The sequence below is a fragment of the Phalacrocorax aristotelis genome, chromosome 2 (assembly GCF_949628215.1).
Source record: "Phalacrocorax aristotelis chromosome 2, bGulAri2.1, whole genome shotgun sequence".
In the NCBI taxonomy this organism is placed as follows: Eukaryota; Metazoa; Chordata; class Aves; order Suliformes; family Phalacrocoracidae; genus Phalacrocorax; species Phalacrocorax aristotelis.
In genome coordinates, this window is record NC_134277.1 from 136,737,946 (window position 1) to 136,797,548 (window position 59,603).

At 41.5% G+C, this 59,603-nt stretch overlaps 3 protein-coding genes and 1 long non-coding RNA gene across 4 annotated transcripts; 2 read left to right on the forward strand and 2 right to left on the reverse strand.

Annotated features, from left to right (window-relative positions):
* Positions 1-7,406: 7,406 nt before the first annotated feature.
* Positions 7,407-25,401, reverse strand: IMPA1 (inositol monophosphatase 1). Its single transcript, XM_075085311.1, has 9 exons — positions 18,973-25,401; positions 17,221-17,302; positions 15,910-16,043; positions 13,841-13,945; positions 12,462-12,507; positions 12,212-12,320; positions 11,364-11,472; positions 9,751-9,902; positions 7,407-9,324 (listed from the first exon to the last, which is right to left on the reverse strand). The coding sequence occupies exons 2-9, from the start codon at positions 17,281-17,283 to the stop codon at positions 9,206-9,208; spliced, it is 837 nt and encodes a 278-aa protein (XP_074941412.1). The 5' UTR covers positions 17,284-17,302; positions 18,973-25,401; the 3' UTR covers positions 7,407-9,205.
* Positions 25,402-26,315: 914 nt separating this feature from the next.
* On the reverse strand, positions 26,316-41,759 carry ZFAND1 (zinc finger AN1-type containing 1). Its single transcript, XM_075085312.1, has 8 exons — positions 41,455-41,759; positions 40,260-40,302; positions 38,298-38,337; positions 37,802-37,929; positions 37,625-37,716; positions 36,678-36,802; positions 26,674-26,829; positions 26,316-26,528 (listed from the first exon to the last, which is right to left on the reverse strand). The coding sequence occupies exons 1-8, from the start codon at positions 41,507-41,509 to the stop codon at positions 26,358-26,360; spliced, it is 810 nt and encodes a 269-aa protein (XP_074941413.1). The 5' UTR covers positions 41,510-41,759; the 3' UTR covers positions 26,316-26,357.
* On the forward strand, positions 29,634-36,336 carry LOC142053529 (uncharacterized). Its single transcript, XR_012659249.1, has 3 exons — positions 29,634-30,045; positions 32,878-32,999; positions 33,862-36,336. It is a non-coding gene; the product is annotated as an uncharacterized LOC142053529 (long non-coding RNA).
* Positions 41,760-42,076: 317 nt separating the features above from the next.
* Positions 42,077-59,112, forward strand: CHMP4C (charged multivesicular body protein 4C). Its single transcript, XM_075085313.1, has 5 exons — positions 42,077-42,725; positions 48,968-49,145; positions 50,094-50,208; positions 53,547-53,655; positions 55,904-59,112. The coding sequence occupies exons 1-5, from the start codon at positions 42,530-42,532 to the stop codon at positions 55,966-55,968; spliced, it is 663 nt and encodes a 220-aa protein (XP_074941414.1). The 5' UTR covers positions 42,077-42,529; the 3' UTR covers positions 55,969-59,112.
* Positions 59,113-59,603: the final 491 nt, after the last annotated feature.

A 59,603-nucleotide genomic window follows, 5' to 3' on the forward strand; every position in this document is an offset into this window, starting at 1 on the left:
AAATATATGCTAACAGGAGGAAAACTGCCAGCAAGACCTCAAGTCTGGATATGAAGAGAACAGATTTTGGGTTGCTCAGGGAACTACTTACTAAGGTTCCCTGGGGAAAAGTTTTTGAAGGTGCTGGGGTCCATCAGTGCTGGTCACTTTTTAAGTACCACCTCCTAGAGCACAGGAGCAGGCAATGCCAAAACGTAGGAAGTCAAGCAGGCAAGGCAGAAGGCCAGCTTGGCTGAGCGGGGATCTTCTAGAAAAAAAGGAAAAAAAATAAAGTATATGGCCAGTGGAAGCAAGGCCAGGTGACATGGGAGGACTATAAGGATGCTGTTTGCCACTGCAGGGAGGAAATTTGTGAGCCAAAGCTCAACTGGAGTTGAAGCTGACCAGTACTGTGAGGGCCAATAAAAGGGCTTTTCAAAAAGGCAGACCAGAAATAACATTGGCCCATTACTTGATGAGCATGGTCACCTCACAAACAGGGACAGAGACAAAGCAGAGATGTTCAGTGCTTTCTTCTCCTCAGTCTTCAACACCACATCTATGATCACTGTGATCACGGGACAGTGGGTCCCAGAGCTCTGGGCTAGATAACCATGACTGTGGAAATTATAAACTCCTAAACAAAGCCAAACTTGTGCGGGACTTGCTTCTCCAGCTGGATTGCTATAAGTCGATGGGGCCCTATGAGATTCATCCTAAGGTACTCAAAGACCTGGCTGATGTCATAGCAAGACCTCTCTCACTCAATGATTTTTCAATGCTCTACGGAACCTGGAGAGGTCCCAGTTGACGGGAAGCTGACAAACATTGTCCCAATCTTCAGGAAGTGCAACAGGAAAGGATGACCCTGGTGGCCCATCGGTCTTACTTCTGTGCCTGGTGAATTATGGTGAAGATTATTCTGGGGGTTATTGGAAAACACCTGAAAGACAACACAGTCATTGGTCCCAGACAGCACTGGTTCACAAGGGGAAAGTCCTGCTTAATAAACTTAATTTCCTTCTATAACAAAGTTACCCATCCAGTTGATCAAGGGAAGACCATTGATGTGATCTTTTTGGAATTCAGTAAAGCGTTCCATGCTGTCTCTCAGAGTATCCACCTGGAAAAAACTGTCCAGCATACAGCTGGATAAACACGCAACACAGTGGCTCAGCAACTGGCTGATGGGTCGGGCTCAGATGGTTAAAGTAAATGGAGTTATGTTGGGCTGGAGGCCACCAGTCTCTAACAGGGTTCCGCAGGGATCCATCTTAGGGCCAGTACTCTTTAATGTCTTCATAAATGACTTGGATGCAGGACTGAAAGGAACACTAATTAAGTTTGCTGATGACACAAAACTGGGAGGAGCTGTTGACACTTTCGAGGGCAGAGAGGCCCTGCAGAGAGATCTAGAAAAATTGGAGACCTGGGCAATCACCAACCATATGAAGTTTAACAAGGGCAAGTGACAGATTTTACACCTGGGGCATGGCAACACTGGATGTACATACAGGCTGGGGAACGAGAGGCTGGAGAGCAGCTCTGCAGGGAGGGACCTGGGGGTTCTGGTTGATGAGAAGCTGAACATGAGCCAACAGTGTGCCCTGGCATCCAAGAGGCCAACCGTGCCCTGGGGTGCATCAAGCCCTGCATTGCAGCTGGTTGAGGGAGGGGATTGTCCTGCTCTGCTCTGCGTTGGTGCCGCCTCACCTCAAGCGCTGTGTGCAGTTTTGGGTGCCACAGTACATTAAGGATATAAAGCTACTAAAGAGTGTCCAGAGGAGGGCCATGAAGTTGGTGAAGGATTTAGAGGGGAAACCATACAAGAAGCGGCTAACATCACTTGGGTTGTTCAGCCCAGAGAAGAGGAGACTGAGGACAGACCTCATCGTGGTCTACAGCTTCCTCACAAAGGGAGGAGGAGGGGCAGGTACTAATCTCTTCTCTCTGGTGACCGATGACAGGACCTGAGGGAATGGCAGGAAGATGTGCCAGGGGAGGTTCAGGTTGGATATTAGGAAAAGGTTCTTCACCCCGAGGGTGGTGGAGCGCTGGAACAGGCTCTCCAGGGAGGTAGTCAGAGTGCCAAGCCTGACAACATTCAAGAAGCCTTTGGACAAAGCCCTTGGACACGTGGTGTGGTTTTGGGGTTGTCCTATGCAGGGACAGGAGTTGGACTCGATGATCCTTGTGGGTCCCTTCCAACCCAGGACATCTATGATTCTATGGTTCTGTGACAAAGTACCTGCTGTATGTCTTCAGGCCCACCTATGTACCTGCTGTAAATGTGTCTGCCTTAAGAAGCCAGTGAACTAAGAGCTGAAATGAAATCAACCCAAGTATACTGTTGCATGAAGCTTCAGTTTACCCAAACATCTTCCCTTTAGCGGAAAGCTATTGCAAAATGCCCTCTCTACCATTAGCTTGCAAGGTCTCTGCCACTGTAAGACTGCCCTCCCTTATATGCTCTTTTCAAGAATAAATGCATCCTGTCTTTAATGGTATTTCTGTCTGAGTTCATTAAGTTCATGTTGTCTCTGAAGTTGTTGACAGAAGACATTACAAAGGCAGGGTGGGAGGGTATTAACAGCTATTGTACTGTGTTTGGAAATGCTAGGGACAAATTTTCATGGACTGTAATGGGAGAGGCACACATCTGAGACACCGCCTCCATGTGTCGTCTTGCAGGTCTTGGAAGATATTAAGCAAGTGGGGGGAAAAAGCCTTCAAATTGAGCAAATCTTTAATGAGTATGCTCAGGTAAAGATGAATACAGCAGAAATTTTGATTTGTGATTGATACAGTAAAATTTCCTCTCCAAGACAACTTAAGCTGCAAGAAGGACTATTATTAATCAGCTCACAGTATTATCTAGCCTTTGAGTCTTGCCTCCATAATCCAAATAATATTACTAATATATTTGCAAGTCTCTTTTATTTTATTTGGTGCTGATATTATCTCAAAAGTTGTAAATTGATTTGGGAGCTTTTTGTTGTAACCGATGCCACCTTTAGAGAAATATTAGTCTCTTTATAGATTAAAACTATAACTGAGTCTTTCCTGCTTTATCTTCTGTTCCATCTTCTATGCAGATGGTGCCTTTTCTTGTGAAGATTAAGCCATATAATAAGTTTTAAATATTTGTGGAAAAACTGACCGATGACTTTATTCCTAGCTGTTCTGCTGAAATAAAGTTATTATTTTAATAGATGCAAATGTCTCTTTTCCAGAGAGCACTCTCTAAAAGCTTAATTCTGGATTACATCAGAAATACAATCAGACATCTGCGTGGGTACAGACCCTTCTGGAGCAGAGCTCTGTGTGTGGAGTTGGAGGTAACTGGTTTCAGCGTTCATTTCATCTTCCAGGTATTCACTCAGACTTGACACCACAGAATACGAGCTAAATAAGAAATATCTGAGAGATTTCATACAGATTGTCTGTTAAATACACATGCACATGCTCAAGCTGTTGAACCATCTCACTGTAATCAGGGAGTAAATTCTTCGGTTAAATATGTACAAATGCCTTTGCCGAATCAGACTGTGGGTCTGATCCTGTGCTGCTGAAGTGAATGCCAAATCTCCCATTAAGTCAGGATCATTCCAGAAATGGTTTCATTCTAATTCTCAGTGAACAGGTAACCACAGGTGAATGGAGAAATAGGAGAAATAACCCTCAAACATCTCCACACAACTGCCAAGGATATACTGAACCTTCTATAACAAGTCTGTATCTTGCATTACTTGCATGCCAGTGACTGGGAGAAGTCAGCTTTTGTTCTGTATGTTGTATTTTCTTTTCCCTGTAAGTGGAAGAAAAGAATGTTGTGACTTCCCAGTTTTCAGGGACAATATAATTACTGAAGCTACTGGGCTTGTGTTCTCTGGAAAAATAAAACAGTTGCACCTCTAAGAACATAAAGAGCTGTTCATTTGTGTCTGGGTTTGTGGTCCAAGGGCTGTTGTATTTGCATACAGATTGATGCATGCTTGCCCAGGAGATTATCTGGTAGGTTTAAAAAAAAATGCTTTTAAAAGCCATGTCCTAATTTATGACAGCTAAAATCTAGGGCAAATGACTACAGCCTTAAATGTGGTATAATCTGATAATTTGTATGGCTTTTATCTTATTTTAGAGTTCAGATTCACATTCTTGTCATAGATACCAGAATCTTCAATACAGTTCCATTGAAAAGGAGGAAATATTAATGCCACTGACACAAGTCCCGTTTCAAATTTCTTGTCAAGTCACAAAACACAGAGCCCATGTCCTCAAAAATTTGTGGTATAAGTATTTTGAGTAATTCTCGGGTATGCTCTTCAGTGTATCCAACAATAACTACAGACAGCAGAAGGAGAGTGGGAGGGAGGAGTGGAAAGGGGAATCTTATCTATAAAAAAAGGAACCCTGGGCCTTCTGGTGTTTTCCTGGCTCTGGCTGCCATCTAGTGTTTTGTCAGGCACGAGGAGGTACACGGCTTATTTTGAGTCCATTTTCTTCTCTGAAACTGAACTCTGCCTGTACACACAGGCAGGATAAACCACCTCTCCAAGGGACAAACGAAGATTTAACACAGCAAGTTGATGAAGAGTTCCTATGAAATTAGTTCTCAAATATTTGAGGTAGCATCACTTCTGTCAAAGTAACTGCTTTACATGGTTGTAAGTGTGGTCTCTACTGAGTTAAGGACAGACACATCAAAACATAACCTTTGATCTTCCACTGCATGAAAAGGAGGCAGGCTTCTGTTCTGCCCTGCTGCTGTGATACAGTAGTTGCTATTGTATTTTGGGCTCCTTTTCCTTTCACTTAAATGGGTGTACAGAAGGCCTGATTCCTAACTAAAGCAACACTGGTGTAGGGAGAATCATCTGAGTGTAAAATTCATCACTGCAACTGTGCAAACCAATGACACACAATGTATAAACTCAAGCTGCTGTAGCAGTCATCAGCACAGGCAATAAGCTTCAGGAATAGGATGCAGGTACACCATTATTTTTAGCATCTTACTAGCTTGAATTGTGCTGGGAAATTATTTCTGCTCTACTATGGGAGACCTAATCCATCCTCCTCAAACTGGCAGGAGGTTGTAGCTTTTTATGCCACTTTATTAATGTGCTCTTAGCTAAGCGCACTCCTCCAGTGTGTTTGTTCTGGATGTTGCACACGGCTTTGAAATGTGGCGGATTTTGTTTGCCCCATTGTTAGGGTGGGCAGACAGCAGATAGTGAGCAGAGAGGACGTTGCAGAAGCTCCTGATCTTTGGGAAGCCATGGATCTTTGTGTGAAGATTGTACAAACTGAAGAGTGATGTGGCAGACACCATCACTTTTGGTGCTGGACAAGCAGTAACCCAGAGATTGGATGGATCATGTTGTCTGGGAGATCTGGCTGACTCTGGCTCTGGCAGAGACTCTTGAGGTGTCACATCACTGACAGCATCCTTCTGTTTGTGCAAACAAAGGAAGCCATGCCAACAGCTGTAGATCCAAAAACAACGTGCTGTTGGAAAGTTGCCTGTCAGCACTTTAGCAGCAGCATCAGACTTGTGAAGCAATTACTTCACCCACAGGTAACAAATAGAGCTGCATGAGAAGCTGGCTTTGAGAGGATGGGAAGCAGCTCAGGAAAAGAAAGAGATCTTCCTTATTTAAATTGCTTCATACTGAGGTAACAGGTTGATGTTTTACATCTACTCAGAATGTCTAGTTCACACCTAGGCATTAGACTATGCAGAATTAAAACCGTGGCTTTGGGTCACAGATATTACAAGGAATAGTCCATATTTCATTCCAGGAGCAGGGGAGGGATTTCCTGCAGGGCTGCTTTGCAGGGCTGGACGAGAGCCCAGAGTCTTTTATGACTTTGGCAATATTTCATACTGGGAAAAGCTCTGAAGGATTGAATCTACTGGAACACCCTGCTTTGAAGATGGAGCAAAACTTTGCAGGTCGTCATAGAAAACAATCACAAACCATCTGCAAATCACTAACTGAAGAGGGCTAGGGGAACAGGGATACTAGCCAGGATTGTAGACTAAGGCTACCTCCCCTTTTTCATACACATCAGTGCTAAAAAAATCAGTATTACCTGTTTTGTAGTACTGATTGTTTTAGTCTCAGGCTAAAAATCAGTACCACTGCTCTGAAGACCTTTGTTAAGGACAGCAGTAGGCTCTGTAGCAACTATAGCAATTATGTTGACCTTTTGGTCAAATCCACAAAGTAAAGGTGAAGGGTCTGATTAAAGTTGCCCATATGGCCCTTTGATTTCCAGTAGTATTCCCTGGAATTTTTCACTTGCTCCAATTGTTGAATCTGTCCGCTTGATCCCTCCTTCACTCAGAGTTGAGATGCAAGCCATAGCAGAATTCGCCAGCTGAAGGCATGAGTTGTTCACTGAAAAGCTATGTCAGAAAGTTTCCTGTATGCTGGACTGCTGATGTCTTCATGAGGAACATGCATGATCTTAATTTGTCTGTTCAATCTGTGCTAACTAGTTTTCCTTTCTGATTGCCTCATTGCCCAGCACAAGCTATCTTGAAATATGTTACTTTTTCTTAAATTATAAAAAAAATCAGATTATCTCTGTCACTTTGTTTTTCAAAGCAACAAAATAGGTATTTTATTGTTTTGAACATTCAGGGACTACCTCTTGTATATCAGGTCTCAAAACCATTTTTATTACCCAGCAGTCATGACCTCTGTTTTACTATCAAAAATAAAAAGCCAAAAAAACCCTACAAAAATTCACCAAAAACTCACCAAAAATTGCAGGCTAGCATAGAAGCAAAATGAAAATGCCATTAGACTTAATAACAACATTTCAATGTCCTTTCACACGACAAAAGAACTGGCCACGTATTAGATGAAGAGTTATCTGAGAAGATAATGCTTATCAAAGTAGCAAACAACAGGGATTTCTGATTCCCTTGAAGGGGAGACTGAAATTAAAAAGAAAGCAGACAATTTATAAAAGCTGCCATTTATAGAGAAAAAAAAATTAGGCTGGTCTCCAACGCAAATAGATTGAGAGGGCCAAGATGGGAAACTCAAATTTTTCCTCGAAAAGCATTATTAGGAAAGCTAGCAGTGAGAAACCTACACGCTTCACCCAGCTGACAGGCCTCCAAAACAAATCACAGGCAAGATAATCTGTAAAGCTTGAACTCTGGGGCTGGAGATGATTAATGCACCATGACCTCACGAGAAGGTGTTGGAATGTTCACTCTAAAAGCCTACTGCAGGTGTATGCATAATCCCACCCATCTGGAGGCACAACAGTTCACAATCTATCTGCATCAGAGGGCAAGAAGAGAAAGTGTTCAACTCAGAGAAAGTTTGAAGCCCACAGATCCAGCCTGCTGGGACCCAGCAATGTGCTCTGATGAGTGCTAAGAAAGGAAGCACATTTGAAGCCGCTGCTGCTAAAGCATATTTATTTCGAATGTGTTTTCCCATCTCAAGTCTTTTTTAGACATGTCTCCATTTCACAAATAAATCAGTTTTAAAAAGTTATGCAGAATTTGTAATACAAAAGCCACAGAAATGGTACAGTAGACATACTTACCAAGAAATAATGATGAACCCACATCATTTACAGCAATAAAGTTACAGTGAAATCCTCAAAAAGTTTCTATCCTTGTCAATGGGAATTTAAAAAGTAAAATTAATATAAGTCTGGCTTTTTGACAAGGCCTTTAAATAGCAGGTTGATCTCCTTAATGCTAATCATCTGGCATTAGATACAACTTCAAGTTAAATATTTCTGCAAAATCTGCAAAAATCAACTGATATAAAAGATTGAAATTTATGAGAGATCTGTTGAAACTTCAAGACAGAGAACACTGTTTTCCAAAATAAAAATAGTGGGACAGCAGTATAAAAGGTCAGGTTTTCCAAAACATTGCTGTGTCCTGACTGGACCACCAATGAGACACCTTTCTTTAGGAAACTTCAGACACCAAAAAAATCAGTCTAAAAATTCATCTAAGTTAAATTTTTTTTAAAGTGCATTAATTATGTGAACAATACACTGATACTTTCAACAATCTTAAATACAAACATTCAAAGAACCACGATAGTTTTCAAAGTTCAGTGCAACTGACACCAAGAATTAAATTACTAATATTTCTTAGATTTATAAACCCTTTAGAGGTTTAGACATGGATCTTGCTTTGTGCCTGTACTGCACACCAACACAATAGAAACCTGATTCTGGTTGGTCACTGCTTTCATAACTTAAAAAATGATGTAAAAAATCAGGACTATGGGCTTATTTTTTTCTCAGCTGAGTTACTGAAAATTCTCTCGGATTTTAATGATTTCTTAGACTTTGAAACACACTCATCCACGGAGAAACTCAAGAAAAATTAACAGGAATTATAACTGCCAAGAATAAGATAGAGGACCTAGTATCAGCTGATTCCAACGGCCAAATGCAAATCATACTTCATCTTAATTTAGAGTAAGTCCATTTGGTGATAGAAGGTGTGCTCAGAACTTATTTCTGGGAGATGCACATATTTTCTGGCATAATAACTGTTATTTTTGCAACTATAATGAATTTGCAAGAGTACTGGCCACATAAGAGGCTAAAGAAGAGACTGTGTTTATCTACTATAAGAAAGGTAGAATGATGACTACAAAAAACCAGCTAAGTAGTAAAGGCTTTAAATTAGAGCCAAAACTACAAGCAACTAAAGACTGTTCGGAAACGTGTGAACTACTTGTACAAAAATTGTAACAAGGTAAGGAAATAGATACACTGATGACACTGAACAAAACAACAGACAAGACAGAGAAAGACTGGATAAACAGTAATGCCCTCATCTTTTTGGCTTCAGGATCAGATGCGATGATGTGGTGTTAAGACAGTGAATTTTGTTTTGTCATTTACAGAAGTAGAGTTTTTTATTTATCTATACCTCAAAGAGCCTCTTGCTGTGCCTTCCAGTGTAGTACAAAATGTGAAAATATTAGGTATATGCATTTGCTTCTTTTTATAGATCTCTATGTAATGGTGATGATAAATAAAATGCTTAACGGTAAAAGCTTACTTAGAACACTGGTCCAATCTCAAAACACTACTTAGCAGTCACACCAGTACTGAAAGACTACCATCTATATTTATCTTTTATCAGGTTCAAGGTGTAGAACAACCACCACATGGAAGTATGAGATAACATTACATAATTACATTTAAGGTGTAGTTTTGGTATTCAGTTAGTTGCATCATCCCTTTTCAGAGGAATTATTTGAAGTGCTTTGGCTATTCTCTCTCCTATTGCTCGACTACTTGCTGCGATTATTCTTCGAGACATCAAGTCAAATGGTCCACCTAGAAATCAAAGCAAGCAAAGTAACTAGCTTATATCTGGAGAAAATTAAAAGTTGGTAAGAAAATGAGCATTGGAAATAAATCAAGTGTAAATGATACATTAATATTTAGGGATGAGTTTTGCCACTGGATAAAAATGCACGTAACACAACAGGTATCTCACATGAGCTACATTTAAATTCTACTCAGCGTATGTTTACTGTCCTTTTTCACTATTCCAGGTGCTCAGTCAAAGGAGTAAAGGATGTCTTATAGCTTAAGAGCATGCAATTGACTCTGTCTATTAACTGGATGGGAACTCTGTTCAGTAGTGGTAACTTGGAAAGAGGATTGAAAAACCTCTTTGCCTTCTCATTTCAGCTGTGTTTTGCTCCCAATTAACTATTTAAAATGACAAAAGAATATCATGCATGCCTGCATATTTACCTGACACATCTAGCAGTACTCCCCCAGCTTCAGTAATAATGATTCCAGCTCCTGCCATATCCCAGCAGTGAATCCCCATTTCATAATAGGCATCAGCTCCACCCGTTGCCACAAGGCACATGTTCACAGCTGCTGTACCAACGGCTCTAATCCTAAAGGAGACATAGTTGTTTTTTTGAGAACAGTTTGTAAGGAAGTCATAATGCCCGTGTACACTGTGCAGAGAACACAGAAGCATCATACGCAAAGTGAACTGAGCCAGAGAAAATGTGATGGAATGCTGCAGTGAAACAACTAAAAAATTGGGAATGAAGTTTTGCTTAAGTAGCTTGAAGAGCTCTCCAAATACAGCAACTATCCAGAAATTACATGTATAAATTCTGCTATACAATTTTGGTTTAGAGTGAAAACACATCTTAACTTCTTAACCTAAAACATATTATGGAAGATATCTACCCATGAAACAATAACAGATATTCTACTTTGCTTTTTGAATACAAGAATTCAAGCAGAGTGTACACTGTTCTCAGCATTGAAAAAACAGTTACTTCAGTTTCTCTGGCAATGCTCAGTAAGCATCTCTGACTTGCAAAAATCCCTAACAGCAGTCATTACAAAAAATAAATTACACAGCATAAATTTGGCCTGGATAAGTTCATCAAAACCCATGTGTTACAAATTCCAGTTTCTTTTGGAAATGTTGATGCTTAGTAAGTGTGACTTGTACAAATAACTGCAGTTGTTTCAATTATCAGTAAAATGCACATCAAATTGTACCTGATAGCAGCTAAGTTACTGCAAGAAGCAACTTGAATTAACTCTAATCTCAATTTATTGCTTACAAATAAAATACAAGAGTTGAACTGACACATACCTAAAATGTATTCCCTACTTACAATTCAGCATACATTCTTTAATGACATGAGAAGACTTTTTGAAAGTGGAAAAAATCTACGTGTTAAGTGTCAAAACAAGAATGCTGAGAATCCAGAAACGTGATCAGAAACATGAGTAGGGTTGAGTAACAAAAAACTGCCTACTGAAACCACATTTAGATGTAAAACAGTTTGTGGAAGTGTAGGCTTTGGCGTATCTGGAGGACAGGAAGCAGGAAATGTAGCCAAAATAAGAACAGTTTATGGAGAGCTTCAACTACTTGGACAAATTCAAGAAGTGTACAGTGTTGAAAGAGGAAAGGTAGATCTACTTTTGTCTTCTGATACATATAAAAAAAAGCAACAACTATTTTCATTGCTATAGGGAAAGGAAACTAAGAAATGTAATATAGCTTCTGTTTACCCAGTTTTACTCCGGGGGGGGGGGGGGGGGGGGGGGGGGGCGGGGAAGGCAAAACACTGTATTTCATTTTTTTTACCTAGTACATTCAACACTTTTTAGTCCTACAAAACCAAACATGCTTCTCATATCAATACTGATTGTTAGGGCCCTCTAACATATCTCCCAGTTGAAAAAGTTAAATAAACTTAGTTTCCCTGAAGAAATCATATTTCACATTTAAGGTGTCACATGTAATGCAATTAATCCTTCCTAAAAATGATCATATTTACAATATTAACTCTATCAGTAAATATAAAAAATAGCAAGTATCTTACCCATGAATAGGGATACTGAGAAGTCTTTCCATGTTAGAAAGAATTATTTTTATAGTCTCTGGATCACGATTTGATCCCAATTCTGTTACTAAAAGGGATTTTGTAATGTCTGGAAAAGAAACAAAACCTCATTTTTCCAACAGGACAACTTATATAATAACAATAATTAGCAGAGGTTCCTTCATTGCTTTCTTACAAGACTGAATAAAAGTAAGGTACTTTAATATAAATATTACATATAATGATTGTATAAAAATGTGATCCTACATGGAAAAATGGCAGGAAAAAATAAAACACAGCGAACAAAGCATGATCTGGCTCAATTGTGCATATACATTAAGCAATGTCATTAGTAAATAAAATTCTATTGCGATAAAGATTAGAACAGTCCTCAGATATTTAAAGGTCCCACTTTAAGTGTGGATTTTACTTTACATACAGTAGCAAGTGTACAAGTGCGATGCTGACTTAAACCACTAGTTCACACCTGGAGGAAGTTGAATTGTTTGGTAAATTCGCTACAGACTCTAAAGAACAATTACAGAGGGATTACAGACATACAGGGAATTAAAACCAACGAAGCAACAAACCACAACACAGACACACAGGGAATAAAATCTTCAATTGCCAAGTCCTGATCCTGCAAAGATGACAAGCACGTTATATGCATCAAAGAGAACATGAAAGCTGTTTCTCAGAACGGAACCACCCATGGCCAAAAAAAAGCCTGTCTTTCCAAAACAAAACTATGAGCTAAGAAACAGGAATATATCCAGGTCTAAAACTGTTGATGCCTCATTTGCAAAATAAATTTAATTACTAGAAATAAGCTACCCAGTTCAGCTTACCTTCTTGGCCTGATACTTGAAGTTTTTGGCCATTGCAAAATGCACCTTTTCCTTTTCTGGCAGTGTACATCTTGTCTTCTATACAACTATACACAATCCCAAACTCGATCTGCAAGAAAAAGTAAAGATACCTTGAGGGTTTTTTCCCCTTTCTTCCTATTTATTGTGAAAACACAGATCTTAGTTATAACTAGCAGCAAGGAATTAATTTGGTTTTGATTCATTAGATATTAAGTAATAAAAAGTATACCTTTTTGTTTACAACAAAGCCAATTGAAACTGCCACAAATGGAAACCTACAAAACAAAACATTTCACTAATTTGTAGTGAGATACTATGCTTCTTTCATTACCATGCTTACTCTTAATAAAAACAATGTTCAGTTAAATGTAATGTGTATTTCAAAAGGAAACTTGGACTATATAGGAAATGTTAGTTTTTCGGAACTTGCACAATTTACTATGCTTAACAACAACATCAATTACCATTTAAAATACGAACTTTTCCACCCACTGAAACTAAGCCTGTTACAGGCTGGGGACTGTCACCCCTGCTACAGCTGTTACTACCTCAGGAACTATAATTTTATAGAAAAAGAATACAAGCAAGCCTCTATGCTACTAACCTTTCTCAGAAGGAACAAGCTGGCTAAAATGGTCTCATCAAAAGAAGCAAGTCACCTCTCCCCCCACCTCCACTTTCTCCACCAAAGCAACAAGAAAGACAGATATTGAAGTGAGAAGGAAGAATGAGGGGGAAGACTGAAAGCAGTGGGAGTACACAGAACATGGTGGGCTGCATCTCAGTCTAAGTTTTTAACAACGAACCAATTAATTTTTTATTATTTTTCTTTACTCTTCAAAATTTGTAGTTCCAAAACATTTGCTTTAATTACTATCTGCAAAAAATACAGACTCTTTAGTGTGTAAGTCCAGCCAAATGGGTTCTTTTCTTACAGCTTTTTGAACACATTATTTAGCAGAATTCGGCAGCTGTTTAAACCTGTGGCACACATAGCGGTAGCCATTTCAAAATCGCAATCAAATACGCTCAGAAAAGCTCATCAGGGCCAAACCCTCTCATGTTTCAAAGACAGAAGGAATAGGCAGTCAGCATTACACTGGAAGTCCCCCCCTCACCCTGGTGCAAAATACCACCAGACAATTACTGGTGATATTCTGCTTTCTTTCAAGGTAGCAGCTCCTAGATCTCAGTGAATCTGAAATTCCTTAGAAATCAGCACTTGGAGCTGTTATTGTTTCTCACCACAGCCTGTCTGAAGATGCTGCAACTCCTAATTCTGTGTTCTGTTTTACTGTTCAAATCTGCCCACCTATCTTGGGTACCCATGCCAAAGGCTGCTGACTCCTGCTATACAGTACGGGCCTCTCATGGAACAACTGCTGTGGTTACAGAGTGAGACTATTAGAATACAGAAATACTATAATGATTACAAAACTGCTCAATGACTCTCAGTAAATGCAAATATAAATTTGTAACTATTAAGAAGTTCATAGCATCTCTTTTAAAGCAATTTAAAAGTGAAAAAACCCCTTACTTTCATGGATCTGGAAAAAGAAAAAAGGTAATCAGTTGAAGTTGCTAACATAAAAAAAATGAAAGGTGAACCTGTGTACAAAGTTGGTCGTTCCGTCAATTGGGTCTATAATCCATGTGGGGTTATCTGTCAAAATGCTGCCCTCTCCAGCTGCAACAGATTCTTCTCCAATGAAGCTAGAGTAGCAAACATATTTAAAAGATCTGAATTACAACACTGTCCTTGAAATTAAAATTCTTAAAGTGAGATGTAGGATTACATACCATCAGTGATCACACATACAGAAAGGTTCAGAAATATACAATTTATCTGGAAAGCACCAACCACATCTGACCGAGCTTGCATCGATATTTATGATGCCAGAGATAAGCACAAGATGTGGGAAAAATAACTTTATGTAATTAACTTTACGTTTTAATGTGGAAGTTTTCATCATTTTTTCCAGTAACAGCATCATCAAATATTAGTCAGAATACTTGTAGCTATTTACACCTTTCAGTTTATTTACACCATTTACACACATTTACACATACTTAGAGTATTTGCACATACTTTTCAGCTTGTGCTTTAACTGAAGAAAGCCTTTGTGGTCATAGGCATCTGGATACACCACTGCAGTAACTGTTAAATTTGTAGTCTGATTTCAACCCCATTATGACAGAAAGTTGTTAGTCTCAAACTGTTTAGTTTTACAAAAATGGTAACATGATAAAGAGATTAAATCCAAACCAGAGCTCCTCCTGAAGAAGTCGGCAGCATGCGTGCTCAACCATAATACTAAACCCAAAGAATACACAAGGCACAGCATCACAGAAATCTGAATTTCACAATTTTTGCTGCTCATGAAAGTATTTGTTTTGAATTGTAAAATTATTGCTGTGAGTGTACGTGGGTGGAATTCTCTTCTATGCCTTTTGCACATTGTTAAATTTATCAGCTATTATTCAACCTATAAAAAGTATGCATCGAACACGTGCTTTCCTCACAAACATGTAAAATCAGGAGAACTGCTGAGAGTAAACAAATAAGGTCCCTTTAATATTGATCAGGAGTTTTATGATTAACTATGTAAGTGAAGACAATTGCCGAGAAAGGAACAGCATGTTTCCAAAAAGCAGCGGATCTTCACAAAGAGAAGAGAGACTGAATAGTTATTTAGGTGGATGAGTAATTCAACAGCAGTATGTCTACTGTGGTATGAATTCTCTAACACAAAAAGTAGCTAAAATATTCTAAAATGTTTATCAATGTCACAGACACTTATTTCAAGGTCATTCCACAAGTCTGTATGCTCATACTAACTTGGTTGGGTTACTGACATTTTGTATCACCTCAGTTGTTTCAATTTTCTGCATATTTATTACGTTTCATATATACAGCTGCAATAATACAATCTTCAAGAAAATGCAAGAAAAAAATGGCAAATTCACTTTAAGGAAACCATATTAAACTTGAGCCATTATGTCAAAATGGGAAACAATTCACCCTTCAGGAATAAACTTCTTTTGGTGGGGAGGAGTGGTGGGGGAGAAAAAAAGAAACAAAAACAAACCAGAAAAGCAATAAAGAAATCAGTATTTTGTATGACTAATGTTCAGTTATGCAGAATCAGAAGATCCTATCTTCTTTTAAGGATGTTTGATGTTCTTAAACTGTATGAGATTTGCCAAAGGCTCACTCAGTACCATGGGACCCATCCAGGGTAAGCAGTGAAGACATGCTAGTTTCAACAGCAGACGAGAAGCTTGGGTTCCAGGTATCTTGAAGCCACTTTTGGTTCTCCAATATAAATAACTAAGACGTTACTTACTGCTGGCTCAACTTGAACTGAGTTTCAGCATGACTCTTGATCAAGGCTAAACTCATGTCAGTAGACACTGAGGACACCTTGTTTTGTTACTAGAGCTCTCTAACCTAATGACAAAATTTGGTAGCAATTAATTTAGAAGCATCTGGGCAAAACTTCAACCCACTACTACTCTAAAATACTTAATACACTGAGGGTAAGGGAGGCTTCTGTAATTTTCCAGCATGTCAATTGTAATGAAATTTTACCAAGCAAAATCATAGACTTCCCAGTTTCTTCTTCCAGTTAATTCTCCCCTTCTTCTATCAAAAGTATATTGATAATAAGCCGTACCTGTGAGAAGGATATCTTTCTTTTATGGAAGAAATAATGAAGTTTTCTACTTTTTGATCAGTTTCTGTCACTAGATCTACTGGTGAACTTTTAGTCATAACAGATATTTCTTCTTTGAGTGCTCCACGGATTATCTGTTAACAAAAGAAATAAAAAAAAGAAAAAAGCTTTCTCCATTAACAGTATGGAAAATACTAGTTTTCTAAAAATTTGAGCATCATTTTTATTGTAATTTCTATACTGCACATACAAAACACAAACACAAGCACTGACAAAACCTGGGTTTAACTGCAGGAGGTGGGGCTTATCCTTGCATCTACCTCCAATCCCTACTCACCACAAACTTATACATGACCTTAAACCTAAGTACTACAAGAAGATCCACTGGTACATGAAACTGAGCTCTATTTTCTTAGGACAAGACTTATAAATTTAAATACCAGAGTGGAATGAAACACTTAAGACTGAGCTTAAGTCAGCTATTTTTAACCAGACCTTGCATTTATGATCCTAAAACTATCAGAATCAGCTTAAGCAATAATCCATGCCTCACAGCCCAGAAAATCATTTTACTGTAACTCAGAAAGATTTTCTGAGGTAAGACTTTAATGAGGTCGTTGCAGGGACAATGTTCTGCAGACCCTGGAGCTCCAGGGGACAGAATTAGTACATGTACCATCTTGTCTGGCTGCAATAACGTTCACATGTACCAAGCAGAGCTACCAAGAACTGAATGTTTGGTAACCACTCTCATGCTGAGGCTCTGCCAAGATCTGCAAACTCTTTCTTGTTCTAAGACATCTTAGATCACAAATGGGCGAAGTGCCACCATGGCAAGGGATGCTTCTCATTTACAGAAGTAACGCAGTCTTCATAAAGAGAATATGATGTGGTATCTTTTGCCAACAAGCCACTACATAAAGTTGGCTGAGGTGTTTAAAAGGAAGACTGCCAACAGCGTTCAGGTGGCAAAATAACCACGTAGACAGGTGCAGTTTAAGGGAAAAAAGAAAAATGCTCTTTGTTTACCACAATTCAGATTTTTTTTTAAATCAAATTTAAGGAACAAAAGATACTCCTTAGTCTCTAAACTCGGGTCCAAAGAAAAGTGCAAAGTTGTTTTCTTAAAATAAGAAAGCCTTAAAACATGAAAGATGCTCCAATCTTGAACTTGAACATCACTGAACAATTCTGCTAATTTATGTTTTTGACAAAATACTGCTCAGATAAATATCCAACATCAAACTCCTTCACAAGCTATATACATTCTAGACTCAATAAATACTGTTATGATATATAGTTTATACCTACCTCCCCAGCTTTCCTTGCTAAAGCAACAGCATAATCCATACATTCTTGCCAAGGATCTGCCATCTTTTCTTAGATACACAGCCTGCCAAAAGGATAGATTAACACAAACATTATTATGGCAATTTTTTAACAAATTCTAATTTTCTACTTCCCCTGCTCCAGAATGCACTGTTTACTTGCTAGAATGTGGAAGTTTTTCCTATCCTTAACTCTGAAAAAAACAAGAATATTAGAAGCTTAGTCTAAATTACCAGATTTTTTCCCCACATTTTGTGATTGTCAAAAAGGTGTAACATAAAAACATCAACATGAACAGAGCCTCAGTCTTGAAAGATGCATGCATATACAAGATTCTACATTTAGACGCTGATCTCAATGTACATAAGGGCTCTGAAAAGCAACAGTGTGGTTACACACAAGCACATTCTTGAATACAGCGTACAGCTCAGGGCCTTTTTGCTTAAAAATACTAGAATCTTCACTGTAATTTATTGCAGAAGACTGCTGACATACAGCTCAGTCTATTTTAAAGTATGGTTTAAATGAGTATCTTCAATTAGACAACTGGAATCTTAAACCCAAAATCTATCCTTTCTGTATTTTAGTCCTCCATGCTTTGTTCTAGGGGTTTATTCCAAACACAAATATGAAATGGTTTTGATTCTACGTGAGAAAGTTACAAGATTCAACAGTAATTTAAGTGTCTTCTATATTAAGTATTATGAAGCAATATAAGCTACCTTATCTTCTATGCATCTCTACTTTCATGAGCAACATGAAATACAAATTAGCAAATCATACATTATTTCTGATAATCCCCCAACAGACCACAGATTCATTCAATGATGCAATGGTATTTTGAATTATGGAAGTCTGTTTCATTTTTGAGCCCTAGCCCTTTCAGAATCCTTCTGGGCATGCCCTACTTAAGTGACTCAATCTTTAAGCGACGACCTGGGTAACAGTTTTGTAACACTTGCAGACTCACAAAGATTAGATAAATGATCATAAAAACCCCCAGCACTTAAACAGTACAAAAAAAAAAAAACACCCTGTGCAATTAACATGATCCATGAGTACCCACTCCGATCACCCTGACCTAGTGGTCCTTGCCTCTTTCAGCCTTGGTCCTAGACAGGTAGAGATGGCTAGAAAAGCTAGGTAAAATACTTTAGTTATGTCGGTGATGTTCTTTACTGATCACAGCCTTTAGGTTGTTATAAAAACACAGAAATAATTTGTCAGGACACAGAAATGGGTACTATAGCACTAGTTAAAGCTACTCCGTTATTCATAAAAAACTGGAGGTACTAGTGGAGCCTTAAGACATCCAGTACGGCACAGCCTCGCGCAGCAGACGAAAAAAAAAAAATTTACATTTCAAACCTCACTAGAACAGTAACTCCAGAACACACATTCTAGTTAAAATCCAGCACCTACAATGCACAGAAGAAGTGTATTTTTGTCCCCAGCTTAGTTTTGTCCCCTCTGGACGCCCCGTGAGGAGTTTGTCCCACAAACTCAAGGCGCGCATTGAGACTAGAGGTTTGGATCCCAAAATAGAGGTTTGGATCCCGGGCTGGAAGGGCTGCCCACGTTGCCCGGCCAGGGTGAGAGAACCTCCGCCCAGCGCCAGTGTGCCCCTGCCGGGCTGTGGCCGAGAGACAGCAAGGCCACACAGCCCCTAGGGGAGCCGCGCATCCCCCTCACGACATCCCGAAATGGCGGCTGAGTAAGGAAGAAGAAGCTCACCGCTGCCACCCTCGCCGCTCCCACCTCCTCCGCCGCCAGCTCCGCTCTCCCTGAGGGGTGCAGCCGCACGAATGCGCAGGCGCCAGGGGCGAAGCCATTAGCTCCGCCCCCTCCTGCCGCTGTGCCGTGGCTGCAGTTGCGCCTGCGCGGGGTGGGTCAGTGGGTTGGTGTGGGGGAAGGGGCGGGCGCCTTAGCGGGAGTCACACGTGTCTGCTTCTGCGCCTGCGTCGGCAAAATTACAGTTGAAGTGTTGAAATTAGACTTTAATGTCGACTCTTTGAAAAACACCTGTAAGACAACACAGTCATTGGTCCCAGACAGCACCGGTTCACGAGGAGAAAGTCCTGCTTAACAAACCTAATTTCCTTCTATGACAGTTACCTATCCAGTTGATCAAGGGAAGACCGTCGATGTGATCATTTTGGAATTCAGTAAAGCGTTCCATGCTGTCTCTCAGAGTATCCACCTGGAAAAAATGTCCAGCATACAGCTGGATAAACACGTAACACAGTGGCTCAGCAACTGGCTGATGGGTCGGGCTCAGATGGTTAAAGTAAATGGAGTTATGTTGGGCTGGAGGCCACCAGTCTCTAACAGGGTTCCGCAGGGATCCATCTTAGGGCCAGTACTCTTTAATGTCTTCATAAATGACTTGGATGCAGGACTGGAAGGAACAGTAATTAAGTTTGCTGATGACACAAAACTGGGAGGAACTGTTGACACTTTCGAGGGCAGAGAGGCCCTGCAGAGAGATCTAGAAAACTTGGAGACCTGAGCAATCACCAACCGTATGAAGTTGGCCAAGAGACCAACCGTGCCCTGGGGTGCATCAAGCCCTGCATTGCAGCTGGACGAGGGAGGGGATTGTCCTTCTTTAGTCTGTGCTAGTGCAGCCTCACTCTGAGTGCTGTGTGCAGTTTTGGGCGCCACAGTATATTAAGGGTACAAAGCTGCTAGAGAGTGTCAAGAGAAGGGCCATGAAGTTGGTGAAGGATTTAGAGGGGAAACCATACAAGAAGCGGCTAACATCACTTGGGTTGTTCAGCCCAGAGAAGAGGAGACTGAGGACAGACCTCATCATGGTCTACAGCTTCCTCACAAAGGGAGGAGGAGCGGCAGGCGCTGATCTCTTCTCTCTGGTGACCGATGACAGGACCTGAGGGAATGGCAGGAAGATGTGCCAGGGGAGGTTCAGGTTGGATATTAGGAAAAGGTTCTTCACCCCGAGGGTGGTGGAGCGCTGGAACAGGCTCTCTAGGGAAGTAGTCAGAGTGCCAAGCCTGACAACATTCAAGAAGCCTTTGGACAAAGCCCTTGGACACGTGGTGTGGTTTTGGGGTTGTCCTATGCAGGGACAGGAGTTGGACTCGATGATCCTTGTGGGTCCCTTCCAACTAAGGACATCCTATGATTCTATGACTCTTATTAATAATTGGACGTGGCAGGATGAAGACACTGTAAATGCTCCCCATGGAGCACACAATTGGTGTTTACCTGGGCTGAAGGCACCACTGTTGAAAACGTGACTGTTATGCAACATGTGGAAAAAAGTTGAAGGCGTGTGAAAAAGAATGTGAATATATTTGTAAGAGTCCCTTCAAAGTAAACCAGCATTCAATCACTTCATGTTACAGAGCTTAAAAACAGTAAAACAAGCAAGTTTGTTAAAGTTGTGGTTCTTCTCTACTATGTCTTGATTTTTTCCTCAGAAACTGTCAACACCCATGAAACGGCTGCCTCTCCCCTCTCACTAGCCCCTCCTCCTGTCAGTTCTGCCAATTAGGATAATACCAAATCAATAACGAGAGAGAAAACTGATATTTTTGAAATATACGCTAATCACATTTTCCAGAAATCTACCTAGCTTTCAAGCAAAGATTTTTGAAAAAAAAATTGCAGTGCTAATGATGCATTTTCAAGAGTATTATAATTAAAGCTATACAGAGGAGAAACACTTTTTTTCCCAAGACTGACTGATACCAGTGTCATGGTTTTTCTGTGGTCTTTTGACCCTATTGTCTTTCATCATGTAAAGGTAAAAAACTGAGGTGTTGTCTTGTGATCACAAAATTGCAACTGATGTAATTTACTGTAAAATGTAAAATAGTGATCTACTGGAAACTGGACAAAACTTGTAATTTGCTTTGTGACTTAAAATGATCATAAAATATCTGCAGCACCAAAAGAAGCAGCCTTATCCTGTTTCCCCAATGCCAGTCCAACCCACAACCAGGCACTTCACAGAATCACAGAATCACAGGTTGGAAGGGACCTCAGGGATCATCTAGTCCAACCTTTCTAGGAAGAGCGCAGTCTAAACAAGATGGCCCAGCACCCTGTCCAGACGACTCTTGAAGGTGTCCAACGTGGCCGAGTCAACCACTTCCCTGGGGAGATTATTCCAATGGGTGACTGTCCTCACTGTGAAAAATTTCCCTCTGGTGTCCAATTGGAATCTCCCCAAGAGCAATTTGTGTCCATTCCCCCTTGTCCTGTCCATGTGACTCCGTGTAAAAAGGGAGTCTCCATCTTCTTTGTAGCTACCCCTTACGTACTGGTACACAGTGATGAGATCCCCTCTGAGCCTCCTTTTCTCAAGGCTGAACAAACCCAGTTCTCTCAGCCTATCCTCATATGGCAGGCTTCCCAATCCTTTGATCACTTGTTCAAGGCTAAATGGGGCTAGTTTTGTCTTTTCCACATCAGTGAAGATATGGTTTCCATTCCCTATGGCGCTGATGTATGGAACAAGTCACTGTGCCTTTTCACATTTCCTCCTTCCCATTTTGGAAACAGGAATAGTCATATAAGCCTGTTTTAAAGTATTCGTAGCCATTAAAGAACTGCAGAGACAATAAGGTGTTTTTTTATTAATTATTTTGTGAGTCATTCCTTACAAGGTTATCCTGAAAGCATACAGCCAATTGAAAGAGGCACTTTGGCTCTGATTCAGATTTTGTTGAGGCAAGCTGCCAAACATGCCTCAGTACAAGCTATATTGGACTGCACCAGTATTATAGAAAATGGCTTCTTTGACATCGTTAATAGCAAGTGTTTTTCAGGCTCTATAAGGGGATTTCAAATTCGGCATTGAGCCTAAAATCAGAAGTAAAACAAACAAATGCCTGAAATTCTTTCCTCATAAGTGTAAGAATTTCCCTAATCCAAACCACAATTTGCATTCCAGCTGAAAGGAAATTTTGTATTTCAAGAGGCTACTGTGAGGAGAACTGAGCTGCAGGAGGTGTATTTTTATGTGACACCTGAGAAGCAAGAAGAACAGAGGTGGTCTATTGATAAAAGTCTTCAAACCAGACTGATCACACTTCAGGGCACATTCTTTTCCAAAACAGACACACAAAAGGAAACTGATGAAAATAAAAGTATGAGAGATTACTGCCTGCTTTCTTAGTGTGGCGTATTATTTCTTGTTTACTGCAGCATTGCCCAGGTGATCTAACAAGTCACAAATCCAAACAAAATTGAGCTCTTGATGTTAATATAACCCTTTCCAAACTGTCTTAGGTATATCACAAATATATGCCAGGCAGTATTGTAGCAGTATGTGTACTGGAACAAGGCCAGGAGCTGCTACTAAGAGCATTCTCAGCAGTAAAATGTTTGCAAAGCCTTGACCTTGTGCATTCTCTAAAATTACTAAACAGATTTAACAACCAAAAAGCTTGATTTTCACGTATTTTATTAGTTCAGCTGAATGTACTGTTTATTATAAAGTGATTAAGTACTTCTTTTGACAAATTCCTCTTCTCAGTTAAGTAACTTTGCATACATTTTCTTTGCATCTACTAGAAGAGAATTTAACATTTTATTTATTAACTTTGAAGTGAAACAATTCAGCAACTTCTGCACAAAAGCCTGTAAAATTAACATTGGTTTCATATGTCATATGTCTCCTCCAAAGTGGGTTTTTTCCTAATTCAGTTGTTCAACTTTCCCTGTGAAAATGTGCTAAGATAACAAGCTTTAGAAAAACAAAAAATTGTATATGCTAAGCAAAGATATGCTACAGTCTAAACAACTAAAATGTGAGCAATTTTAGCCTAGGCAAGACACTGAAGCTCTGAGAAAGTGTCTGCTTTTGTTCCTAGAGTCGATGATTAGGACAGAGTTTTCACCTCTCCTCAGTTATTTATCTGGCAGACTAGCTTGGTTTGGACTACATGGGATGAGCTTCTAGATAAAATCCCAGACATGTTCCTGGAATAAGATGAAAGTGAATGTGAAGGGCTGCTTGCCCTTAGCAATAACTGGAGACTGATGGAAGCAACCTTCCTGGTAAAACCTTGCAGATCTCCCCAAAGATTTACTTCCTGCATCCCAAGTCTGTCTTCTCTCTATCCACAACATGCCTGCAACAGCTCAGGCAGAAAAATCAGGAGCAGAAGAAAGGGAGTAAGTAGAGAATGAGGATTTTCTGCTGAAAAAAAAAAAAAAGGATGTTCTGTAGAAGCATTTTCCACTTGCTTCAGTAACAACAGCGGGGGATCGAGTTCAGTTTGGGGCTCTTCCCCGACTAGATTGTCCCCCAGTGATGGTTGGCCTCTTATTGCATATTCCTTCCCACAGCAGCCTGAGATGCAAAGAAAGGTTAACAGAGAATTGTGGAGGAAAAGGTGGGGAAAGAAGTAACAAGGGAAAAGGGTACTGTTCCTCTTGCGCTGGAAAGGGAGATGACAAACAGCTGGAGGGACAGACAGGGGAAGTGGAGAAATGCATGGGTACTTCCTGCTGTCAGGAAACAAAGATTTCCAAAATGTTCAGCCACTGAAGACCCTTTCCTTCACGGAAGCCAGAAGCACCCTCTTTTTTGTGACATCCACAGCACATCCAGTAAAATAATTTATCAATACCCAAGTCATGTTAAAACTACAGTAGAGAGTACTGTAAAGCAAAATAAGAACAATTAACAGTGACATGCTTACTGAGATGGTTTTGGTGTTTATGCAAGTCCAATCAATATATAATAATCCTACAGATATTCCTAAATTATTATAAAGGTACACTACCTGATAGTACTGAAAACCATGATACTTTACAGCAACTTGAACAAGACCACACTACCGTTCTGCCAATAGAGAAGGTCTTTGAAAAAGATGCTGGGCAGGCTCCTCTTACACTGTGGTATTTTTTTTAATTGCAGTTGTGCCTAGAATGGGTGTGTCATGCATGGCTATCTGTTTGTTTTCAAACTGCTACAAATGAACCAGAATCTAGCCTTATAGCCAGTGGACAGTGGTTCCTTTCAGGCAAGCACATACTAGACGAAAACCTGGACAGTTTTTCTCATTAGTGAACATGGTACCTGAATGAGCCAAAACACCAAATCCAGATTTGTGAATGCCCAGATGACCACTTGCATGTCTGAGTATACCTCTCTGTCTCATGTCAGCTCTCAGAACCAAGACTCCATTTCGCACAGGACTAGCAGCAATATTCCTTAGCCTTATGTCCCCTGCCCTCCCCATAGTTTCTCCCCACTTCTGTATGTGTCCTGCAATGGCAGGACAATGTCCCTGAGATGCATCACACTGACATTTTTGAACAATGTAGACATTCAGTCTCCTTGTGGCCCAGTTACACCTCTGGGCATTACTGAGTACATTCAGTTACGGTGCGCATACAAGCTGGAGCATCCTGGCAAACGTAAGAACAGCACATGAAGATAGCTGCCTGAAAGAGAGTGCCTCATATCTGAAAAAGACAAGTAGCTCTTCTCTTTTCAAACTTGTTGGAAGGTGAGTCACACCGACCTAGCAGCAAGTCAGGCTGTGGGAGACAGAGATTTCTCCCCCATCTGAATACTGTGCCCTGATCACAAGCCGCTAGGTCATTTCAGTAGCAATGGATCACACCTTACACGTTGCAGCGGATGACTGCTGAAAATCTTGCTAGCCTATTTAGCATCCAACAAATAAGTTTGCCTCAGTAGTTCATGCTGCACAGCACCACGGTATAGTAGGAAAAACACTACAGCTTTATGAGCAGAGCTTAGGCTTGTGCCTTCCACTGCTGTTTACACCCGTTCATGCATTGTCCTTTCTGCCATTATAGGATTGCCTTTCCCGGTCCTCCCAATTGGAGAACATAGGCTGAATAACTGTAAACAGATGAAAGCAAATTGGAGGGATTAGTCTCGAAAGGGTTCTACTCCTCTGGCTTGAACAGGGACAGGCTCAAGGCCACTGCAGAATGAAGTTAGGTTGTAACAGGCCTGTTCAAGAAAGATGAAGCAAGGCACCCTGGTCATATACCAGAACTTACGGTTAGGAAAGTGCTGGCCCTAATATTTGTGTGCAACATTACATGTTTTATGCTTCAGCAACTGAAAACAGCTATAACTATGACAAAATTAATCTTGTGGTTCTTTCTTGCTATGTTCGCTTTGAATTTACAATCCAGCTTTGAGATCCACCAAAAGAGATCCAAAAACTGTAGTACATCAACTACTGACATGCTGAACAATCATCTTAATCAGCACCAAACAATTTCAAGACACTGACAATTGAGAAAGCCATTAATTCTATCAGTCACACTTATGCACCCAGAGGTGTAACTTCCTTACGTAGAATCACTGTGAACAACCACTTTAAAACCTATTAAGTCCATCTTGCAGACTGCCAAAGAGGAAACAACAGAGATTTGGGAAATGCCAGGATGAAACTACAAGCTGTGGAATGCTATGCTTCTCATCAAACTGTATTTCTTCCCTCTTACCATATTTCTTCCTCTTTTACACAAGAATTAGGACAGGATAATTTCAAGTTCTCTTTTTATCCCCCACATAATCACACAGCGATGCTGAGATTTACAAACACAAGAAAGACATCTGTCTGAATTTACTTTTGCTTCAGAAAGTTTTCCTTCTAAACAGTGCTACACTGTTATGAGAAGAAAAGGTGGACCTGGGGCATGGACAGTGCTGGATTCCAAACTCAATGTTTGTTCTTGTAGATGTAGAAAAAATGCCGCAGTAGTGTAATGTGCTTCTTTCCTTCAGAGAAGTGATACTCTGCAAGTTTGTGTTCATTATTTACTGATTTTAATACATACTTTTCCCATAATTTATCAAAAAATAAATATAAAATTGAAGAAAAATATTATTGACATTGTAAAGCTAAATAAAGCAAGACGTTATTCTAGAATGTGTATATCTGTAATACTAGTTATTATAATAACTAATTCTCCTTTCAGGACATAGTTCTTCTGTCAGTCAAGCAATTGAGAAATTGATGGGAACTGTGTCTTTGCAGCTGAGGACAGATTCTGGCATACCAGTGATTTTAAAAAAAAACTGGACTTGGTTTGAATACAACACACACCTCTAAAAAAATCTTTGATTTATTTTATTTGTGATAATTTACTGATTAACTGAAGTATGACTCTATATCTTCTATAAATAGAACATCATTATCAAGATACTCCAAAATTATATTTCCACCATTGTACAATGGACAGTTTTTATCAGATAGCCATGTTTCCAATGTGTGCTCAAATGGCAAGGCTTCTCCAGAGGCAGTATGGCATAATCTCAATTTCTGTAAAACAAATAGCACAGAAATTAACATCAAGGTTTGCCTATCTGAGATACAAGAAGTGGGGTGGGGGAGGGACAAAAGGGTAAAAAAAACCAAAATCAAAACCCATCAACCTAGAAAATGTTTGTTACTATTACTGATTTACCTGGGATGTTGATTTGTTGTTGTCATTTTTAAGGCTTGCTAAGGAAGCTGCAAAATCTACTACTTTGCCAATACTCCACTTACTGCAAAAGAACATGGGCTTGCTTTTCTCTTTATTCCCCTTTGGTAAAAATACTTGAAAGTAAATTCTTTCTGTCTAGAAAAACATGAAAAGTAAACATGAAGAAACATATAATTCTCATCATACACATCTAATAGTTTTTCAGTAAAAAACTTCAACCCAAAAATTACCAACTGAAACTCGTTTTATTCCATCACGACCAAGGCCCCATTTTACTGCAGGATACAAACGGCTGAGATCATCAGGTCCAATCCCCTCCAGCTGCAGGCACATACAGGATGGACAGTAAGTTCAGAAAGGTGAAGAACATCTCCTGCCAGAGTCCCACAGCTAGGTTGTTATAGAGACAGACAGACATGAGAAGGTGTCTGCCCTGCGTTTACTAGACAATAATGACTGCTCTGGGGAGAAAAAGGTGAGTTTAAATAAGCGGTGCTTGTTTTTGGCAGCGGTGTAATATCTCAAACTGGAATCAAAAGTGGTTAAAACAGAACAATTCACTGTAGTAGAAATGCCTGCTTCACAAACGAAACTTCTGGTCACGGCTGGCTAATCCTTTATCCTGTTTTTCCTCCTTTTATGTACTAAATGCTCTTTCAGTCTGGTTAACAGACTGAAACATTTGTTTAAGAAATTTCAAGAGTAACCTATGAGGGAGAGATTTGGAATGGGATTGGGACAATCCCTTCTTCAGGTTTATTCCTTCTTGACATTCAACAGAAGACACAGAGCAAGCATGACTGGTATATTCATCAGTTAAGAGCGCCCTTGCTGAGTCTGAGCCAGTCTTCTTTTTGAAGCATTTATTTATGCCTTCTCTAGAAAAATACAGAATACCCTTCCCCCAGCTATGTTCATAAGACTGAGTCTGAATTTCAACCTGTGCATTCTCCTCAAAACTTTCGTGCTCTCCACACACAAGAAAAATCTTCAACATCCAGGACTATTACAAAGGGGCGAGGGAAGCAGGACCTAAATCTCACTAAAATGTAAATGACCACAACTTGCAAAGCAGCTAACGCAATGGCCATCCTATTATGGACATGCGCTAACATCACTCAACTGCTATCAGCGCCCTGGCACCTTCCTACAGTTGCTCCTCCAGTTCTAAGGATGATGAGACAGTCTCCTGCAGTTCGCTGGAACTCAATTCACAAAGCAGCTCATTCAGCTGTTGGATCCCTAACTGTGGGGTATGTCTCCTGGAATTTCTGTGCCACATCCAAGAAAATACCGGTCAGTCAGGGACAAAATAGCAAGCACTGTTTTGTGGCATGGCCCTCCTGTTTTGAGCTGGTCAGTCTCAAGAGGGGTAACTCATATCAGGTCTGACACCAAAAGAAGCAATCATCTGCAGAAAGCTAATCTGAACAAAGAGGCCGGAGAAAAGATATTTCTAAGATAGCCTGATTTTCCTTATCATAGAATAAGAAAGGTCAGGAAAGACCTTTGGTGTCATGTGGCCCAAAACCATGCTCAAAGCAGGGGGAACTTTAAAGCTGGACCTAACTATAAAGGTAGATCAGGTTGCTCCAAGTCAGATTCAATCAAGTTTTGAACATCCCAAAGTTGTAGATTCCACAGATTTTCAAAGCAGCTTCTTCCAAAGTCTGACCACCGTGACTGTGATTTTTCTTCCTATTATCTAACTGGAATTCCATGTTGCAGTGTGCGCCCATTTCCCCCTGTCCTTTTGCTGTGCAAAAAAAATGTGTCAATCTTCTCTATACAGTGATGCAAGAACTAATGTGCCTAAGAGGCATTCCAGAAACTTCACATTCAAAAAATCTGTCATCAGCCTGGAACAAGCTGGGCAGAAGGCGGCTAGAAGGAGTCTAGGAAGCAATTTAAATAGAGAGGTGCTGAAGGTTAACCAGCTTAATTTATCAATGTTAGAATTATCGCTATTCTAGATGATTAAACAATTAATATCCAAATGAGAAAATGGCTAGTAAGAGAAATTAACATACAGTAATATAGAACTTTTTAGAGCTTACTGGCTTTGGACTTAAGAAAAAATTTTCTTATATATATCGAGGGTGGATTTTTAAATTATGTTCCACAATATTTGAAATTAATCACTTTCCCTCCAGCACATGTTTATTAAAGTGGTACTATCTGTGAAGAATGCTACAAGCAGGTCTTTGTATTATGACTTCTGCCTAAGCAGAGTTATCTAATTTCTATGCATGACAATGTATAAAGAAAGAAATTTGTAAGAGGACTCAGTAATGGAATAGCTGTAGTTGTTTTAAAAACAATAATTAAATGTACTCTACTGAGGTAAGACCTAACAATAACACTATCACATAGAATGTTTTCAGTATTATAAAATCAATATCACAGGCGTAAACCCAGTGCGCTCCTGCATAACAATGTGGTGAAAAGTAATTTAAATACAGTTCTTTTAAGAGGATGCATAAGTACAGACCTAAAGTGAAACCCTAGATGAAAGAATCAAGGCGTTTCTAAACCCAGCATAGTCCTAATATGTGGAAAAGGCTTGAACACCAGGTTTGATGGGCCACAATAGTTAAAACCAATAAGGAATCTGTGAAATACTTCAAGAATCAAACTGAAGCTGAAAGAAATATAACTGTCAAAACCCTTTTCCAACCCAAAAGCAGGAACAACTGACCTCAGGCCCTTCATACCTTATCCAGAAATATAATAAAATTCTATTAAATATGAGTAGCAGAAATAAGAATGGAGCTTTGCAGAGCACAAAGCTCAGTTTCATGAGACAGGTTCAATCTGACTGGTACAGAGTTGTGCAAGCTGCGTCCAGTTTGTGTCAGAAGCTTCTCAGCACCCAGCATGAAAAGCATCCATTTGAGATGGGTTTGGCACGTGTGACCGGTACCCCTGCTCCCGACCTCGGTAACAAGCTTAGCATAACTAACACCATCTTGTATGGCAAATGGCTGTTCTCTATGACCCAGCTGGTCACGTATCAGTCCCCTCTCCCCCTCTCCTGATGGCCCTGAAGGTCCTGCGCACCAGGCAGACGACTTCTCCTACTCCCTATCGGCCTCAAGGTCCCTGGGCGCCAGGCCGACTGCACTCCTCCTTACCGGCCTTGAAGGTCCCAGGCACCCGGCCAACCCGATGGTGTTGATGACCTTGTCTCAGAACAGGGAAGGCTCACAGCATGCAGAGCACCGCCCATAAAATCAAGCAGTTAGAAGCCCCGAGCGGGACTTGGACCAGAACTGCTGCTGGAACACAAAAGCTGCGATCCCCCGGTGGCCAGGGACACCGCCACCGCCGTCTGCTTCCTCCGAGGACTGAGTGAGTAACTCATATTCTTTTATATGTTTCAAGCCCAGGTGATGACTGTGATACTGATACCTCAAGCCAAGTGCTAAGATTTGTCCCGATCTGCAGAGGGTCCAGGCGATGAGGCAGAATAAGCTAAGCTGTGCTACAGAATTCTGCGCTACGCTACTTATAAAATTGTGCTGCGCCGATTCTGATCAGAGAAATCCTGTGCTACTCCGATCCTAAAATTCTACGCTATGGTGATTATCAAATTCTGTTAAAATAATAAAGCTTTATCATCGTTCTGCCAGGATCCCCAGAAGAACCTGTCTGTCCCCGCAGTGTCGGGTGACAGAGTAAATTGGTGTAGTTGGCAGAATCCTTGGGGCAGAGCGATGATCCCCGATAAACGGGACTCCTGGAGAAATAAGTTACAGAAAGTAGATGGCAAGCTCCCGAGTGGGACAGGAAGTAGTTTGAGGCAATAAGCCATGATCCAAAAGCCTTATGAATGAGTTTAATAAACAGAGGGTATGTGTAAAGTAAGAAGGACAGATGGAAGGAAGGAAGGAAGGAAGGAAGGAAGGAAGGAATGTGCTGGTTATCACCCGCAGTATGGAGAATTGAGAACGAACAAGCTGTAAGGTTAGAAAAGGAAATTATAAAGTTGAAATGTGAATTGTCAGTGAAGTATTTACAGGCAGCATAACCAAATTAAAGGCTGATAGTCTGGAAAAAGAGCATCTTTTGAAAAACAGTTAGTGCCACAGGCTATAGAAAAAGCAAGAAAACATTGTAAAAAACTGTTAAAAGGTAGCAATGTAGACCCCGTAAAGGTCTGTGTAGCTATGTATGATAGTGACTGGACTGGAGACATTTGGGACAGCTCAGATGAATCTGGTGAGGAAGGAATTGGTTCTGTACCAATACAACTCCTGACTGAACAAGAAATCACTACTGGTTACCCACAGGGGAACAATCCACAGAGAGGACATACTACTAACATTTGAGATTTTAATACGGATTAGTTGCAAAATATTCAGGCAACACACCAAAAATAACCTGGGCAGTCAATAGTTAAATGGTTGTGCTGCCTCTTGCATGATAAAGCAGCAAGATTTATCATGCAGCTGCCTCTGTTTGCAGGAAAGGCAAAAGACTTAGATTTAGGTCCTGGAATTTTTCTGACCCTCAGAGGGAATGTCGCTGGGACCTTAGCTATTCAGTGGACAAGGGGGGCCCATTATCAAGATTGGAACCAGGAACCTGCAATTCCTTGGCAGCGTCCAGGTGAATTGCAGGAGGTGTAATTACAAGCAGCTACTATAACGTTATTACACTGAGCTGAAGACCCAGGTGACGAACCTAGCCCTTGGGACACTCCTGCTACATCCCCTGATTTGAGGTCTGATGGGAAAGGAGCCGCAGGGTCAGAGAAATTAATCTTTATGCAAATATGGCAGGGTTTACCTGCAGAAATCCCTTTTTCATAAGTGCTCTGCAAATGCAAGAACTAAGCCCTGATCCTCCCATAGAAAGGGAGCAGCGCCAGGTCCTAAATCCTTCGGTCCCACCTGGAGGGCAAACAAGTGCCCCGCACGGCCATCAGGCCAATTTAAAGGAACAATGTAAAACCATCAGGAGACTTCCCAATCAAACTGAAAGTGGACAATCCGAGTGAAACAAGTGGTGGCACGCCTGCATAAATCAGGGGTACACTGGTGACTTGCTCCACAGTTTGCCTACCAAAAAAAGTATGATTGCTAGTGAAGGAAGGGGGAAAGGAGGAAAAGCTATCCACATCTCTACCTAGCGCGCCTCCCATAAATGGAAACGCCTTTAAACCACAAAAATATCCTGACTTATTGTAATGCACCGTTCCCAGATTGTCATCTACAGCAAGACAGATTCTGTTTGTTAACATGCTTCACTGATGAGATGCCAGGTGGTTAAAATATACCACAATTTATTAAATTTTCCACTGCCCTTAAGCAAGTCACTTTAACCGATATTGTAAGTCCAATACATAATAAGACAGAAATTGGTAGAGCAAGATACATTAAATTGAGGAAAGGGAGATATGATCTGTTCGGTGTTTCAGTAGTCTGTGGCAAGGTCAAAGGTGATGGGGGTCTCAGGCCAGCTGAGAGGGAGCTCCACCGACTTGCTCCCATTTTCTGATTTTATAGCTGGTCTGAAGCCCCTAGTCCCCACATATCTTTGTACCCAGAGCCATAATTGCCACAGCACACCCTGCTACGAGGTTTGGAGATGAACAGGGGCTGTTTGGGTAGATAAATGAGGGACAAGGAGGGAGGAAGGCCTCATGGTTCAGTAAAAATGTTCATGCTTCTATAATTTAAAAGAGCAACACAACTAAACCCTTGATCATGAGTTGTGCTTGTGAGTAGTGTTTAGCTGCGAGTGGGTGAGAGCTTCTTAATTCGGTTTAAATACTTCCCTCAGGGTGCTTTGTTAGAAACTGTCTGGGCTTCTGACATAAATTTAGGCCTAATTTTCTGGCAGCTGATAAGCAGTGTAGGGAGTGGCAGGGCATATTACCAGAGTCTGCACAGCTGGGGCTCAGGGCTAAGCAAGGGACAACCACCAAGTCTTCACCTAGTTCCACCCTCACCTTGGCCTCACAGTGGCATTCCCCTCTTCAGCGGACCCTTGATGTTAATCTGGTCCCAGGGTCAGGACCCCACACCTATGGTCCTATCAGAGAGCAGTAATCAGGGAAACTAGACAAGGGGCTTGGACTAGCAGGGGTACAAGTGGCCCTACCCTCTGCCACTTCAGGACCAATTCCCACCCTTTGGGCCATATTAAATGATAAATTAACGACTGATTTCCTCACAGATACTGGAGCACAACTATTCACGATTAAAGCAGAATTACGTCCTGGAGCTACCCCTCTGAAAAATCAGGAAATATTAGTAACTGGAGTAAATGGAGCTGTGATTCCTTATTCAATTGCTAAGGTAAAACTGGAACTTCCCTTTTGCCTTCCCCCACCCCCAGAAAATAGGATATGTGACTAGGAGACCTAAATATATTTGGTATGGATATTCTGTGAGCTGGATACAGGGCTATTGAAACAATTGACGAAGAAACAATGCCAGGGCCCCAGCCAGGACCTTTTTGGGGACGAAATGGATAAGGGGTAGGAAATAAGTCCGCTGGTCCACTTGGCGAATTGATTACGTTGGACCTCTCCCTCGAACACCTGAGGTGTGGCATTATACCCTTACTGGAGTTGAAATGTATCAGGCTTAGGGAAGGTTTTTGCTTGCTGGAAAGCTGATGGTCTGACCACTGTGGCAGGATTTAATCGATGGTTTGCTGACACTCCCATGCCCTCTGCTGTGCAGTCTGACAATGGCACCCATTTAAAAAAAAAATTCCAGGAATGGTGCTATATCACGCAGTTGCCTGGGTGTTCCACCTGTCCTACAGATCCCAAAGTAATGGCACAGTCGAGATGTGGAATGGTCTACTAAAATGAGCTCTAGAGCAAAGTTTATATACAGGAAAATGCGGTAAAGCCCTACCTAATGCTGTTTGATGCTTAAATAACCAGCGGACACCCACCAGATTCCCAGTGGAACAAGCTCATTTTCCTGCTCTTCAACCCATAAAACATCTAAAACCCCCATTGTCAACCTGTCGTTTTTCTCAGGGTGACACTGCTCTTATTAATTACCCTTTAATGGTTAAAATATCTGCCACTTTACTAACTCCCTGCGAAAAGGGAATATAGAAAACACTGTAAATGGGGACTCCCTTTAACTTTCACTGTGGCTTGGATAATTCCCAAGACTGAATAATTTCTTATTGCTTCAGATAATAAACTATACTTGGACGGATTCTTTGGCCCGAACAAACTTGGAGTGCACCCAAGGCATCATCACTTTACCTTTGTGGAAACGTCAGCTCTAAGAAGATGACCATAACACCCACTGTATTGTACTTACCCTTGTTTCTACCCTCTTCACCCCAGTTTCAAGAATGGGGTGATAATCATGTCACTACATTAATGAACAACATTACTCAAAAGGGTAACAAATCAAACTGTTGGTATTGTCTAGATCACCCTCAATCTTCAGATGCTAATTTTAGGTGGGTAGCTGGACCTGCTCCTGAAATATTTTGCTACCAACCTGTGTTGGCATACTCACTCCACAACCCTCCAAATTATCAAACTCAGCCTTTTAAGGCACATTCTTATAAGACCCCGTGGTGCACTATAATGCCCCTAAATACAAATTCAACCTGGGTGGGAAAAATAAGCAATTGCGATTATACCCTGGTCTACGATTGGACAAAAACTCGTATTTGGCTGGTACCCTATAAAAAACCCAGAGTTCATAATGAATCCAATTTAAGAACCACATGGATCTGTAAAAACAAAGCAGCGGTTACAAATAATACTGCTTTAAATATTTTGCCACCCTGGAAGCTCACACGGACTGTTAATGGCACATTTTGCCAAAGATACTAAAATCCCACTGGTCCTATTCTACATTTTACAGAGAAATGGTTCTTTAAGAACTGATGACAGTTGGACCACCTGTAATTGGAATAACACACCTGGCTGTATCTGTATATACACTAACCCTTTTCCCACCACTTGAATAAGCCACACTTACCTGCTTACATTTGATCATTCTGACAATGAAAAAGAGGCTCATTGATGGTGTGAGGAATGTTTCCCTAGAAATTTTACAGTACCAAATCAGTAGCCCACCAGCATCTGGATGGTTTTGGCTCTGTGGCACAAATGCCTATAAAAGTCTGCCACCACAACAGACAGGTATTTGTACCATATAATGTCTTGTTCCCTATGAATTTCAATTAAAAAAATTAACTTCTACCTTTTTACACAACCATTACCCTGTATGCAATAACTGTTGTGATCAATCCCTTGGTACAAAGAATGATGAAATTCTGTCAATTTATGCATGCATTATTTCCAACTTTAAGTACTGATGAGCCAGAAAGAGCTATTGTAAATATTTCTGCTATGCTTGAAATTGTCCAAAATGATACTGTAGATGCTTTAAAAAAAATGTTTGCAATTAGAAGTTAGTTTGCTTTCACAATTAGCAATTCAAAATCATTGGGCCTTAGATTATCTTTTAGCATCACAGGGAGGTATATGTATACTGTTAAACATCACTTGTTTTTATACTAACGAATCTAAACAAATCAAATATGACATAAGCATCATTCAATGACAAGTTTGTACTTTTCACCAAATAGCTCCTGTCAGAAGGTCTACCTGCTGACTGCTTTTGGCTGTGGTCCTGGCTACCTGACTTCGGAACATGGGCCAGTCATGTTTTGTTAATATTACCTCTGATAACAGCTTCGGAATTATGTTCTTATGTGCTATATGTTACTTTAAATCCTTATGCATATCAATTGCTAAAATCAATGTTTTATACTCTCCTCGCCCCTTTGACGAACAGCCTTTAGATAACACATGGCCCACTGCTGCCCTGGAGTCCTCTTCATGAATGCATTGCTAAGCTGTAGGCTGTGGGCAAGAGGTGACGGTACCACCACTGCTGCTGTCCTTCCCTGTTCATGACGGTGTCAAGGGGTGGGGTGTGACCGGTACCCCTGCTCTCGACCTCGGTAACAAGCTTAGCATAACTAACACCATCTTGTATGGCAAATGGCTGTTCTCTATGACCCAGCTGGTCACGTATCAGTCCCCTCTCCCCCTCTCCTGATGGCCCTGAAGGTCCTGCGCACCAGGCAGACGACTTCTCCTACTCCCTATCGGCCTCAAGGTCCCTGGGCGCCAGGCCGACTGCACTCCTCCTTACCGGCCTTGAAGGTCCCAGGCACCCGGCCAACCCGATGGTGTTGATGACCTTGTCTCAGAACAGGGAAGGCTCACAGCATGCAGAGCACCGCCCATAAAATCAAGCAGTTAGAAGCCCCGAGCGGGACTTGGACCAGAACTGCTGCTGGAACACAAAAGCTGCGATCCCCCGGTGGCCAGGGACACCGCCACCGCCGTCTGCTTCCTCCGAGGACTGAGTGACTCATATTCTTTTATATGTTTCAAGCCCAGGTGATGACTGTGATACTGATACCTCAAGCCAAGTGCTAAGATTTGTCCCGATCTGCAGAGGGTCCAGGCGATGAGGCAGAATAAGCTAAGCTGTGCTACAGAATTCTGCGCTACGCTACTTATAAAATTGTGCTGCGCTGATTCTGATCAGAGAAATCCTGTGCTACTCCGATCCTAAAATTCTACGCTATGGTGATTATCAAATTCTGTTAAAATAATAAAGCTTTAATTGCAACTGCACCTTAGTGCCATCATCATTCTGCCAGGGATCCCCAGAAGAACCTGTCTGTCCCCGCAGTGTTGGGTGACAGCCGTATGGCAGGCAAATATTATTTTTCTGCTATAAAATAAACAAATTTGACCTGACTGCTCTGAACTCTACACAGGCACCTTATAACAAACATAAGACTGGTGAGATTGTTTTTGGGTAGAGGCTGAAATGGATGTATAAATGATTGTAGGGTTGAAGAATTAAATCCAAAACCAAACTGAGGGAACTAGACGAAGAACAAGATATTTAGAAAACTCCCCATTTCCTTTGAGAATTCAGTTATTGAAAACAAACATGACTGACCTGAGGCAAGGACTTGTCCCCACATGCGTGCATTTTCAGTTTCATTAATGCCACTTTTGCTGCTGTCTCACTGTTTTTCGCTCCTTTAAGTTTTTTGCTTTTTGCTTCCTTGTTTTTTTTAGAATCTGAGAACAATAGTATTCCTGTTAGTGTGATGATTCAGCCTGTCTCCTGAACATATCTTGGAATTAGCCTACTGGGCCTCATTTCAGATCCAAGGTTCCCATTCTTTCCATATCCTCCTAAGGCCATGATACCAGGTACTCCTATTAAAGAATATCTGGAATTGTTACAGTCCTAACTGAACTCCTTTACATTGAAAAGTATATTAACACTATCGCAAGGTAAACACAGGTTGCAAAAGCCACACATATACAAATTCCTGAGTTTCAACACCTGTGCCCATCACAGCATTCATATGGCAACAGATTCAGATCCTCCTTTCTAAAGATAACTCCTCTGTCCAGTTAGGCAGTGCTGTTTATTCTCTTCCCTGTCCTAGATCTTGTTTAAAAGCTGGAAAATATTACCTTGTAGACTTGTACTTTTTTGCCAGCTTGGTTGTGTAGCTATGATCCCAGCAGACTGGCATGTGCACCCAAAACAATGCAATTGCAATTATTTGCAAATTAATTAATATGCACATAATGGCTAGGTACAAGTCATTACATCATAGTACTTGTAGAATGAAAACAAGAAAATAATTCTGAAAGAAACCTAAGCCCTATTTAATCTTTAAAGATTCTCTTTGTAGACGTATGCGTCTTACATATGTAGCATATGTAAGTCTAGATGAACTTACATGCTGACATGTGAGTTTAGGGCTATTTAAAAAAGGAACACCCATCCTGCCTTATTATTTGGTCAAACCTACACCCTCAGAGGAGGTCACAAGCTCAAACAGACTTCTGAAGAAAACTGTAGAATATCTATCCCACTGTACTTGCCTATAATGTGTTTAACGAGCTGCTGGGTGGCAGCCATTCGAGGTCTTGGTGTGTCCAGTTTCTCACATTCATGGTCCAATTGATGCCGGTGTCTGGAAACAACAGTGTAAAACTTTTATTACCTCTTCCATACACTAATGAATGAGTACTGATGTTTAAACACTCTGTTCCACTCACCTTAGGCAAAAATGTTTTTCACAGTAGGGACATAAAAATGGCAAAAGCTCCTTTCCATTGCAGTCCTTGTATGAGCATGGGTAAGATCTGTGCTGATCTGGTTTCACAGAACTGTTTCTTATATTCACCTAGGCATCAGTACAAAATATTTTGTGTAAATAATCAGATATTACAGATAAAAGCGACCACCCCAGCTTTCCAAAAGAACTGTGTTAGCTCTCTGTTCTATGGGCAAAACTAGTCCAGTGATTCTCTCCTACTTTTGTCTTGGTTAAGTTTAGCTCAGAGTCAGAAAAAGACCCATCATCCTAACTTCATCTACTACATCATCTACTTCTGACAGGCAGAAGAAGATTACATCAATTATTTTTAAGTTTGTCACATTCACAGTTAAATAATTCATACTTATATACTATGTGTATATATCTAATATGAAAATAGACAGTTACAGTGCACGGAATTTAAATTTTAGGGTAGTCATATACTATTAGATTACCTCAGAACACCCATGAGCATCCCGGCTCCTGTGCTGAAGGCTTTGTGTCAAAAAAAAGAAAATATCATACTGTTAACACTTCAGGAAAAAAAAAAACCTGCATGTGAAAACATTCAAGTGTTTAAAGAGTGATCTGGCAAGTTTTATCATGGGAATTTAAATAATTAATCTTCTCCAAAATTTGTTCTAACCTATGCATTTCACATCTTGAAAGGATTCCTGAGTATGTAAAATGTTTAGCTCTTGGAACTCATGCCCCAAGATAACAAACCATTTCAAGAGATTAAGGACATTAGCATGCTTAAGAATTCAGCTCAAAGCAGCTGACTTTGACTTTGTCTGTTTTAATGGATTTTGAATCACCTACAACAGCAGAAAACCCTTGAAGGCTTCGAACATGTTAAAAATGAAATCTGCCCTTAGCCCATCTCAGTTTGTCTCAGCTGCCCTCTGCTAATCTGCAGTGTAAATCAAAGTGCAGGCACTGATTTGAACCTTGGAAGAAACTTCAATATTTTTTCTACAAGACAAAATACCCGATCCCCTCAAAAATCTGTACAAAACAGGGTTTCAGCTAGATGCCTTCCAAAATAATATACCTGCATTCTAAATATAATCCTACTGATTTCAAAGCTCCACAACAGCTACTTGGGAAAATGTAGCAAGTTCAACGAAACAATAATTTTTACCTAAATGTATCTGAATTGAGTCACAGAATGTTTTATACAACATTTAGGTCTACACAACTGCCACACTGAAAACCAACTTAGTTTCCTTTCATGACAAGGTCACCATCTAGCTGACCTAGGGAAGCCAGTAGATGTTGTGGTTTTGGATTTTAGCAAAGCTTTTGATACTGTCTCTCACAGTATCCTTCTGGATAAAATGTCCAGCACACAGCTAGTCAAGTCCATAATGTGTCGGGTGAGCAGTTCGCTGATGGGTCAGGCTCAGAGAGTTATAGTAAATGGAGTTACATCAGGCTGGTGGCCAGCGACCAGTGGGGTTCCACTGGGCTCAATTTAAGGGCCAGTGCTCTTTAATGTTTTTATAAATGATCTGGACGCAGGAATCAAGCGTATGTTAAGTTTGCAGACAATACTAAACTAGGAGGAGCTGTGGACTCCCTCACTGCTAGAGAGGCCTTACAAGGAGATCTGGATAGACTAGAGAGCTGGGCAGTCACCAACCATATAAAATTTAACAAGAGCAAGTGCTGGATTCTCTACCTGCAGTGAGGTAGTCCTGGTTATGCATACAAATTGTGGGACGAGAGGCTGGAGAGCAGCCCCGCGGAGAGCTGGGGGTTTGGGTTGATGGCAAGTTGAACATGAGCCAACAGTGTGCTCTGGCAACCAAAAGGGCCAACTGTGTCCTGGGGTGCATGAAGCACAGCATAGCTAGCCAGTTGAGGGAAGTGACTGTCCCACCCTACACCACACTGGTGTGGCCCCACCTCGAGTACTGTGTGCAGTTTTGGGCATCTCAATACAAGGACATCAAATTATTAGAGTGTGTCCAGAGGAGGGTGACTGAGATAGCGAAAGGTCTCAAGGGCAAGACTTGCAAGGAATGGCTGCGGTCACTTGGTTTGTTCAGCCTGGAGGAGGGAAGGCTGAGGGGTGACCTCATCACAGTCCACACCTTCCTCAAAACGGGGCAGCGGAGGGGGAGCTGCTGGTCTCCTCTCTCTGGTGACCATCGATAGGACACGAGGAAACGCAAAGATGTTGTGTCAGGGGAAGTTCAGACTGGACATGAGGAAAAGGTTCTTCACTGAGACACTGCAACAGGCTCCCCAGGGAAGTGGTCACAGCACCAAGCCTGTTGAGTTCAGCTAGTGTCTGGACGGCGCTCTGAGTCATACAGTTGTTTTAGGTAGTCCTGTGAGGAACAGGGAGTTGGACTTGATCCTCATGGGTCCCTTCCAACTTGAGAAACCCTATGATTCTATGAACTTACCAAAAGACACCTGAACAGCCATCACATACAAAGGGGAGAAAATCTGAAACAGAGAGATTTGTTTTTAGTTAGACAACATGGTCATTGTTTTGCTAATAGTTTCTAGCTTAATTTTTACATGATTCACTTTTGCTTACCTATATCATGGGGTCGGTTCCTTTACATGGACACTTAGCAACTGCATCTACACAGTATCTAGAAGTGGCTTGTGTAACCCAGTTACACTGTTAACTCCCCTAGTTAGTATTACTGAAAAACATATGAGTAGGTAAATTATATTTATATACATTCCAGAAGCTGGAATTCTCCTTTAGGTTTTTTTTTTTCAATATCAAACTTTGGAACTAGAACATTTGGCTAGCCATCAAGCTTACCGGTTATGCTAAAAATTGCATTTATTGTGAGACCACTTAGAATAGTACTTCCTGACTGCTGAGGCACTGGACAATTTAAATCTTTACTATACGGATTGTCAACCGGAGGGGATGCTATGTGTTCCAAAAAGCCAGCATCTCCTCCATTTGACAGTCCTGATGATTCTGCTTCTTCCTCTCTATCCTCTATATCATACATACTGTCCCTGTAATTTAAATTTCACATACTTGGCACACATTCCCCATTCACTGCATCAGTTCTTACAGATAAAAGCACTTCATTGTCTGCTGAACCTGGCCACATCACCGATGGCAGCGAAAGCCCATCTCCAGGCCATCACTCCATTTCTCCATCCCTTCAGGTTTGGTCTTAACAGACCACCACACAACTGGACTAGATAGCGCAGGTCACATAGATCTCCGTCACTTCATCTATAAGACCAAGTGCTGCCATCAGAAAGCTTTTGGTACAAGTGGTTTTGCCGCCTGTCTCTGAAAGGTTACATTTTCATTATCATCGTTCCTGAGATCGGCGAAGGCGAGGAAGGGCGAAGAATGGAAACACAGGGCGGTAGCAGCCGCCAGAGCAGGGGATTAAACACCTGGTGACATAATGAAACGGCAGGCCCGGGCAATGGATGGTGCGAGGCCGCAGCAGCCCGGAGGCCGCCGCGGGAGGGGACACCCCCCCTCCCCGCGGCCCCTCCCCACCACCGCCCCGGGCCCCGCCCCCGGCCCGCCGTCCCCGCCTCCGCCAGCCCGCGAGAGGCCGGCCCCTGCCTCCGCGACCCCGCCGGGCACCCTCCGCCGCCCTCCCTTACCGAGCTGGCGGCAATCCGCCACCCCGCAGTGCTGCCCCAGCTCCAGCTCCGCCATCTTCCGCGCGTCCCGAAAGGCGGGGAGGGCGAGCAGGGAAGGTGCAGAAACGGGGCGCGCAAGGGCTGCCGGGCCACGGAGGGGGGGGCGGCGGCCGGGTGCGCCACGCCGGCCCAGAGCTGCTGGGGCCGCCGGGGGAGGAGGGAGGGCTGGGATGCCTGCCTCGCCGGGATTTGGGGTAGCCCCGGTGAGGGACCCGTGGCGGCGTGAGCGGTGCCTCAGACTTCCACCCCGTCTAGTGCGGGTCGCGCGTCCGGCTGCTGTTGCGGTGGGTGGGGAAATAATTTTTGTGTCTTATTTTTGTTGTTACGTCAGCTCTCCGAAGGGAGCCTGTTTGGGAGGCGGGGCGAAGGGTGGGAACGCAGCTCTCCGAGACGCTTCCTGCACTCCCGTAATTCACGAGCGGTTTCCTTAGCGATGCACCTGTACTTTCAAAAGCCACGTTTCTTAAGGATTCAGTGTTTGTTCTCCCGCTCCCCGACCCCCGTGCGTTCCTCTGCCCCGGCGTCCGCCGGCAGCGCTTTAGGGGCCGCGGCCGGGCCGGTCGCTCCGCCCGTCTCCCCGCTAGCGCTCTCCGGGCGCGGGGTGCGCTGCCCTGGCCGGCGCGGTGGCAGCCCGCGGCCCTCCCAAAGCACACCTTCCCGCGGTACGAGGCTGAGAGAAAGTGGGTGGCGGGACGCACACACTAAGGGGCCGCCTCCGCATGGCGGGCACGCCTGACCGGCCCGGCCCCACCTCGGCCGCCCCCCGCCTGGGGCTCTGCCCCCTCGCCCCGGAGCCCCCTCGCACCGCCCGCTGCTTTCCAAGCGCTGGAGGGGGGGCAGCGGCCGCCCGCCCGCCCTCGCCGGAGCCGCCCCTGGGCGGGCAGCCCAGGCCCGCCCCGCCGGCAGGTGCGGAGCCGCCGCCCGCGGGCGCAGCAGGCGCCGTCACGGCGTGTGTCGGGCGGGGAAGCTCCTGCGGGACGGGTCCGGCCGGCCAGACCCTTCCGCCGGTGGGTGCCGAGCCGGGGCCGCCGCCGCCATGAGCAAGATTTCCAAGTTCTTCAAGGGGGGCGGCTCGGCCGCCTCCAAGGGCCGCGGGGGGCCCTCGCCGCAGGAGGCGCTGGCCCGGCTGCGGGAGACGGAGGAGATGCTCAGCAAGAAGCAGGAGTACCTGGAGACGAGGATCGAGCGGGAGCTGGCGGCAGCCCGGCAGCACGGCACTAAGAACAAGCGAGGTGAGTCCTGGCCCCGCCGCCGGGGCCTTGCTGGGCTTTAAATCCCAGGGTTCAGACGCCTCTCGGAGCGGGGCTCTGTTCAGAAGGGGGGGGGGGCGCGCGGGGTCTAGAGGGGCTGGCCCCTGCCTCCGCGACCCTGCCGGGGACCCAGCGCCTGGGACGTGATGGTGGCTTTGGGTCTTTGGCATCTGTGAGTGCTTAATGCGCTGTGGGTTCATTCTGGTGGGCTGATAATAGTTATTCCTTAGTTATGCCTGTGGTTCCCTGCACGATGCTTTTGTTCGTGCTTTGCACCACGGTGGAAGCGAGTACTGGCTGGATAAACGGTGCTGCAAAGTACCGCTCAATGTGGGAAGGGGATCCCAGCTTGGATGCTGAGAGTTGGTTGTGCAGATAGCAGACGTGCTGAAGCATGTGAGGGTCTAAGGGATAATAAGGTCTGGATCCTGCTTATACTGATGTTGTCACGTCTGGGAAGCAAATGATGGTAGACAGTATCTTGGGGATATACAGGCCTTTGAGAAACAAGTTAATTACTTCCTAAAGTCACCTGGAATCCTCTTTGCCTACTCTGAGGTTTATCTTTCTTTAAATATTTCAAAACGAAGCAAAGCATTTAGAACTAAAGATCTGTGACATAATGAGAGAGTAGCTCTTTCATCCACTCTTTCTATTGCTGGATAATTTAGAAAGTTAATGCCGTGAAGCTTAGAACTTGTGAGGTGGTGTGTGTTAAAGGTGTTTTGGTTAGCCCTTTAATGAATTTGTAATACTTTAGTATTTAATAATTATAAGCAAAAGGATTTATTTAGAAAGGATATAAAAGCATCGGTCGAGATGGGACAGGTTTGAAGGCACAGTGAGAGGGAGTAAAGCCAGCTCAGCAGTGCAACTCTGCCTGCTGCTCTGCAACAAGGGAGCTGTCAGGGTTGTCCCGGTCTCAAACTTTCCATTCCCCTGGCTTCAACTGGAGTGTGTGTCTTGTCCCCTCGTGCAGGTACTGGCACCTGCGTGCTGGCGCAGTGAGCTAGTTCAGGAAGGTGATCCAGCTGAAAACTAATCTGCTGTGGGACGAAGTGACCAGCCAGCTCCCGGGACTGGTTCACTATGCAATTGCCCAAGTGACGGGGCTGATGCAAGAAGACAGGCCTGCTCCCGTGACTGCAGCAGTTCCTGCTTAGATCCAGACATGCTGCAGTGGAACTTCATCCCAAGCCTGGACTTCGAGCTGGCATGGTTGCGGGAAGAAGCAAGCAGTGCTTCCTGCCTTGCTCCTGCCCCCAGGCTGCTCCCTGTCAGTAAAGAGGAAGAGGTAGGGCAAGAAGTACAGAGTGGGATTTTTTTCATGCCAAAAATGGCTCTAAAGCCAAAATGGGATAGCATAACTACAGTCAAAGAAAAAATGAGAAATTAACCTTTCTGTGCTGAAGGGCTTGAATGAAAGTGCCAAAGCCTTCAGCAGGCTAGTGAGTGAACTTAAATCCCCGAGAATACCCCTTCATTTGATATGTCAGTTGCTTTACAGTTTAATTGCTTTTGGTTTATATATAACAGCATATTAGCTGGTATACTGTACTTCATAGTTCAGAGGAAATCTGCTAACCAGCATCTATTGTAGTGTTATGTAAACACACAAATGAGAGAATAAAAGCATTAATCTACATTGCCTTGTTAAAGTGAATGTTTCAAAGGGACCTTGTAGGTAATTTTTAGTGTTGTTTTTCCTTAATCGGATATGTGGAGAAGCCTATGGCAACTAAAACAGGAGTGCCCGAGACTGGAGCAAGATGTATCTAGGTATAGAAAATGCACCAAATTAGGATGATCTCATTTGACTTTTATGCGCGTGAGTCTGAGTCAGTTACACTGACACAAGACAGAGCAGATTCAAGCACCAGCAATTTTTCATGAGTTCAGATGATTCTTGAATGGGTTCATGTGACATCAGTAGGCTTAGCTTGATGTAAAAGCCGTAACATGTTAGCTATGCAGATAGATGTGAAGCATCACTTAAAAATTTTTGGCTTCTCCTGTATAGAGTGAGCATCTCTGCAGTTCCTGTACCTAATCTGAAATTAGCTACACTTCCGGAGTGATACATTTCCAGCATTCCCCATTAATGTTTTACTGTAACTAGACCACTTGAGGGCTTTTGGAATAGCAATGTGTGTTGGAATTCCTTCTGCAGTTTATCCTGTCATGATAAGCAATATTTCTTTTCACAGTTAGCACTGCCTTTTAATGTCTCCCCATTCCAAATACAAAGTCATGATTTTTTTTTATATCTCTTGCTGTACTACTTTGGGTATCTCAGCTTCAGCCAATGCAGAGCTGCCAACTCCATCTGCAAGTTGGCCTTTCATCTGGAATATTTTGAAGGTCATACAGGAAACCTTAAAGGGCAGAAAGTGATACTGTGTATTTGAGAACTCTGTTTGAAAGGAAATGTGTTTTCTGAAGTGTGCCTGTGAAAAAACCATACAGGTGAATGAGTGTCGTTTCAGCCTGGAATCTTTCACAGATCCTGGAAAATGGCTAACTGGAAAGAATTAAGTTAAAAGAAGCTGTCCAGTATAGGACTAAATCTTAACCATCAAGAGCCACATAGTACTACTGAGGGCAAAACCTATATAGAAAGTTGGAACAACAGGTAGGCTTTTATAAGTCGATGCTGCTAAATATGTTGTGTGGTACATTTGGGCAGGGCTTATGCAGCCGTGTGCATTCCTTTTCAGTGAGTTAGCTGTACCCAGAAGGCTGTTGAAACCAAACCATGTTGTGTGTTGACACGGACAGGGCTGTCCTGCCTGTGACCGGGTGTATGACAGGTTGGGTCTGAGTGTTTGTGGCAGGGAGAACAGAGGAAGCCCTTAGTGTGTCTTTGTTCTGTGAGTTACAGCTATTGTTCCCTGATCTTCGTGATCACTTTTCAAGTGTCTTGCCATGAACTGGAATAGTTACAATGAGTCAAGGGCATTATTGTTCTTGAATTAGTGCCTCATTTACAGCTCTATGTGGCTTCCCCCACAAGGTTTTAAGGATTATGAATGCTGATAATGAGTTTACTGAAGGTGGTATGATTTTTATGGCCTCAGCAGTATTTATTTTGGTTGTCCTTGGTGTAAGGGAGATGAGAAGTTGTAATCCACCAGTCCCTTGCAGGACTGAAGTGGAGGTTTGTGAGCTGTGTCCAAGAATGAGATCCATTATTTCCACACTGGTGTTATATTTTCTGAAGAAACGCTCTTTTCCTTCTTCACCTGTTTCCCCCTGGGAATTTTAAGGATTACTAGGCAATGCTTTTATTTCTGCTTCAGAAGATGAGATCTGTATTTCCTGTACTGATGGGTGTTGGGCTTGACAGGTAAAGGTGTTATCACTGTACTGTTTCTTCATTCTGATCTGTCATGAAACCATGAGGAGGGTGCTACAACTCTTAATGTCACTAATGTTGTTCTTTCCTTTAGACACCTGGATATTCAGTGTAGCCAGAATTGCTGTTGCCCATCTGGCCATTTCTGCTTCCTTAATAAAGTATCAGCATAGTAGTGATACTGGAAAGGTATTGCTTCTGTATGCTAATAGCAGTAGTTCTTTAATATGCATACTTAAACTGACATAATAGTCTGCTGTTGTTCCAGCCACTTATCTTGAAAATAAAATAAGAACTCAGAATAAAAGCAGTGGTTCCTAATCTATGAGCTGTGTCCTGCTTGCTGGACTCGGAACACAGGAAACATGCTAAAGCCCAGCCAACTGCTAACCACTTTGTTATGAAATGCAGGAGTTGAATCGGCTTCATTGGAGCACAACAGAAGCAGCGTATGAGACTGCTTTTTGTCCTGGAGAAGACCTCCACCTCCTCCTGGTTGAATTGGTAGTAATTGCACTTGCTTCCTCAGGCTCTACTCCTGCTTAGACCTTTCCTCCCTAGGCTGTCTTCCTTCTTTGAAGTCTTTGGAATGGGCAGTGCCCTTTTTCAGTGCCATTCTTAGACCTTCAGTGAAGTAAGCTTATGTTCTCTTCTCAATTTCTTTATTTTTTGATAGATATGTTCTTCTTCAGTTTGGTTATTATAATGCAGTAGCATTTCTGTGAAGCACTTCAAACTTGTAAGTAGCACACAAATTTTAAAATGTTTGTATGTGCAGTAGAAAAGCACTTGAAGTTCATGCTAATCTGTAAAACACAGAAAAAAAGATTCCATATAACAAGGAAAGTCTCATATTGTAGCTATAGGAGCTATTATTACAAAACACTGCAGTGAAGGGCTTTCATTTCACATAAATGAGAAAAATTATATATTGTGGTGTGGGAATTATGCCTTGGTTGATAAGGAAGGAGTATGAATTGATTTCATGTGAACTGCTTTGTTCTATACGTGACTGTAAAACTAAAGAGAATTAATAAAGGTATGTTGCACTACAATAATTAGGAAAAGGTGTTTATGGATAGATGAAGTCGCACAGAGTCTACCTTCTTCTGTGGGTAACTTATGTGTGGTCTAATTAAACCTTAATACAGGAACCTTCTGGATTTTTTGAACAACTGCTTTGTGTGTAACTGAGGAAATCCATTTTCCTTCTGAGCAGCCAGTAACAACAGCACCATTTCAGAGTCCCATATCTGAAAAACACTGACTGGAAGTATTACCCTGTGGTAGCTACCTCTTCCAGCTGAAGCCTTTCTGCATCGAGCAGTTAGTGCTCCTCAGTCCACAGGGCTTTAGAGTCTTCTCTGGCACAGCTGGTTATATGCACAGTTTTAGACCACTAAATTTACCTGGAATTGATTCAACTGAAGCTGAGGAAGGGAGTAGCTGGTGTCCTAATTTTACCAATAATAAGCATAAATAGGTAGAGAAATAATAAGTAGGTAAAAAGTTTATTTGGCATTAAGTAAAACTGATGTATTTTGGAATTGCTAGTGAGAATTTTACAGTTCTTACCTTTGCTATTTGTATGACATCACCTGGGGTTCATCCATCTTTTCAGAATATGCATGCTCTTTGGACCATCCCCAAAACCTGCTAAAATCTTGAATTTGAGTACTGTGATTAATCTGTTGTGATTGCCATTTGGTGTCCTGAAACATTTTACTGCAGGTGCTAGAAGGCATTGTGTATCTTAGCATGTGTGAATGCTTGTCCTGGGGCAGCTAATAATGAGCTGTTCTGACCATGTTGATTTAACCATTTGTCAACAAAGCACTGAAATTTTTAGTGTGTTGTTACACACCGTAAATCTATGCCCCCTTCTTGGAGGGATCCTAATTTCAAGGGAAAGGACATGGGTATTAATAGCATTGAAAAAGCAATGGGTTAACTAGGTCTCTTTTGGTTTTGCTCGGTGTTTTTCTTACCTGGCACATATGTAGTTTGGAAAGGCCAGCGGTCAAGAAATGCTTGTGGCAAGACAGTGTGTGTTCACACCCAGAGGCCGAGAGAAAGCGCTTTTCTCCTCCTGCTTGTCATGTGCATTTATTGTGGTAATGATTTACTCTGCGCAAAGTATGCTGCTTATAACTTAGCAAGTACAAAAGACTTACCTCAACGATCTACAAAGATAATGGGGAGTAACTGGATTCGACTGTGGCTGTGTTTACAAAGTTCTATATGTTTTCAAGTTCTAAGGTTTAAAGGTCATGCTCCTAAGTGCTTGTAAGAAATAGACGCAGCTGAGAGCCAGAGAAATGCGAGTCGTCCTCTGGTGTAACCCACCTGCTTGGTTGGGTGGGCCATTTGGGCTTCCTGTTGCACTTGACAGTTTCTGCTGCTGAGACAAAGTTTAGAAAGCAGCCTTGGTGGACGTGTGGTTATCATGACAGATCTTCTTACCTGTCTTCCTTAGTTTTTACTTACGTTTTGCAACCTCCTCTTTTCTTTCTTTCCCCTGTTATCTCCTTTCTTGACTTCTGTGTGACGTTTTTCTTTTTCCTCCCCATCTTCCCTGCTTTGCCTGTGTGCACAGGATGGAGTTCAAGATCTTCCGCAGTGGAGGAAGAAGCTGCTCTTCCCTGTGGTGCTAAAAGGAGTTAATCTAAAAGAGGCTTCCCAGCATGTTCATGCAACAGCATGTTGGTGATAAACAGGCTGCTGATCTGGTGTGATCAAAGTTTGTCTCCCTACTAGTAAGGTAGGAGGGTGAGAATTATAAATTCTGCAGGTTGGCTTGGTGCTGAACTACTTGTCCTTGCATTTTGCTCTGAAAATACACAGTGCACTTTGCCTCTTCCCATTCCAGCTGCCTTACAAGCACTGAAGAGAAAAAAGAGATACGAGAAACAGTTGAGTCAAATTGATGGGACACTCTCAACCATTGAGTTCCAGAGAGAGGCATTGGAAAATTCCCACACCAACACAGAAGTCCTCAGGAATATGGGTTATGCTGCACAAGCTATGAAAAAAGTACATGAAAATATGTAAGTGCTTTCTAATAACTTTCAAGTTGGGCGTACTAACCACTTTCAAACTATTTAATCACTACAGACTATTGTATCAAGTCAGCCAGTTTGGACTTCATTTTTGGATCAGGCATTTAATGTCAGGAATGCTAGTGGTGCTGTAATGTTATATTTGGCAGAAAAATATCTTTTCTTAACAGCAAGTCTAGAAGGAAGTCAGTTAACTAGAGAGATCTATGTGGTAACTGTTTTTTGAAGTCTGCCTTGGCAGTGGAGACTGGCCTCTGCCCTTGGTTTTTCCAGAAGAAAACTTAGTTGAAGAAACTAAGTGGACTCTTTTCCTCAAAGTCCATAAGCTGGACTGTGTGATTCAAAGTACTAATTAGACCTGAATAAAAGAGAAGGTAATTTTTTGTCTGTGTAATATTTTAATATATCCTGTATTGTTTCATGAGGCATTTTCCTGCCTGAATAAACAGTTAAATCAGAAAGGTTTTTCTGAGAGAAGTAAACAGGAAGTGAAACAATAATGAAGTTAACAATAAGGGGAAACTTTTAAATGGGGTATAGTCCTTTTAAGTTCCCCCCCAATTCTGGTGGAAGCTTAACATCAAAAAAGATACATTTGTAAAGATACTGACCTTGGGAAGGAGATGGGATCTGCCCAGGGGATGTGACTGTTGGCTGGCAGAGGCATGAGAAGCACAGAGACGCAGAGAGAGAGACAGACTGCTGCAGTTTGGCTTTTTTTTATAATTCCAAGGTAGAAGAAATTGGACTGGCTAAACCAGAAGCTTGTCAGGAAGCATTAAGGTGTAGGTGAGGGACATTATTCCCTGTGAGTTACGCTGTTTATACAGCCATGGGCATAAAAAGAAAATAGGGTCTGTTCAATTTTTTTCTAAGTCTCTTCTGTAGGATTTGAATGATATATCTTTAAAAAATGTTTCTGTGTTACCTTGCCAGGGACTTGAACAAAATTGATGATTTGATGCAAGATATCACTGAACAGCAAGACGTTGCCCAGGAAATTTCAGATGCTATCTCAAACCGAGCTGCCTTTGGTGATGAGTTTGATGAGGTTAGTACTTCAGGCCTGTGCATTTTAGCTTTATTTTAGTTAAATTACTCCATAGTTATTTTGTTGTGTAGTGGGTTGTTTCTCGAAAGGTGTAAATGTGAAATTCCTTGGTTCTAGCTTACCCAATCTCGGACATTTTAATATTTTTATATAAAAATTAAAATTATTAATATATAATAATATAAAATCTATATATGTAAAATAATAAAACCCTATTTATATATATATTTTAACTGCACTCCTGTAGTTGTTGTTCTCATTTGTAGCATGGAAGGAGGTCACTAAAATGTATAATTTGTATGCTCCAAGTAGACACTGAAACATATAATTTTTGTGCTCCAAATAGACGTCCGTTTGACTAAGCGCATGTTCCTGCGTCACAAACAGGCTGTTGTTCACAATTCTGAATGTTGGACCAGTTTTTTGTTTTTGCTGCTTGGGGATGCAGGTCCTTTCCCTGTTTTCCAGATTTTCTGTAGAAGTAATTCCTGTTGGAGGCAATAAGGTTTATTCCTTGAGCTCTTTATTTCTGAAATGCCCACAAGGCACTTAGGACCTTCTGAAAATTTGTTTCAGTAGCTTTCATACAATGTCCCTGGACTTCATTTTGTATATCTGAATAGGACATTACTTACTTCTGATCCAGCCACGGCTGCAGACTCAAGGGTCAAGTATACTCAGAATCCTTGCAATCCGTGGAAAGCAGAGCTAGGCATCAGGCTCAGTATCACAGCCAGTTTGGTTTTGGATTTTAGCTAGGTAATGAAATGACCAAGCACCTAGGGATCATTTGAAGAATGTCCTAAAGAAGCAAACAATTCACTCTCACCCCAACTAATTTGTGCCTGTGTGCCCAAATGGAGAACAAAGAAAAATACATATGCTATATGATATTTGCTTGATTGGGCAGGGGGGAGGAGTTTCATTCAACAGTTATAATTTGTTAACAATAGTAATGATTCTTTGTATTTTTTTCCCATTATCTGCTTTCTTATTTTCCGCTTTGGATATAAATAGACTTTTCAAGAAACATTTGATCAGTACTGGCACAAGGAGTGGGATTTGCTCTGTATAAACTGGGCGTCAAACAACTGGAAAACATTCTGCCATCCTCAACAGCTATGCAGTGTGACTGACTTTTCATCACTGCTTAACTTTTACAAGGCTAGTCTTAGTAAGCATGTTGTAGATTGATCTGGAAGTTCCTAAGAGATACTAATCTAAGTTGATGGGCATGTTTCCTGTTCTGGGAAAATAAGCCACTGTGACATGGGCATCACTGTACCAGCACCTGCCTTTGCATAGGAGCCTGATACCTACAGGACTTGTCCAGTAACTGCCAAGCCTGGTTTGCAGGCCACTTCAGCTTAAGAGTGCTGGAATCAATGTCTTAATTGCTGCGTTATGAGGTGATTTGTGTTGAAGGCTGATATTTATTTTTTTGAAGGACATTTTGACCACACAGTTAGATTTCCTCTTCACATGTGTGCCATGGGTGTAAGGAGACCATGGAAGCATGTAATTTCTCCTGCTCCAGATAGACACAAAAACATGAGGGTTCTTTCCCCTGGGTTGACACAGGGTGTGTCATGAAGAATGCAGAAAAGCTCTCTCCTACCTGAGTGGGATGCTCACTGGGAGGGGTGATCCTTGCCTGGAGGCCAGTTTCCGATAATCATATGCAAAATACACACATTCCAGTGGACAAAACCTGGAACCTGGGAGTTCACATTATATCTTCCCTCTGCTCTCTTTTGGCCTGGGTTTGAGAGGAGAAAGGGGATTTGTTATAGCTATTGCAGTACTCCACAGCCTAATTGTAGAGCACTTCCTGAGTTGTGGGAAATGTAAGTTAAGTCCATGCTTGAGGTTGAGAAGAACTTAAAACTTGAGTCTCCCACTTCAAAAGCAAATGTTCTAGCCATTACATTATTATTTTAAAGGTATAGGTGTCATGATCATGGTTTCCTTTACCTTTTTTTTTTGTTCGTTTGTTTGTTTTAAAAGAGAGCCTGTCATGGCTGACACTACCTTTTCATTGTTTACTTGTTCAGCAGAGGTTGGTAAGGACTAGTTTGGTATGGGAGGGGGTTAAATGACTACCTAGAGGTTTTCAGAAATACCATTTCTATTGACTTCACAACAACTTGGACACTAACTTTTTAAGAAGCTTGTATTCACAGCACTGACTGAGGCACTTGAAGTACAGGCATATTTGCACCTCAGCTAAATGCTTAAGCTAGACATGGGACCCCAACTTGTACATTTCCTTGAGACATCAGCTGTGAATTGAACATCATCAGGTGTAGATCTGATGCTGAAATTTTTAGATGATACCCCAGGATTTGCACTGTGAACTAGGTCAGGTAGGCAAACTGTAGCCTTTTTTTTTGTCCGTAAAATATAAAAACATGAGAAAGTAAGTCTCAGATGGCTTGTGGTGGCTATGAAATTATCATTTTACTTCCACATTGCTGATACGCCAGCTATAAATGGGTGGGCAAAGCCCACTTCAATACCTAGTAGATCTCACTTTGCTACAGCCAATTTTTCCCCAGACGCTTTTGCCTGTTGTTTCTTTTTAAATCATTTTATCAACATGGCAAAGGTCTATTTCTCTACAAACATGTAATATTTAGTTTCCTTTCTTTGGAAAACTCCAGTCAAGGAATAAGTCTTTGGCTTTTTAAAAAAAGTGTATAGCCTTTTTATTTTTAGTATTATACAAGTGGATTAAATCATCTGTCCAAATCAGCTTCTGCAGCTAAAAGCCCAAGAGTGTTATGTGCTTCAAGAGTGAATAACAGGACCCAGGAGGACAGCCCTGATTCCGGTGCTGCTTCGAAATCATGTCTAATCCTGGACTTGTGTGATGGGGCTGAAGCATAATGTTTAATGAAAGCCTATCTTATAACCAGTGGAAGCTGTTTGCTTTTTAAAATGGGAGAAGTTGCACATTAAAATTAGAATCTGTTAAAGACTACAGGCTCTAGATTTGGAACAAACCCGGGGATAGTAGAGGGACCTTTTCTTTTTCCCCCGTTTGCCTTTTTGAGGAGTATTACACTGCCATCAGTTTTCCTTCTGATTTTATTCCTTCTCCCATTTCTAACTTTCATTGTCCTTCTTTCAACTTTCAATTAAGGTTTGTTGTTATCACCCGCACTTAGTAAAAATTCTACTTGTGATACACTGTTTTTTGATATTTGTTTTCAGGTGTAAACTGTTGTGGTTTGTTTTTTTCCAGTGGTGCTTTGCTTCATGGTGGTTAAATGTGCCCTTGCTTGAGATCACTGTCAGGACAATGAATTTGTAAATAATGTTTTCCTTGAATTTAGGATGAGTTGATGGCAGAATTAGAAGAACTGGAGCAAGAAGAATTGAACAAGGGAATGAGAGATGTCAGGTTGCCAAGCGTTCCATCCACATCGCTGCCTTCTCACCCTGGTAAACTGCCTGCTTGCCATTTTACATTTCTCATGATTAAGCCATGCTGTGAGAAGCAGTTGAGGAAGAAAGAGCTCCAGATATGTATTTAACTCTGTTTTAACTTTTAAAGTATTATAGATTCATTTTCTTATTTTTGTATCTATTTATCAGAAAAAGCAGAGTAGAGTTCTCTTTGCTGTATGAAAGCATTTAGGACCAAATTCTCTGTAGACTTGGGGAGACAAACTCAGGGAACTTGACCTTGCACATATACTGATATATCTCCTACTGAAATGCAGTGAGATCACCGAGGAATAGGAAGACTTTTTTTTTCCTCCTTCTTTTTGGCAATTAAATACTTACTCCTTTTTAATTAGAGTCTGACCTAGATTCAAAATGTTTGCGTCACAAAGATCCAGTTTTGTAGGGTAGCAGTTTGATATTTGCCACTGGTATTTTAATTAGAAATTAAGGATGCAGCAGGAAGTACACATTTAAAGAAATACTGTCAATTCCTTTGCTTTCTTTTTACAGAACAGACTTATTCCTGGTATTAAGCAGTAGTCTTATTTTTCTGTAGTTCTGCCCTGTTCATCTTGAATTAAGCCAGAGACAGTCAACTTTTACTACACCTTTCACCGTGTCCCTGTTGTCCTCTGTCAGCTGAAAGACTTGCTATGTACTGATGCTAGTAAAAGAGAAATATTTGATGGTAGGGACAGCACACACACAACATAGGTTGTTTATGGTACGTTCTGCTGCAGAACAGGTTACCTAGACCAGCTCAAAGCAGAGACTCTAATGTGTGTTTTGGCAGACAGCACTTAAATTCTGAGAAGCAGTTTAAAATATTCAAACTGGGATTCTGGCCTCATCTGCTGAAATCAGTTGCAGAACAGAGTTTAAAAAAAAATTTAGGAAAACCCAGTGCAAATTGCTGTCTGGGCATTTATGGCTTGTTCACACACCCTCTTCCAGATCCAGCTGTGCCAGCTGACATTTTCATTAAACCCAGGCCATCTCCATGTGCTTCTCACTATTTTAATTTGCTACTTCATCTGTCTGTATGGCTGCTTCAGGCAAAATTAGCTGGTTACAATTATGTAGTTTAAAGCCTTGCAAAACCGGCTTATCTTTTCTGAAACTCAATGCTTACTGTTACAGAGCAATAGCAAAGTAAGAACAGTTAATGGCTATATAAGGCTTCTAAGCATTATAGAATGCTGGAGATGCATGCTACCCTCCTGGTTTTGGAGATGAGACAACTGAGATGGGGCAAGGCATAGCGACCTTCTGCAGCTGCACAGCGAGCCAGTGGCACTTGCAGAATAGGGACTGGACCGCTGGTCTCCCACATCCTTCTCCCACCTTTAGTCCCTGAAGGTGGTGATAGTTGCAGCCCCTCTCAGGGTGGTGGCTCCTGGCCATACGGCTGCCACAGGTGGGAGCCAAGTGGCTGCTATAAATGTGCACACAAGGGTACTGCACCCAATAACAGTGTTCACTGATGTTTGGAGGAATGCAAATCCTGATGTGCACAGCCCACAGATGGAGACAGCCTGAGGTTGAACCTGGGCTTTAGGGCATCCAGTTTGTAGTGAGTGAATAAAGACTATTTGGGTGAGATTTTAGTTCAATTAGTGGGAAAGATGTGTGATAGGAGATTTGGGTGAAAAAAAAAAAGAGAGAAAGTGCATGTGTGACCTGGTACAGAGCTGGAGATTGCTGTTGTTGTAAACACAGCAGTTAATTGACGTCATCTGAAAAGTTCAGGAACTTTTCTCCCTTTTAATAAATGACACCTCTCATTAAAATGGGATGAGTCCATCTGGAGGCTGGAACTGCACATGTAGAGCCCTTTGGCACTATTTAGAAAGGTAGCAGGATGCACAGCAGGCCAGGGGTATGTCAGTCATGCCTGCTCAAGTGGAAGTGAGAGAACTGGCAGCATGCTTGTGGACACTTGCCCTCTGTGACAGCTTTTAGAGATTAAATGTATTTTCTGTGGGAGCCTTTCAGTAGGAGTTACATCAGACCTATATTGTTAACCTCAGGGTTATAGGTGAGATAACGGTGGGGCAAAAGTAGTTGCATCTCTCATCAGCTTCATTACTGCATTACCTGTGTTTAGCTTGCTACTTGGTAAATTGATTTGAGATGTTCAGACTCACTTCAGAAAGCACTATGTGAGTCCTCGTGCTAACAAATAAAATGGTTCTGACTGTTAATTAGTTGATGGTTATTGTTAATCTCTCTCTTTCTGCAGCATCAACCAGGAAGAGAGTGGAGGATGAAGACGAAATGAAGAAGCTGGCTGCCTGGGCTTCATAAGAGCCTGGTCTTTTTATAACACTGAACATTAGGGCTGTAATGCTGCTTCATTACCATACCGATTTGGTGTGGTTGCATTTCATACAGGCTGGGTTTTTTTATGGTCAATCTTGCTAAGAACAGTGCTACTGCCATATTAAAAAAACCAGTTTAAAAACAAACAAACAAAATGTGATAGTTGCAAAAACCTCCAAGCATCAAAGGTTTTTTTTCAGCCTCATCCAGAGATCTGTTTTTTTATCAGTATCAGTTTTATTAGGTAATTTCTTACTATATCTTGCTGTGAAAACCTGTGTGCTTCTCTTATGCACACAGCTGGTTTCATTGTTGAAATGAAAAAGTTCAATAAGTCATCAGGGCCCTATCCTAGAGGGTTATTTGATTCCAACTATTTGAATATTGGCAAAACAGCTTTATACATGTCCTGACTTGCAAGTTCCTTTGAGCCCAAGAGCTAATAGCCATTCATTTGGGCATGAAGATTTAAACAGTCTGCCTGGAGCAATTTCTGGTGTCCTAGATATTAAGAGGAGACTCTTCTGTAGTTTTTTTTGAAGTGGAATAGGTTTTTTATTTTGTTTTAAACTTTGACCAGAATATCCAATGCGCTTCTATAGGTCAACTTGAATTGTATTTTGAACTTTTTCCAGCTCAGTTCAAGAACAGTTTCAATGATTGGGGGAAACGAAAAGTCTCAGTTCTTACGGATCCCTGCCAAACAAAACTGATTTCTGCTAACCCTGTCAAAAATCCAGAAGAGATTTGACCTTCCTGTGTTGTTCTCCTCCACTGTGTCTTTCTAGGGTGACTCTTTACTTTGCATGATAATACCCATCCTCAAAGGAATTAGTAACACATTTTTTTTAATTATAGAATTTCAAAATAATTTTAACTTCTGACCATTCAGTTCTTTTCTCTCACTCAGTTTCTTAATGGAAATAATACCAGCATGTTGTACTTGAAATGCCTTTTTAACCCTGGTTAAAAGCTGATTCTGAATTATTTGTGAAGTTGACATGTTATTGTCCAACTGACAGCTTTTTAGCTTAAGGAACAAATGCCGGTCTGAGTGCTAAACTACTAAATTTATAGAGAAATCACTGTTCAAATAGAAAACAAAAATTAAATAGGCTGCTTTACGCTAGAAAATTTACTAAGACAAGCTCTATGCTAGTAGCCTGCTGTCAATCACAAGAAAATAGTGAAACACTGTGGAGTTCCTAGGGATGTGGTAAGCAGAGTCACGTTGATCCTAGGTTTCTTGTTTTCAAATTAATTTAAATTTACTGGTCATTGAACCACTTGGGGAATAGTGGGAGACTTGATTTCTGTAGATCTATAGCAACAGAAGACAGACCCTTTCTCCTGTGGGCTTTAGCCTGTGATTGCTGTGTGTTCTGCTTTGATAGGGTATAATAGGCTTCAGCTTACTGCATTTAAGGTTAAGCGTAAGCTAATGTGTGTTTCTGGAGATGGTGTGCTCAGAACCTTTCAAGTTGAGTTCCATGGATGAAACCCAAAGCTTACAAACCCTGTGGAGAGATTCAGTTTTTCCAGACTTTTGCATTCTCTGTAGTGGAATTGCTTTTGGTTTGCATCCATATGAAAGGAGGATCAAGCCTTGCCAGTTTACTTCAGATAAATTTCTTACTGGAAAAAAAGGTGTGTTAGTTCTATCCGAAAGTTTTGGATGTACCGGGAGAATTGTCCGTTTCTGTTGAGAGTTGAGAAAACTTGAAACTATTCAATTTTTGTTTTAAAAAAACAAACAAAAAGTTAAAGAACTGCCTTAAATTTAAAAAAACATTTTGAACTCTCAATAGGAGACCAAAAACTAACAAAATGTTACTCGGTTTTAATGCTTGCTGAAAATCAGGATGAGATGCCAGCTGAAAGCAGGCCTATTGAATAAAATAACAAATATTCTGCGTTATTTAGAATTTGTTTGCTAATCCTTTTGGCTGGAATCCTGTTTTCAAGGTATGCAGTCTATGCAAGTCTGTGGATTGTGTACCGAAAGAATTAGTGTACACTGATTGCATCACCATGTGAGGCTGGCCGTGTGCTTGTGGACACATCTGGTATTTCTAAATGCAAGGCCATGCCAACATAGTCCCATGCTTAGCTTGGAAAAGCTGTCTTTTAGCATCTGTTCGTGGTCAAATTAGTAGTTTTCCAATACTTGGCACTTATGTAGCACTTAGCATATTTAAAGTGCTCTTACAACCTAACCAAAATAGGTGTCTAAGCAGACTGAAAATCACTTTAGTTTCAAACTGGAAGCTTTCGAAGATGTGGGCCCACAGTTTTTGTGCAAGAACTTTCCATGTGAACACCCTGCAGGGGAGAAGAAATCCTTGGGATGGTCGTCTCCTTTGCAACCTAGTGGCTGACTGCTGACGTCCAGCAATGTTTTGGCCAAGTGTTGATCCTGGGAAGCCTCAGTTGTCTTCAGCTTATTGATTTCAGAGCGGGCACTTAAGGAACAAAATTCGTGAAGGGTGAAGAAAAGAAACTGGTGATTCGTGTGAGCTTCTCTAAAACCTTCTGTGTAGTGGCTGGTGTTTCTGGATGACAAAGAGTCACACACCAGTTCAAAGGCTAGGACAGGCGCGGTTGGTGAAGCCATACTCAGAGATACTATAGTCACGCACACAGGCCAAAATGCAGTATGGACCTCCAGAGCTGGAGTGCTTGATGCCGTATTCCTTTGGGAGACAGTAGATGACTTGTTTTCTTCAAAAGCAAATGGGTTCTAGGGATTTAATTCAGCTGAGGAGGTGGCTCTTTCCTGTGTAAATTCAGATGACACTGAGACAAATGGCTCTTCCTTTTTTGAACATATGTCTTTCTTCATGCCAAGATGGTATTTGTTTAATATGTAAGCAGACCAGAGTGACTAGTGTCAATGTATTATTGTAAATGTACTCTCTATTAATTGGAACGTATTTTACAAGGGGGCTGTGGCAGTAGATGGTGTACTATAGCTGACTTCCTTTCTCGTTTCTTGTTTCTTTTAAGAATGTTTTCTTCTCTTAATGGCCTTGGACATTTTTAATCTGGATAGCTTTAAAAGGGGGAAATATATTAATAAAAAGTAAAAAAGAATTAATATATACTGTAAATAAATACTTTGGTGTCATATTTGTGTTACATGGTTGTATTGAATTTATTTTCCTATCAGGCAAAACTGTAAATACTTTCCTTATACTGTCATTAGGCTACAGTTCTCTTTAGAGGATGTGATGATATTTTGAAACATTTTTTGATGTATTAATGTTCCAGCATCAGATTAGAATTCAAGAATTCTTCAAAGGTGATTTGGTTTAAAAAAAAACCAACCAAACAACAAACCACAACAGTGTATGTTATGGTGTTTGGGCTGCATTCCTTCATGCTTGCTACTTGTGTTGCGAAAGATTCTTTTATTTTAATGTGTCCAAATTACCTACCCTCCCTGCTGCTCTGAAGTCTTCCTAATTGTTTCAGAAATATGTGTATTTTACTTCCCAGGCCTTAGTTGAAAGGATGAATGGTCAGGTCTTTTAAACCTGAAAAAGAGAAATTACTATAGGCAAGGATGAATTGAAACAAATAAAATAATGCATTTTTTCATGCATCTCATTAGAATCTCC

Excerpts from the sequence above, each read along its gene's own strand:
- IMPA1 (XM_075085311.1), bottom strand. The coding sequence starts at position 17,283 with ATGGCAGATCCTTGGCAAGAATGTATGGATTATGCTGTTGCTTTAGCA. Across the intron at positions 16,044-17,220 it reads TAGCAAGGAAAGCTGGGGAG|ATAATCCGTGGAGCACTCAA; the intron begins GTAGGTATAAAC and ends TTTTGTTAACAG. Across the intron at positions 9,325-9,750 it reads AGTACTGCTAGATGTGTCAG|GTGGACCATTTGACTTGATG; the intron begins GTAAATATGCAG and ends TTTGATTTCTAG.
- ZFAND1 (XM_075085312.1), bottom strand. The coding sequence starts at position 41,509 with ATGGCGGAGCTGGAGCTGGGGCAGCACTGCGGGGTGGCGGATTGCCGC. Across the intron at positions 26,830-36,677 it reads GGGACAAGTCCTTGCCTCAG|ACAGAAAGAATTTACTTTCA; the intron begins GTCAGTCATGTT and ends ATGTTTTTCTAG. Across the intron at positions 26,529-26,673 it reads ACAACAAATCAACATCCCAG|AAATTGAGATTATGCCATAC; the intron begins GTAAATCAGTAA and ends TTTGTTTTACAG.
- CHMP4C (XM_075085313.1), top strand. The coding sequence starts at position 42,530 with ATGAGCAAGATTTCCAAGTTCTTCAAGGGGGGCGGCTCGGCCGCCTCC. Across the intron at positions 42,726-48,967 it reads CGGCACTAAGAACAAGCGAG|CTGCCTTACAAGCACTGAAG; the intron begins GTGAGTCCTGGC and ends TTCCCATTCCAG. Across the intron at positions 50,209-53,546 it reads TTGGTGATGAGTTTGATGAG|GATGAGTTGATGGCAGAATT; the intron begins GTTAGTACTTCA and ends CCTTGAATTTAG.